At 44.6% G+C, this 72,089-nt stretch overlaps 1 protein-coding gene and 1 long non-coding RNA gene across 2 annotated transcripts; one reads left to right on the forward strand and one right to left on the reverse strand.

Annotated features, from left to right (window-relative positions):
- Positions 1-17,675: 17,675 nt before the first annotated feature.
- Positions 17,676-18,597, forward strand: TMEM174 (transmembrane protein 174). The gene is made up of 2 exons (XM_004326913.4): positions 17,676-18,301; positions 18,492-18,597. Exons 1-2 carry the CDS (start codon positions 17,676-17,678, stop codon positions 18,595-18,597), a joined length of 732 nt encoding a protein of 243 aa, XP_004326961.2.
- On the reverse strand, positions 18,399-22,187 carry LOC109549023 (uncharacterized). The gene is made up of 3 exons (XR_002175165.3): positions 22,125-22,187; positions 19,052-19,102; positions 18,399-18,505 (listed from the first exon to the last, which is right to left on the reverse strand). It is a non-coding gene; the product is annotated as an uncharacterized lncRNA (long non-coding RNA).
- Positions 22,188-72,089: the final 49,902 nt, after the last annotated feature.

Consider the following 72,089-nt stretch of genomic DNA (forward strand, 5'->3'; position numbering starts at 1 on the left):
GGATATTAGGAAGCTCAAGCAAGAGGATGGGATAAATGCCCGGAATCTGTACAGCAGTGATCCCTGCCCACCCACCCCTCCCCAAGATTCTTGTTATTCTTATAACAAAGTAAAATTCACGGAGACCGTTTTGATTTTCAACATGACTATAGTACAGCTATGAATGATTCAACCACTGTGTCTTTTTATTGTAAAAGGTGAATGTAACTCTCTGATGCCACGGTCAGGTGCAATTCAAGTAAATAAAACAGGTTAGCAGCAGAGAACTCCTGCTATTGAGATCCCGCCAGATACCTCCAACTGACTTATAGACACCTGACATTCGTCTAAGTACAGATTCACTTCTCAGGGCTGAGGTTCCACATCTGTTCCACCTGTACTGTGCATCGATCCTCCTGCCACAAGTGCTTGTCCCGGTACTGCTGAGTACCACGTGCGGCCTGGTTCATGTTCCCTGATGTCTGCACCCTCGGCCCTCTGAAGGCACGGAGTTGGTTGGAGCATGGCTTTTGGACCCTAGCCGCCCCCTCCATGACAGCTGCCTGTTTCCCCTCCTCTAGCACTAATGGCAGGCACGTCCTGGTGGAAGTACCTGCCTTGTGTGGGACACCAGGACCATTCTAGGCCCTGGACTTCCGAGCAGGGTCAGGAGCTGTGCATTCTGACCCTCTTTTCCTCTCACATCAGCTGAATGCAGAGTTGAGCCCATGGACCAGGTTCCTTGAGAACCCAATCACGCCCTCCAAACCTTTTCTGATTTTGTTGATCTTCTCACCGTTGGGGATGATGGTGGCCATTGACAGATGACAGGCCATTTTGACATTGGCCTACTGTGCAGAGCAGAGCATCCAGCCCCCTTCCTGCTGCTTCTTTGTTTTCCCCCACCCCCTTCAACTCCCCCTCCCCCTCCGACAGTGTGCTAGGTGTAGGGGAAGCCACATGGTGTCATTTCTACCTAAATGTTTGGGGATAAATTCTTTCTGAATTCTGGAAATCCTGAAGGGTTTTGAGACACATATTTGAAAGCAATACTAGTAGATTGCTATTTTCCCATGTTGTCCAAGCTCATGGTTTTGTTTTATTCTATTTTGCCTTTTATGTGCTTTGAGTGGTTGAAATATTTTGTACTTTTTGGCTATTAGAGAACTGGTGGTATTTCATCTGTAATCAAATCAAAGTGAATATGGCCTGCACTGTAGCAGAAACAGGTTATGCTGCAGGAGCATGGCCTGAGCAGCTAGAGTGTTGCAAAATGAATTGGTCACTTTACCAAACTTTTTTTGTGTGTGTGTGTGTGTGTGTGGTACGCGAGTCTCTCACTGTTGTGGCCTCTCCCGTTGCGGAGCACAGGCTCCCGACAAACAGGCCCAGCGGCCATGGCTCACGGGCCCAGCCGCTCCGCGGCACGTGGGATCTTCCCGGACCGGGGCACAAACCCATGTCCCCTGCATCGGCAGGCGGACTCTCAACCACTGCGCCACCAGGGAGGCCCCTATCAAACTTTAAAAAAAAGCCATTTGATCACACACATAACACACACACACACACACACACACACACACACACACACAAATTCCACAAAGCAATTTACTCTCACCACAATGTGTTCAGTCAAATGTTTTGTTAACAAATACGTGACTGTGTTTTGTTTCACTTCCCACAAGAGTTCTCTGATAAGCTCGGAAAACTCTTGTTTTTGTGGTTTTAGCGTCACTTTTCATTCATCTCTTTGTACTGTAATCATTTCAAAATTACAGTTGTTAACTAGGAGTGTGGATTGGTGGTTAAAAATTGGAAGTTTGATGTTTAAGTCTGAAAAACAGTGGGAATATGCAAGAAACTCAGGACAAATCAGAACTCGGCGTTACTGACGACTGCCACAGAGTTGCCCGAGTAGGTCCGATCCAGAATTTGCCAGTAAAGAAGGATGAGGTTACTAACCACCGATAAGAGAATGAGTAGACAAACATGCTTGATCTGAAATCTTGGGGCATACTTGGATGTCCACATAGACAAACGTTCAAGCAGTAGCACAGACGAAACAGTGAAAAGCCAGTATCCCTCTGTGGAAGATTGTACTTTCCAGAGAGCGGCAGTAATACCTCCTATGCCACATGTTCTTCTGCACTGTGACCTTGACATTCTTCCCCTAGAGAGGAAGAATCTAATTCTCTTTCTTTTGTATCTGGGTTGACTTAGTGACTTCCTTGAGCAATAGAATGAAATGCAAGTGATATTCTGGGACTTCCAAAGCTAGGTCACAAGACGCCTTGCAGCTGCCACCTGGGACTCTTGGAACACTCACTCTTAGGACATTCCCTCTCGAAACCCAGTGCCATGCTTGGAGAAATCACATGGAAAGGCCACAGGTAGGAGCTCTGGTAGACAACACCCATTCAACTCCCAGCAATGGCCAGAGTAACTCTCAGCCGTGTGAGTGAAGCATCTTGGACGTCCAATTCAGTTGGGCTTATGGATGACTGTAACCCTAGCCAACTGTCCAGCAAAACTCAGTCAAGTTACAGAATTATGTTTTAAGCCACAAAATTTGGGAGTATTTTGTTATATAACTGGAACTTCTCCCGATTCTCTTTCCCAACTGATTATGCATCCTTTCAGTGATATTTTATGCATGTTACTTTCAATAACAAGTATACCTCACTCCCCTTGCAAATGGTAGCATAGTAAATACACTATTCACTTTACTTTTTTTTCAGTCAACGACACATCTTCGAGATTATCCCATACTTGTTCACATAGACATGGCTTGCTCTTAAACAGTGGCAGAAAACACACACACACACACACACACACACACACACGCACACAACCAATGTTTGTTCCCAAATAGAAACATAAATAGGGCAGAATCGAACACTCTGTTCTTCTCTCTTCCAAAGTAAAAAAAAAAAAAAAAAAGAAAGAGAGAAAGAAAATAAAAAAAAGAAACGCAGGGCTTGAGGCTGTACCCCCTCTTAAACAGTGGCAGGATACCCCATTGTTTATCACTGTAACTTATTTATCCAGTCCACTATTGATGGGTATTTAGGGGTTTTTTTCCCCCAAAGACAGTGATTCATTGTTTATTCTGCTAAAATACTCTTTTATGCAGGTTTCTAAAGGATATACTTGGGTTACATTCCTATAATTCAATTCTATTCTATTGTATGTGCATTTTAAATTTTAATAGATATTGTTCCCTTCCAAAAAAGTTGTTTCAAGTTGTACTCTCACCAATTAGATTTTAAAATGACTATTTTCCTATACTCTTGCCCCAACAGTGTATTACCAAAGTTTAAAAATTGTTTACCCTGGATTCCTATTCAGATTATGGATTTTATTATAGTAGCCAAAAATGAACTTAATCATTGATTTCTATTTGATATCTTGATACATCTTGTTTGAGAAACTCCTAGCTATAATTGCATCAAACAATTATTTTTGTCAGAATATTAAAAAATAAATTGTATGGATTGGGAAAGATGGCATGAGCTATTAGGTAAAAAGAGAGTTAGTGAATGACATAGTTTCACGTGACTCCATTTCTATGAAATGTGTAAACTTGTTGTAAGAAAAAAATAAGTCTGGAAGTATAGATACAAAGTGTGTTAGTAAGAAGCAAAGTCTATCCAAATTATAGACCACAATCAAACTAGCAATAAAACACTGCCTGAAATTTCCTGCAAGGTCAATGTCATGATTGCTTCAGAAGGAAGAGGCTCTATTCTTTAGATATGGCTGAAAAAAAATTTAGGTTGAAAGAGGGAGCCAAACTGAAAAGGGTGCTCATAACAAAAGATATATATTCATGTGCTAAAAGCCCTATTTACACTGATAAAAATTTTGAAGAGAGAATAGAGAAAGAATTGGTTCTTATAAACTGATGTAGAAAAAGAAGCATTTGCCAGATCACTACATATCAGGCGCCAGGGGCTATGATGGTTTTCTCGAGTTAAGATCTATATTTGGAACATCAACTACAATTGGAATCACCACGTGATAAATTTATAATTTTCTTAAGAAGCCAAAGGGGTGAATTAAATAGGGATGTGATAGGTATCACCACCCCTATATCTTTCAAGTCTTTCATGATGACACTGATCTCTGCAATTTCCTCCAGGAAAGTGTCATTGCTTTTATTTTTCTATCCTGATAGGGAAGGACTTCTACTTGGCTCTTCCTACCATAGTAGCCATGTTCCACGGGTTAGAGAATTAATGTGGGGATTTGCCAGTTGCCACGTATGTCTATTCTAATTTTACATTCAGGAACTGGGGAAATAAACACAGGGTGGTTTCACAGAACTACTGGCCCCACTGTATTCAACAAGACAAAATTCCATTTAGCACCCAACCACCCTAAGCCCCCCACTTTGACTTATGGACCACAGTGGCATTTTGGGTCCCTAGAAATAGTGTCAGTTCAGAGTCAGGGTGTATCAATTCCCAGAGGTTTGGGCAAATGGCTGTATGTCCTTTGAAAAATACTTGGAGGAAGATTTAAAGTATATACACTTGTAGCAGTGTGGCAGGGTTCTTTTTGAAGGGGAACCAGCCTCTCTTCCAGTCACGGAGCTCCAGGTCTGTGAATGGCTTAGGTTCAAAAACTGAATAAGAAGCCTTGACTTTCTATTGTGATGATACGAGTCAGGTTTTTGGTCACCAGATCTGGAGTTTTACCTGTTATGCACACCAAGTAACATTTTAGTAGGATGCTCGCCTTTTTCATTCCTAGGGACATGATGATCGATTAGCCATAGCCAAAGGTTATGGTGGGTCAAAATATTCTGACTACCATCCTTCATCCCTGATACCCATTATGATAAATGCACTCCTCTTGTCTTTGGCTATTAAGTGCTTTCTCTTGGCCTCTACTAGTCTGAAATTCCCATATCAGCCCCGTTAAAATCAGCGGGCCCACCTTATTGGCAACATTTCTTGATATCATACCTGGCCTAGAGAAGACAGCCATCAGTAAACTTTTCAAGGATATTGATGCTTTCTGCACTAATGTATTTCTCAACACCTTGGTGAAGGGATCAAGGGGTAGAAAATAAGTGTAAAGGTCAGTCATAAAAAGTCTACTCCAACATCTCTATCTCTCAAAGTCTTTGAATTCCTCTACATTATACCAGAGAATTTCTGGTATCTCAACCTCATTGAATACAAGCCACTGTAGAGTCCAAGTGTCAATCAACCAACCAAGTGCACTAGTAAGGTCACTTCCAGCTATACACATTAATATTAACATTAAATCTAGAATACATTAACATTAAATTAAACAACAATAAATTAATAACACTAACATTAAATCTAGAATATCTGTTAAGTGCACCCATATAAAAATTTACCAATCCAAAACTATATTCTATTAATCCTTAGGATTAATTTCTACCCCTATTCTCCACATTTCTGCTGATATAAATTTTTAAAATTTTATAATTCTTTTGGAGAGTAAGCCATTTTCTCCTGAGTCAGAATAGAGTGTACTACACCCCTAGAGTATGCTGAAATTTGATAAATTATGTTTAGAGGCAACAAGAGGTACCTGGCGTGAATTTTGAGAATAGGCATCCTTTGCTGCTTAAGGTGAGGTTATTGTAGTATATTCAGGTGAAATAAGTGGAGAGAGTTGCTTCTTCTAACAAGGATGGCTCAGAATGACTCAGGGGCTCAAGATTCTCAACTTCATCTGAGCCTACATGTGTGTCCTCATTCCAAGTCTGAGGATCCCAATCGTTCACAATCAACCCCCTAACTTTCATATTAGATACTTGATAAGGCTGTGAATTAAACTTTTCTTGTAATTATGTACCCTGAATATTTAAATTTTGTGTTTGATTTTCAGTGAGGTCAGCCCTGAAGATACTAGAAAGAAGAGATGCTTTTAGGGCCACTGTAGAAGCCCTTTGGTTTTCTGACCATCACTTGAGCTGATATTATAAAGACGTGAGATTGCTATTTTTCTTTTTGTAAGTGTTCTAGGGCACTCAGAAGTGGCCATCTCCATCTCACAATCCTCATAGCCTATCATAACTATCATACTAGTTAACTGCAGCAGCCACTTGGTCCCTAGGGCTCTTCCTTCACTAGGCACTTTTTTTGCAGCCTACCACAGGTGATATTTTGATTGATTTTGATGTTACTACGTGACTTGGGTTACTAATGTCCCATTTTTCATTGAGCTTAGCACTGTATTTGAGGCCAAGAATGTGACCAAACCAACTCCAGAATCCCACCTTTGTAGGTATGTTTCCTAAACCCACTGTTGGTACTACATATCAGTCAGGATCCAGTTAGGGAAACACAAACCATACTAGTTATTTTAATAGAGAGGATTTAATTTAGGAAACTAGTTGAACAGGTATTGGAGGACGGAAAACGCAAAAAATGAACACCGAGGTAACTCAGAGATAGTAAAAATAGGTTGGGGGAACAGAGGGAAGGAGCTGGAGTTACATTAGAATATAGAAGCTTAGAGAAGGGACCCCATGGAGCTGGCGCCTTGCTTTCTGGATAAAGGATGCCATTCAACTTGTGCTGGCATCTCAGGAGTTGGGATAAAGAACCTCTGGGGAGCCGCCATAAAAGCCCAAAAGGACAGGGTCCAGAGACCTTCTAGGTTGGTGAACACGTGGACATTTGGGGAGAGTGGTGCACTCCGAGAGACGATGGGAGCTCTGTGCACCTTTCCCCATACCTTGCCCAGTGCATCTCTTCTGTCTGGCTGTTCCTGAGTCATATCCTTTTAAAATAAACCAGTAATCTATTAAAAAAAAGAACCTCTGAGGAGAGAGCACTGTTTGGCAGGTGGTGGTGTTTTTGAAGGGGCACAGTGAGGCTGGCTCTGGGTGTATGTGTGGAGGGAAACTGGAAATTGGAACTGTTCCTACCAGGATGAAGAACTGCTGATGGGGTAACACTGACAGTAGCAGCAAGCAAAAGACGAAGTAGTACAGCTGACCCTTGTACAACGTGGTGGGGTGGTTAGGGATGTCAACCTTCCATGCAGTTGAAAACCCATGAATCACTTACAGTCAGCCCGCGGTGTCTGTGGTTTCCCTGTATCTGTGGTTCTGCATCTGCAGATTCAACCAACCGCAGATTGTGTAGTACTGTAGTATTTACTATTGAAAAGAATCCCAGTATAAGTAGACCCATGCAGTTCAAACCCCTGTGGTTCAAAGATCAGTTGTAATTGCTGTCTCCTTCCTCTCACCTTGCCGTCTCCCTCTAGTGCCCCCTACTGGCAGAGTCTAATATAGAGCCATCTGGCAAAGGGAAATATTTGTTCTTGGCAGAGTCTCAACTAAAGCAAAGTATCAAGGGGTGGGTTTGGAGCAGAGTCACAACAGCTTAATAATCAGCCTAGTTCTCTCGATTGTAACCTGGTTGTTAAAAGGATGAAATGAAACCATGTACGTTAAATATCTAGAATTGTGCCTGATGCATTGTAAGTGTTCAATAAATCTTAACACTTTTTTTTTTTCCTGGTGTGCACTGAGATGAGCCTATGGGGTCTTTTCCCTTCAATATAGTGTATTACACTGATTGGTTTTCATATGCTGAACCATTCTTGCATTCCAGGAATAAATCCCAGTTGGTCATGGTGTATAATACTTTTAATGTGCTACTGAATTCAGCTTGTTAGCTTTTAAAAAACTTGGTATTTACTATATATATACAGAATTTGAGTTTTTAGGGAGAGAGGCAGAGTCAAGGTGACCTTGAAAGTGTAAGTGGAGGGATTTGAATTGAGAGCTTAGACAAGATGGTAGAATAGGAAGACACTCAGCTTACCTACTCTCATGGCACACCAAAGTTACAGCTATTTACAGAGCAAGTATTGGTGAGAAAGACTGGAATCTACCAGAAAAGATCTTCTACAACTAAAGGTATAAAGAAAGAACCACAACGAGACATGTAGGAGGGGCAGAGTCGCGGTATATTCAAGACATATGCCCCCAGGTTGGTGACCCACAAATGAGAGAATAATTACGATTGCAGAGGTTCTGCCCAAGGAGTGAGGGGTCTAAACTCCATGCTGGACTCAGCCTGGGAGTGCTGCCTGGGGAAGACAAGTCCTCAGAACATTTGGCTTTGAAGACCGGGGGGCTTACTATTGGGAGACCCAGAGGGCTGTGTAGAGACTCCACTCTTACAGGGCACACACAAAATTTCACACACTCTGAGACCCAGGGCAGAAGCAGTAATTTCAAAGGAATCTAGGTCAAACCCACCTGCTGACCTTTGAGAGTCTCCTAGAGAGGCAGGAAGCAACTGGAGCTCACCCTGGGGACATAGACACTGACAGGAGCTATTTTGGGGAGCCTGTGGACACTGGCACTGGCAAATTCCATTTTGTACTCCTCTCTGTAGCTTGTTAGCCTCAGGACCCAGCCCACCACTGCCTACCAACTTGTAGGCACCAGTACTGGGATGCCTCAGGCCAAGCACAGCCCCACCTGCCAGCAGGCAGGCAGCCTTAAAACTCTCTGAACATACAGCCACCCCTGGACACAGCCCTGTCTACTGGAGGGCCCACAGCTTGGCCTCACATATCACTGCACAGGCACTAGACCTGGGACCCCCAGGGTCCTACACCCAGAGACCCCAGGACCCAGTGGGAAGGCACCAATCCCAGGACCCCTTGGGCCCCAGTCCTGCCCATCCGTGAGCTGGATCTAACTTGGGATCAGCCTCACCCAACAGTGGGCAGGAACCAGCTCCAGGATAACCACAGCCCTGCAGCCTGCTATGGCAGGACCCAGCCTACCCACCAGCAAGCCAGAACCAGGCCCAGGACCTTCTGAGCCCCAACCCTGCCCATCAGCCGTCCTACACAAGACACCTTGGGGGCTTCCCTGGTGGCGCAGTGGTTGAGAGTCCACCTGCCGATGCAGGGGACGCGGGTTCGTGCCCCGGTCTGGGAAGATCCCACGTGCCGTGGAGCAGCTGGGCCCGTAAGCCATGGCCGCTGAGCCTGCGCGTCCGGAGCCTGTGCTCTGCAATGGGAGAGGCTGCAGCAGTGAGAGGCCTGCGTACCGCAAAAAAAAAAAAAAAAAAAAAGACACCTTGGACCCCTCCAGCTGCCCTGGGATATGGCCCCACTCACCAGTGGGTTGACACAAGCTTCAGGACACCCTGGACCCCACAGCCAGCTGTGTCAGGAATCAGCCTCACCCACCAGTGGTCTGACACCAGCTCTGAGACTCCTGGGCCCTACCACCAGAGATTCTAGGGCCTGAATCTGCCAGTGGGCTGCCAGTAGCCTCAGCACCAGTCTTCACCCACTGGTGGGTAGGCACAAGGCCCAGGAGCACCTGGACCCCAACCCCACCTACCAGCAAGTGGACACTGGCTTCAGGACAACTGCAGGACTCAGCCAACATACCAGCAGGCCAACACCAGCCCCAGCACCCCTTCAGCCCTGGCTCTGTCCACCGGCAGGCCAATTCCAGCTCTAGGACAACCCAGGTCCCCGTCCCACCCACCAGCAGGCCAACACCAGCTCTGAGATACATGGGACTCCTCATCCAGCCATCCTGAGATCTAGCCCCACTCACAAGCGGGCCATTATCAGCATTGGGACACCCTGGAACCCACAGCCAGCTGTGTCAGGAACTGGCCCCGCCCACCAACAGGCTGACACTAGATCTGGAAATCCTGGCACCACAATTACCCACCCCAGAACCTGGCTCTGCCCACCAGTGAACCAACACTAGCCCTGGGACCTCCTGGAGTTCACAGCCAGTCGCCTTGTGATCTGGCTCCACTAACCAGCAGCTGGCAGCCTCTGCACAAAGCAGGGCCTGGCAACTGAACAGACCGGAGGCCAGACACACCTACCAGACTGTAGTCAGACCCCACAACAGAAGGACCCAGGCAGCCCACATACGGAGCACCCCTAGAGCATATAGCTTTGGCGACAAGAGGGAAGTGCACTGCTGGGATGCCTAGGATGTCTCTTACAAAAGGCCACTTCTCCAATGTCAGGAAATGTAACTGACCTACCAGATACATATAAATAAAAACAGAAAGTTAGGAAAAATGAGGCAACAAAGGAATACGTTCCAACTGAAGGAACAAGATAAAACCCCAGAAGAAGAACTAGGTGAAGTGGAGACAGGCAATCTATCCAATAAAGAGTTCAAGGTAATGATCATAAAGATGCTCAGAGAACTTGGGAGAAGAATGGATGAACACAGTGAGAAGTTTTACAAAGCATTAGAAAGTATAAAGAAGAAGCAAATAGAGCCTAAGAATACAATGCCTGAAATGAAATATACATTAGAAGGAATCAACAATAAATTAAATGATACAGAGGAATGGATCAGTGAGCTGGAAGACAGAGTAGTGGAAATCACAGAAAAAAGAATAAAAAGAAATGAAGAAAGCATAAGAGTCTTCTGAGACAACATCAAGCATACTCCCATTCACATTATAGGGGTCCCAGAAGGAGAAGAGAGAGTGAAAGGGGCAGAGAACATATTTGAAAACATCATATCTTAATAGCTGAAAACTTCCCTAACTTGGGAAAGGAAACAGACATTCAGGTCCAGGAATCACAAAGAATTCCCAATAGGATCAACCCCAAAGGGACCACACCAAGACACACTGTAATTAAAGTAGCAAAAAGTAAAGATAAAGAGAGAATATTAAAAGCAGCAAGGAAAAAAGCAACAAGTTATGTACAAGGGAATGCCCATAAGTCTATCACCTGACTTTTCAGTAGAAACTGTGCAGGCCAGAGGGAACTGACACGATAGATTTAAAGTGATGAAAGGGGAAAACCTACAACCAAGAATACTCTATCTGGCAAGGCTTTCATTCAGATTACAGAGAAGCAAAAGCTTAAAGAGTTCATTACCACCAAATCAGCTTTGCAAGGAGTATTAAAGGGAGTTCTCTAAGTGAAAAAGAAAAGGCCACAACTAGTAACATGAAAATTACAAAAGGAAAAAGCTCACTGGTAAAGGCAAATATACAGTGAAGGTGGTAAATCAACCATGTACAGAGCTAGTAGGAAGGTTAAAAGACAAAAGTAGTAAACTTGTCTATGTCTGTAATAAGTAGTTAAGGGATACAGAAAACAAAAAGATATGTCAAAACCAGTAATCATGAGGGCGAGTAAAAATGCAGAATTGTTAAAATGTGTTTGAAACTAAGGGATCAGCAACTTAAAATAATCATATCTGTATCTATCTATCTATCTATCTATCTATCTATCTATCCACCCATCAATCTAGAAAGAGATTGCTATATATAAACCTCATGGTAACCAAAAACCAAAAATCTATAATACACACACAAAAAAGAGAGAGGAATCCAAACATAACACTAAATATAGTCATCAAATCACAAGGGAAGAACAAAAGAAGAAGAGAACAAAAAAGAACTACAAAAGCAATCCCCCAAAATGGCAATAAGTACATACCTATCAATAATTACTTTAACTGTAAATAGACTAAATGCTCCAATCAAAAGACAGAGAGTGGCTGAATGGATACAAAAACAAGACCCACATATACATATACTACCTATATACCCATATATATATAGTGACTCTACAAGAGACTCACTTCAGATCTAAAGACACACACAGATTGAAAGTGAGGGAATAGAAAAAGGTATTCCATGCAAATAGAAATCAAAAGAAAGCTGGGGTAGCAATACTTATATCAGGCAAAATAAACTTTAAAACAAGACTATCACAAGATACAAAGAAGAACATTATGTAATGATCAAGAAATCAATCTAAGAAGAAGATAAAACAATTGTAAATATATAGGCATCCAACACAGGAGTACATAAATACATAAAGCAAACATTAACAGATATAAAGGGAGAAATTGACAGTAACACAATAATAATAGAAGATTTTAACACACCATTTACATTACATTACAATAATAGAAGATTTTAACACACCATTACATTTACATTAATGGACACATCATCCAGACAGAAAATCAATAAGGAAACACTGGCCTTAAATGACACATTAGGCCAGAGGGACTTAATTGATAGAACATTCCATTCAAAAGCAGCAGAATACATGTTCTGTTCAAGTGCACATGGAACATTCTTCCAGGATAGATCACATGCTAGACCACAAAAATGTATCAGTAAATTTAAGAAAACTGAAATCATATGAAGCATCTTTTCCAACAACAATGCTATGAGACTAGAAATCAGCTACAAGAAAAAACTGCAAAAACACAAACACATGGAGGATAAATAATATGCTACTAAACAACAAATGGATCACTGAAGAAATCAGAGAAGAAATTTAAAAATACCTGGAGACAAATGAAAATGAAAACACAATGATCAAAAATCTATGGGATGCAGCAAAAGCAGTTCTAAGAGGAAAGTTTATAGGGATACATGCCCACTCAGGAAATAAATATCAAATAAACAACCTAATCTTACACTTAAAGGAACTAGAAAAAGAAGAACAAACAAAACCAGAAGTTAGTAGAAGGAAAAAAAATCATAAAGATCAGAGCAGAAACAAATGAAATAGAGACAAAGAAAGAAAGAAAGAAAGAAAGAAAGAAAGAAAGAAACTAAGAGCTGATTCTTTGAAAACATAAGCAAAATCGATAAACCTTTAGCCAGACTCATCAAGAAACAGAGAGGACCCAAATCAGTGAAATCAAAAATGAAAAAGGAGAAGTTACAACTGACACCGCAGAAATACAAAGGATCATAAGAGCTTACTTTGAACAGCTATATACCAAGAAAATGGACAACCTAGAAGAAATGGGAAAATCCCTAGAAATGTACAATCTCCCAACACTAAACCAGGAAGAAACAGAAAATATGAACAAACAAATCACCAGCAATGCAACTGAATATGTAATAATAATAATAATAAAAGAGCTCCCAACAAACAAAAGTCCAGTACCAGATGGCTTCATAGATGAACTCTACCAAACACTTAGAGAAAAGTTAACACCTATCCCTCTCAAACTATTCCAAAAATTTGCAGAGGAAAGAATGCTCCTAAACTCATTCTACAAGGCCAGCATTACCCTGATACCAAAGATATCACAAAAAAAGAAAATTACAAAAAAAAAAAAAAAGAAAGAAAATTACAGGCCAATATCACTATGAACATACATGCAAATATCCTCAACAAAATATTAGCAAACTCAATCCAACAATATATTAAAAGGACCATACACCATGATCAAATGAGATTTATCCCAGGGATGCAAGGATGGTTCAAGATTTGCAAATCAATCAAGGTGATACACCATCTTAACAAACTGAAGATTAAAAATAATGCAATCATCTCAATAGATGCAGAAAAAGCTTTTGACAAAATTCAGCCCCCATTTATTATGAAAACTCTCCACAAAATGGGTATAGAGGGAACATACCTCAATGTAATAAAGGCCACATATGACAGGCCCACAGCTCACATCATTCTCTACAGTGAAAAGCTGAAAGCATTTCCTCTAAGATAAGAAACAAGACAAGGATGCCCACTCTTGCCACTTTTATTCAACATAGTACTGGAAGTTCTAGCCATAACAATCAGATAAGAAAAAGAAATAAAAGGAATCCAAATTGGAAAGGAAGAAGTAAAACTGTTGCTCTTTGCAGATGACATGATACTATACATATAAAATCCAAAAGACACCACCAAAAACCTACTAGAGCTCATTGATGAATTTGGTAAAGTTGCAGGATACAAAATAAATATACAGAAATCTGTTGCATTTCTATACTCTAAGTACAAACTATGAGAAAGAGAAATTAAGGATTTACAATTGCATTAAATACAATAAAATACCTAAGAATAAATCGAACTAAGGAGGTAAAAGACCTATATTCAGAAAACTATGAGACACTGATGAAAGAAATGGAAGACAACACAAATAGAAAGATATTCCGTGTTCATGGATTGGAAGAATAAATATTGTTAAAATGACTATACTACCAAGACAATCTACAGATTCAATTCAATCCCTATCAAAATACCAATGGCCCCTATCCAAGAACTAGAACAAATAATTTTAAAACTTGTATGGTAGCACAAAAAACCATGAATAGACAAAACAATTTTGAGAAAGAAGTACAGAGCTGAAGGTATCATGCTCCCTAACTTCAGACTATACTACAAAGATACAGTCATCAAAACAGTATGGTACTGGCACAAAAACACATAGAGCAATGGAACAGAATAAAGAACCCAGAAATAAATCCACACACTTATGGTCAATTAATCTGTGACAAAGGAGGCAAGAATATACAATGGGGAAAAGATATTTTCTTCAATAAGTGGTGCTGAGAAACTGGACAGTTACATGTAAAACAATGAAATCAGAACATTTTCTCACACCTTATACAAAAATAAACTCAAAATATATTAAAGAGCAAAATGTAAGACCAGAAACCACAAAATTCCTAGAAGAAAACATAGGCAGAACACTCTTCGACATAAATCACAGTAATAGTTTTTTTTTTGAGTCTGTCTCCTAAGTCAAAGGAAACAAAAATATACAAATGGTACTTAAAAGCTTTTGCACAGCAAAGGAAACCATTGACAAAACAAAAAGACAACCTACTGAATGGGAGGAAATATTTGCAAATGATATGACCAATAAAGGGTTAATATCCAAAATATACAAATGGCTCATACAACTTAATATTTAAAAAACAAACAACCCGATAGAAAAATGAACAGAAGACCTAAGTAGACATTTTTTCCAAATGACCACCTGCCCAATCAGCACATGAAAATATGCTCAACATCACTAATCATCAGAGAAACGCAAATCAAAACCACAATGAGATATCACCTCACAGTTGTCAGGATGGCTACCATCAAAAAGAACACAAATAACAAATGTTAATGAGGATGTGAAGAAAAGGGAACCCTTGTACACTGTTGGTGGGAATGTAAACTGGTGCAGCCACTGTGGAAACAAGACAGAGGTTCCTCAAAGAACTAAAAATAGAACTACCATATGACCCAGCAATTCTTTGGGTATATATCCAAAGAAAATGAAAACACTAATTCAAAAAGACACAAAACAGAAACTGACCCACAGACATAGAAAACAAACTTATGGTTACCAAAGAGGAAGGTGCGGGGTACGGGGAGAGGGATAAATTAGGAGTATGAGGTTAACAGATACAAACTTCTATACATAAAATAAGCAACAAGGATTTACTGTATAGCCCAGGGAACAATATTCAATATCTTGTAATAACCTACAATGGAAAATAATCTGAAAATATATACACATATATGTATATAACTAAATCACTTTGCTGTACACTTGAAACTAACACAACATTGCAAATAAACTATACTTCAATAAAAAAGATACATGCACCCTAATGTTCAGAGCAGCATTATTTGCAATAGCCAAGATATGGAAGCAACCTAAGTGTTCATGAATAGATCAATAGATAAAGAAGATGTGGTATACATATATACAATGGAATATTACCCAGCCATAAAAATGAATGAAATTTTGCCATCTGCAACAGCATGGATGGAGATGGAGGGTATTATGCTTAGTGAAATAAGTCAGACAAAGAAAGACAAATACTGTATGTTATCATTTATATGTGGAATCTAAAAAATGAAACAAATGAATGAGTAACAGAAACAGATTCACAGATATAGAGAACAAACCAGTGGTTACCAGTAGGGAGAGGGAAAGGGGGAAGGGACAAGACACAGGAAGGGGATTAAGAGGTACAAACTACTATGTATTAAATAAATAAGCTACATGGATATATTGTACAGCAGAGGGAATATAGCCAATATTCTATAATGACTTTAAATGGAGTATAATCTGTAAAATTTTGAATCACTTTGTTGTACACCTGAAACTAATATAATAAATCAACTATGCCTCAATAAAATATAAATAAAATAAAAAGGAAGTATAACTAGAATTTCCTCACCAGTCTGCTCTGAAAGCCATTCCAGTTTTGGATTCACGAGCTGTTTAGAGGAAGGTGCTCTCTCTCCCCTGCTCTTTCAGTGTTCCCAGTTGTCGTAATTGCAAGTGGATGTAGCTAAAGACAAATGCGAAACATAAACTGAGTGGTTTAGAAGAACAATTTGGAGAGCCTAGCTCTTTCTAAATGCCGGGGACTTTCAGGGGTTAAGAGCCTGTAAAGAATGTCAGCCTAGCTGACCAGAATTTTTATGATTAAAGAGAAAAGTTGGCTCCCCTGGATCTCTGATCTATCCCAGTGGGACAAGGGGCAGACCCCTCCTACCGCAACACCACTCCATCCTTGCTGCTGGAGGACACGCACGGGGAGATACCTGAGGGGGTCACCTGCTTGCTTTCCCTTCTGTTTGGCAGTGAAGTTGAAGATCACCAGCCTTGTCCTGTAGCAGGGAGAGGCATTTTGGAGGGGAAAAAAGTCCCCTGGTTTCCCAGGAGCACTTGGGATAAACGTAGGGTTTCCAAAGATTTCTGATGATAAGAACCACCTGAGGCACTTACTCTCCCTTGGAAATGTTGGTTCTGTTGAGCTGAGTTGGGAACTCACATGCTGCCATTTAAAAAAAGTGGCCCAGGTGATTTTTATCATCAGGCAAGTTTGGGAAGCCCTGCCCTAGGGCAAGAGGGCAACTCCTCCTGGACCTTGAGCTCATGCCTGCAAAAGGGAGCTGATATAATATTTAACCCCTGAAGAGACACATCTGTTTGGAGAAGATCTGTCTAGGAAAGTTACAGGGCTACAGTTACTATTCTGTGGAGGATGAAATTGGTTGGGGCTCTTCTGAAGTTGTAGTTATGAATGACAGATCATGTCATTGAAGGGCAAGTTTTCTTCTTGAAATCAGCTTGGGTTTGGTTGCAAAACACAGCAGACTTGAAAATCCAGCTGTTTACTTCACGATGGAAACTGGGGACTGTGCTGCCACTACCGAGCCAGGGTCTGAAGTGCGTGTCCCTGAGACCCCAGGTCATACCTGATGCTCTGACAATGACGTGGTGCATGGAAAGGCCTCTAGGGTGTCTTTCCTCTCCCACAGCTGGAATTGTTCCCCAAATGCTGAAAGCCAAGGCACTTGGAGCTGGCCAGGAAAGAGCAGGACCTCAGAGCTTTGTGAGAGCTGCCATGAAAGTTTAAGTGTCATCACAACTAGGGATTCCTGGGGTGGGAAGGAAAACAGACAGTCATGAAACAGGTCTCTATTTCTAGTGAGCTGACCCAGCAGGAAAGTTAGGTTAGATTCCTGAACATGTGGTGGACACATCAAGGGCCCCTGCACAACCAGAGGCCCTGCGGGGGGGGGAGGGTCCTCTGCTATTTCTACAGTCTTGGTTTGGGTAGGATGCAAACAGAGCCTTGGAGCAGTGCCTAACACATCTAAAAAAGTACTGCCTGGCACATAAGATGGGCTCAGTAAAAACTTTCTGAATGAGTGAATGAATGGGAAGAGAGAGAGCTTGTCATTGAATTGCAAATCAGAGGCCTCCAATTGTTGACAAGATATGAGAAAGATTCAGGCTTCATTTCTCAGACCTTTATTCTTCTAAACAAAGTTCAGGGCTCTGCATGTTCTACTCTGTTAACCACAGAAGCCCAAAGTTCTTCCATAACTAATCTGAACCTGGGATTCCTTTGCTCTGCTCTCAGGAGCTCTCACAACCTCTTTCCTCTTGAAGCAGTGTAAGGATGATGGAGCAGGGCCGCGGCCGCATGGAAGATTTCCCTCTCAACGTGTTTTCTGTCACTCCTTACACACCCAGTACTGCTGACATCCAGGTGTCGGATGACGACAAGGCGGGGGCCACCTTGCTCTTCTCAGGCATCTTCCTGGGACTGGTGGGGATCACGTTCACCATCATGGGCTGGATCAAACACCAAGGAGCCTCCCACTTTGAATGGACCCAGCTCCTTGGGCCCATCCTGCTGTCAGTGGGGGTGACATTCATCCTGATTGCCATCTGCAAGTTCAAAATGCTCTCTTGCCAATTGTGCAGAGAAAGTGAGGAGAGGCTCCCGGACTCAGAGCAGATGGCAGGAGGACAATCGTTTGTTTTCACTGGTATCAACCAACCCATCACCTTCCATGGGGCCACCGTGGTGCAGTACATTCCTCCCCCTTATGGCTCTCAAGAGCCCATGGGGATGAACACCACCTACCTGCAGCCAGTGGTGAACCCGTGTGGCCTCATACCATCTGGAGGGATGGTGGCCACCATGCCAAGCCCTCCTCAGTACTACACCATCTACCCTCCAGAGAATGCTGCCTTTGTTGATGACCAGGACTACCTTTCCTTCGTGGACGGTGGAAATGACAGGTAGGCTGTGTGCCTTGGCGATGCTCCCCTTCCAGCTGTGGCAGTCACGGTCTATGGCTGTGTTTGGTCTGTAAGGAAGGTGGTGGGAGACTGCAGATCTCCGTGTGGCCCGTTGCCAGGATGGTGGCATTGGTTCTGAGAGCGGTGCTGTGGGCTGTAACGCATTTTGTGCTTTCTGCTCCCGTTTCAGGACCGGCCCTGATGCTGAGCAGATAGAAGAGACACAGCTGGGAGATGAGGACTCTGCCTGCTTCTCTCCTCCCCGCTATGAGGAAATATGCTCCCTCCCTCGCTAGAGACTATGCGGCTGGGGGCACAGAGTTTTAGTTTTTTGCTGACAACTGAAGTGTTCTATGCTGTGACCTTCAGAAGTTAGACAACAGAGAAGCCCAGTAAGCCTGACAGATACCATTCAAGGTGGGGAAGGGGGGAATGGGAGGTAGAATCTCTCTGACTGTTAAAAATTAGGCTAGGGTGGGGATATGCACTTCCGATTGAGCTAGAAATCCCCTGGATATGGCTCAGGATCAGGAATTTCACCTGTTTATTCACCACCCACCCCTTTCCCACTGGAACGCACTGGTGTCTTAATTTGAGCTCCAGTAGCCAAGGGAAAACTCACTACTGCTGTGACTTTGGGAGTTTCCACAGTAGTGAGAATGGGGGTAGGGGAAGGAAGCAGGGAGTAGAAAACGGGCTCAAATGGGGATTTCCCAGTTCCTGTTCTCAGCTGGGGATCTTCATACGTACAAGAACTTGGTTGCCATCTGGCGTCCCTTGAGGACTCTGGCATCTTAAAGGCTGCAAAAATAAATGAATTAAATGGAATAAAATAATGTCTTCTGTTAGAACAGTATTAGATAGCTGGCTCATAAAATAGACAACTGATGGGAACATACTGTGTAGCATGGGGAACTCTACCTAATGCACTGTGGTGACCTAAATGGGAGGGAAGTCCAAAAGCGAGGGGATATCTGTGTGTGTATGGCTGGTTCATTTTGTTGTGCAGTGGAGGCTAATGCAACATTGTAAAGCAACCGTACTCCAATAAAAATTAATTTAAAAAAATAATAGGACGATGATGTCAATAAATCCTTAAGTTACCACGGAGAGACACATCACAGCGACTCTCAGCTGTCGATGTTCTCTCTTAGCAAGGCTGAAGCTTGAGGTGCCCACCCCAGCATGGGATTTGTGCTGGACCCAGTGGCCAACAGAACACGAGCACCTCCCTACACATAGATGAGATCTGTTAAATTAGACAGAATAGAGCTGCTGTGTCAACACCTGGAAAATCATGTCATGGAAACAATCTTTATGGTCAAGATAAGCTCACCTTCTTTATAAAAATACTTAGGTGCTCTTAATCTCCCAGAATCTGGGCTGTGTAACAACAACTAGAACAGATTCACAGACTTTAGAAGAGACAGACTAAACCATCAGAGTTTAAAAGAAAGTATTTTCCATAGGCTACAAAGGTAGGCCACTCAAGGTAAGGGTGCGTGGCTCATCCCAAAGGAAGACCAGGATTTAGCAATCCTTTAGAGTTTGGGTACTGTGTTCGTATATGGAGTGATTTTTACTAATCTTTATCAGAAGTATCTAGTTTTCCAAGGATATGATTCAAATAAGCTTGGTATATTATTATTGTGATTTGTATTATATCTTAGGGATGAAATCTCTTTTTTTAATTTAATTTTTATTTTATATTGGGGTGTAGTTGATTTACAATACTGTAACACACTCTCCTTTAATGGTCATTGCTACTTTTTTCGTATCTATATTGTACTTTATTTTTTTTAACATCTTTATTGGAGTATAATTGCTTTACAATGGTGTGTTAGTTTCTGCTGTAAAACAAAGTGAATCAGTTATACATATACATATATCCCCATATCTCCTCCCTCTTGTGCCTCCCTCCCACCCTCCCTACCCCACCCCTCTAGGCGGTCACAAAACACCGAGCTGATCTCCCTGTGCTATGCGGCTGCTTCTCACTAGCTATCTATTTTAGGTTTGGTAGTGTGTATATGAATATATATGTCCATGCCACTCTCTCACTAGGGACGAAATCTCTTTGTATGAGAATTCATTTTCATGTTCAGTGATAGCAGGTGATTGAAAAATATGATTCAGTTAGCAGAAAACAGCTTTTGCTCAGCATATTCATGAAATACTGGACTCCTGGCTGAAGGCCATCAGTTCAGGGAGGACGTTAGGTGACAGGGACGTAGTTGAGCACCACCGTGGCATGCCCACTGGCAACGCCCACACACCTGCCTCCCTCATCCCTCTCCCTCGTCATCCTCACCCACCGCATAACTTTATGTTCCTGGATTTGGGTACCAATGAGCATCAAGGGTAGTTCAAAAGGGAAAGAGATGTTAAGAAAGGACAACCACGTGTGAAAGGTGGGACGGTGGGACAGCTACTTTGTCTCAGTGATGCCTGGAGTCCGATGTGCAGGGAAGTGGCCTTGGGGGCTTTTTAGCTCTAGGCTGCAGTCATTCAGCACCAACTGTCCCTGTTCCAAGGCAGACAAAGTGCTAACGCAGAGGTAATTTATGCTTCTGGAGACAGTGCACCAGAGCTGACAGCTCAAGGTGGGAGGTGGGGCTCAGAAAATAGGAATTCAGCACTTATTTATTGAGCACGTCCTCTGTGTCAGGACTCGGGCCATCAAGTAGGGTTATAACATTGAAAAACTGAACCCGCAGAAAAGCAGCTACGGCTAGTCTAGAGAGAGAGACAGCTAGTGATCACTTATGCCCTGGCACCCAAGAGGGGTCCTGGAGCCATAAGAGGGATTTGGACTAGTTGGGAGGGTCAACAGAGCTGACTTGGGAAAGTGAAGTCGGGACCACGGCCCTGTATAACCCCGGGAGCACCGTTACATGCACAGCCATGACATCAGACTCCCTGGACCTCTGAGGCCGGTGCCAGGAGCTAAAGGAACAGCAGCTGATGCTAGACAAAGAGGAGGAGGAGGGGCCAGCTGTGTAAACCTTTTCATTTTGCTGCTGCTACGGCCCTCAAACAGAGCTGCCGGGCTTCCCTGGTGGCGCAGTGGTTGAGAGTCCGCCTGCCGATGCAGGGGACACGGGTTCGTGCCCCGGTCTGGGAAGATCCCACATGCCGCGGAGCGGCTGGGCCTGTGAGCCATGGCTGCTGAGCCTGCGCGTCCGGAGCCTGTGCTCCGCAAGGGGAGAGGCCACAACAGTAACAGTGAGAGGCCCGCATACCGCAAAAAAAACCCAAAAAACAAAAACAGAGCTGCCTTCCAGCACCTGGGAAATTATACCCACCAGCTCTCTGGCTTCGAAGCAACCCCACCATGCTCTCTTTCTGTTTTCCTTTGGGTTTGCAGGGGCCAACATAATGGGAAGCCCACCAACTGGCCCCTGGACTCTGACGCCAGGTCTTCGCTGGTCTCTTTGACCAGCGAGGACACACTTCTGGCAGAGTTTCAGGTTTGTTTTCTGGATATTTGCCTTTTCTCATTCTCTCTCTCAGTATCTTATCAGGGCTGAACGGAGGACTGTGATCTGGGGAGAGTGAATTGGGGTCTGTCTGGTCCCAGCTATGCCATCCACCCTGAGATTCGGGGTGTGGAACGTGGCCCTGGCTTTAGGCACATGCTCAAAGGTCTAGTGTCCAGGCCAGAACCCATGGGCCATTGTCGGCCTTGTTAAACATCTTAGTATGTGTCTGCAGAGCAATTGGGAAGTCATTGAAGAGTTTGAATGACGAGGGAGCTGTGATCTGATTCTGAACACTTCCTGGTTAGGGCAAGACCCAGAGGCACACAGGGTGTGATACTGACCTTGCCGGGAAAGTCCAGATGTCAGTGACCGGAGCACCAGGAGACATCCCTCTCCTCTACCCTCAGTCTTCACCGGGGTGCCGTGGCTGGGCATGCGCTGGCAATCTACACATCATTCAGAACAAAGCCAAAAAGGTCTTGTTAATCAAAGGGGACGGGTGTCGTAAAAACTAAATGTTCACATCTCTCGGGAGCCGGTTTGGGTTGGGCCTCTGGTCTGGAGGCACTGATGACCGCTGCCAACCTTGATAGGACAGGAACGGACCCTCCAAGCCTGGGTAATGAGGCCCAGGCACCAAAGGGAAGAAACTTTCACAAAGCTCTTAGCCGTCTTGCTCCTCTCGGGCTGATCTCTCCTGCAGTGTGGGTCTGGCCACGCCCTCTGCAGGGCCCTGGGAGGTAGGTATCCCGCAGGGATGGCAACCAGTTTCCCTTTCGCTCCACTGAACCAGGCACGGGTCTAAGTTTCAAGTGCAGCAAGTGGCTCTGCTCCAAAACAGCCCTTTAAGGGCTCCCCCCACTTTTTGGGGGGGTGGGGTGTACAGCGTGAAAACAAAACACTTGTTTGTGATGAGCTGACCTTGGGTGGCTGTTTTCAGCTTCGGCCCTCTGGGGTTCGTCGTTGGCCTTGTTTACTATCGGGTCAGTGCTGTGGGGCTGAGCTGAAGGTCCACACCCCCAGGGGGCTGGTGTTCCTCCCCCAAAACGGAAGTGCCTCACAGTGGTCGTGGGATAGACACCTTCTTACCAACCGAGAGAAGGGGGCGGGCAGCCTAGCTCTCAGTAGTGTCCCCGCCTGTCACAAGCAGGCAATGTCTGCAGACTGCCGCTTACACCCCTTGACAGTCACCAACGGCCTCACGCAAAGCCCTCTACGGATGCTTGGTTCCTGGTGCATAACAAATGTGAAATGAATAAACGAAGAACTTTTCAAATAGCTAACAACCACTCTAGTTCAACTTAGCTCTTTTTTTTTTCTCATTATGTAAAATTTCAAACAAGTACAAGATTAGAGAGAATAGTATATGAAACCCTAGGTAGCCATTACCCACCCTCAACTCATGGCCAATCTTACTTCTTTTATCCTCCCACCCACAATCCCCCACCTGGATTTTTAAAAAGCAAATCCAAACCCTCAAGTCATTTCATCCTAAAACGTTTCATTGTGTATCTTTAAAAGATAAAAACTCCAAAAAATACAACACCGTTATTACACTCCCCAAATTTATAATAACTCCTTAATGTCTTCAAATATTTCGTCATTATTCAATGTCTTCAGTTTTCTCTATTCTGTTTAATTTTTTACCTCTTTGTTTTGTTTGAATCAGGATCCAAATGAGATTGGCTTTTGGATAAATGGATCCTTAATTTCTGTCTATATTATACTATATTTTGGAGGCAGAGAGTTCGCAAACTATTCACGGTAGCAGAATCATATTTATTAAATTTCACTTTCCCCAAAAAAATGTTTTTCAAGGTTTTTTGCTTTATATTTCCCTGGCAGTTCCCTGAAACCCTAGGACTCTCCTGGAATTAGAAACTTATTTTTTTCTACTTTTAGCATATTATTAGAGATTTTTCTAAGCACAGTCCTAGAAAAAAAATTACATAAAAAAATCTTTGAGTGTCTGAGAAATATTTGTTGCATAATAGTTTCAAGAGTTTCAATAATATCAGAAAACTGATAACCATCAGTATTCCGGGCTTGGTTGGTGAAAGTTTTTAGGAAAAAAAAAAAAAAAGTTTTTTACTCCAGAGACCATAAAAACGCCTTTGAACATTTCAAAAGTGGGGACCAGCGTCTTCTCTCTAAGAAATAAAACCTCTTGCTCTGCATTAAAATACCACCTGGTACTATTAAACTCTCTGAGGTTATTGACTGTGGGCCTCTTACCAATGAGTTCTCAATTTTCAAATTAAAAACGAATATATTTTCTGGTCATGCCTACAACTCTTCCTTTGAAGGTGTGTGTGTAGGGGCGTGTGTGTGTGTGTGTGTGTGTGTGTGTTCACCTACACCTTCTTATTATTGAATGTGATTTATGGATTTCTTTCCCACTCACTACTTGTAAATCATCAAGAGTTTTATGTCCCAAGCAGTCAGCAGTTGGTTATAAAATCAACAGAGAGCCGTACTAAATAAACCCTTACTGGATTGCTCCTAAGAACTGATGACAAATCAGAAAGTGAAGACAATTCCATGGGAATGATTCTCACCTGCCTCTGGGATACCACAAAGGTCTCAGATATGGGGATTTTATTTGTCTTGCGCTTTTAGGAAGATTAATAACCAGATGAACTGGGAAGGAAGTCAGTTTTCTAGGTTCCAGAAGTTTTCTTATAACAAAGAATTTTTCCTCCAGCACAAAACCTACACATGTGTAAATCATAGACACAAATATGTGTGCTGGAGTCTGTGCTTACACACAAGGGGCTGGAAATGAAGCTATGTGATTTTCCTGTTTTAACCTTCCATGAGTTTAAAAGAACACTTTTTTTTTTTTTTAAAAAAAGGGGTATGTGTGTGCATACTCTTTTTTAAATATATAGAATATCTCTTGAAGAAGACTTAAAAACTGGTAATAATCATGTCTGGGGCAGAGGATGGGAGACTTATTTTTCACTTTAATTCATGCTAATTAATAAATTTTTTTATCATGTTCATAATATTGCCTGTTCATAAAATTATTTTTAGAATACAGGAAGAAAAGGAAATGATCTCTCTCCATGTGCTTTTAATGTTAACCTCACCTTCTTGAGTCCAAGGATAAATGATTTTCATTGTCACTGCTGCTTATACATGTAACAGGTAAACACACACAAGACACAGAAACAAATGTGGTACGTATGCATACATCTATGTGGACACAAGGCAATGTAATATGAGTAACACTTCTATATACACACACAAAGTCTCTGGGGGAGAGAACAGAGCTTTCACTGTGTACGTGAAAGAATTTTCACACATATATGTTGTTGCTTAAGTCCTCTGCCCATGGGGTAAAACACCGACCAACGTCAGTGTAACAGCAGCGCACAGAGTCATGAATCTGATTCCACATGGTTCTTCCTTGGATGATTTGTCTCAATCCAGATTCCTCCTTCACACTTGAAAAACTGTTCACAGCAGACAGCCATTCACTTACCAAAGAGCACCACCACTGTACCTTCAGAGGTGAAAGAGAGCAATCTAAGTGAACGGATTCCTCATCAGAAGGGGCTCCAGGGATTAACTTTGCATGCTTCCCCTCCCTCCCCACCCCAAGTGGGTGTGAGAGGGAATCGTGGCTACAGCAGCCCCCCCTGCTCCTTTCTGTCCTGGAATTGGTCCGGGGCTCCTCCTCCGGGGCCTGTGGGGCTGGTCTGATCCCACCTCATCCAGGAAGGACGCCCTGATCCCTCAACAGCCTGAACAGGAGCCACACAAGCATGCTTGGAATTTTTCAGAAGGCAAATAGATGGCTTTGTGTGCTGTCTACAAAGCTCAAAGAGGACAGGTTTAGGCTAGAGTGTGTCTGTGCCTCATTAGAGCCCCTTGGAGGCCATGGCGGGGGGGCTCATCCTTGGGGGTCACCTTTCTGGTCCCTGTGCTCAAGTGACATCCCAACCGACTTCCCAGCCTACCCTGTGGTCCTCGAAGGCCTGTGGCAGGAGGCACCATAGTTATTCACTCGTGCATTTGGCAGACGTTCTCAAAACTGAACAAAGTGAGCCTGTCACTTCAAGGGAAATAACTGACAGTATTTGTTGCCAATGATAACATTCAACCTTTCAAGTGAAAATTAGAATTTTTGAAAACTTCTGTTTGTCATCGTGAGCTTGACAACTTCTCCAAAATTGGACTTTTCTTTTGAGATCGGTATTGATATTTTAAAATGTAATTTCTAAAAATTTATATAATGAAATGTGTCAGCATTTGAAAGGTCAGTATAACTCAGTGAACGAATATTTTCCACATGACCACTACATGATATTACAAAATCATGTGTGGGAAAAATGAACTCAGTGTACAAGATAGACCAATGGATTTTAATGTAACAGAGTACAAAATGTTCATTGATACAATTTCAGATTCCACATTGCAACTAGCCTTTCAGAACTTACCACCTGGGTTTTGGTCTGGTATCCAAGAGGAATATCCACAATTACCTGAAAAGCTTTTAAAATACTTCTGTATTTTCCAACTACACATCTGTGTGAGACCAGATTCTCTTCATACAGTTCAACCAAAACAACACATGGCAACAGATTCAAAGCAGAAGCAGATATGAGATATGAGAGTCTGGCTGTCTTCTGTTAAGTAAGATAATAAACAAATTTGCAGAAATGGAAAACAATATCACTTCTCATTTTCTTTTTTCCTTTGGAAAAATATGCTATTTAATACAGAAAGAGTTTATAATTGTAATTTTCATGTTTTAATATTTTCGAAGGTCCTGGAGCTGTTTTAATTTTTTTCCAGCTTTATTGAGGTATAACTGACAAAAAATTGTAAGACATTTAAAGTGTACGATGTGATGATTTGATATGTGCATTATAATTTTTAAATGAATAAACAAATATTTTATGCTTTTTTGGCTTTAATTTCTAATATAGTAAATGGTAAATACTAATAGATAGTCCATAAACAAAAGTTCTTTGGGTTCCTCAGTAAATTTTACAGGTATAAAGGGTTTTCAAGACCAAAAATGTTGAGAACTGCTGGCGTATATTACTGGGGGGAGAGGGAGAGGTGGCAACGTGCCCAGCAAAAGACTACACTTCCCAGCCTCCTTTGCAGCTAAGTTTGGCCATATGACTAAGTTCTGGCTAACTGGATGTAAGGAGACGTTTTTGGAAGGGGCTTCCTCAAAGACTGCTTAGAAAACAGCTGGGGGAATTCCTTTTTTGACTTTCTCTTTTTCCTCATTCTGTTTTTCTTCCTTGAAGACTACGACTTATATGTGATCACAGAAGCTTCAGCAGCTACCTTGAACCATGAGGTGACCTTGAGGATGGAGACCACTTGTTACAAAGATAGAACAGAAAGATAGAAGAAAGCTGGGTCCCCAATGACTATGATGCTGCCTGACTATCTACGTCAGAGTTCTTTTAAGAGAACTTTTTGAGAGAGAGAAATAAACTTTGAAATCTTGTTTAAATCAGTATTATTTTGGTTTGTCTGTTCCACATAGTAGAACCTAATTCTGCTCCTTTTAAGTGTGGCAATGTGCTAAGACCAGCTACAAAGGACCTATTTTATGTGGATTATATAATTATTTCATAGGTATTTCTAAGATTGGGTTTTATTCCCATGTCAACCACTGTCTTAAGGTGTGATGTTGAAAAAGGATTATTCAGTGTTACTATTATAGGCACTCAGAAATTCATTCACATTGTAAAGCAATGATACTCCAATAAAGGTGTTAAAAAAAAAAAAGAAGTTCATTCAACTCTTTGAGCGACAAACATTTAGGAAGCCCATCTCATTGGCAGGCAGTGAAGCAGGCACTGGGTACACGTGCCCTCAGAGCCCTTGTGGTCCGTGGAGGAAATCGCCTCAATCCAGGACCTAGCACTGCCCTCACAGCTCTGCTGCAGGCCCTACACTAGGATAACAGACTATTCTGGGTATGGAGAGAAAAGCAGACGGCTTGTCACTTAATTGGTATTTCCAGGGCGTGACTTAAAGTTCTCTTGAATAAATTTCATTGTCACTACACTCACTGAACCAGAATGGCCCAAATAAACCAAAAGACTTCCCTCTCCTTAATTTTGATGGGTTAACACATCTCACATCCCCGATTAGCCACGTCAGTCGTTGAGGGCCCTCTCACGCTACATTGTCAATATTGTAAGTAACTGCCTGGATTTGAAAGTCTAGTTGTAGGAGGCCATCAAACCTTGTCCATGGAACCACCTGTAACTTAAATCCTCTAAGCAAAGGCAACTTTCTATGGACCCTCAACAGTCTCTTCTCTCCTGTTATACAGAATCTATTACCATTTATGTGGGGCCTCACAGGCGGGGGCTGGATAAAGGAGAGACACACAGAAGCCTTACTTGCAAAGTCCAGTAGATTCCAGAAGGGGAGCATCTTTGGGGTAAGCAAATCTCTCCCAAGCTCCTTGGGTGCAGAATGGATTCAGGCTGGATCTGACCACTGCACAGCCTGCTAAGGACTAAACATAATAATACTGTTGATTAAAAACTGCACATTCTACAGAGCTGTAGTTATTGACTCATGCTGCACTGACAGGGACAGCAGTGTTAAGTAAACGCATAGGCTGAGTTAGAATACTGCCTCTGTCGCTTATTAGCTGGGTGACTTGAGGCATGTGGCTTAACCTTGCTGAGCACAAGACATAGTTATGTCCATGTCCTCAAGTCATGCTGCTCACTCTAGCAGATGGACTAACATGGGCCAAAGTGTGCTGACATACTATAAGAAATGACTTTTCTATTAACTTTACCCTATCCTCATCTATCACGTAGGATTAGATTTGTTTTTGTATAAATTAAAACCCCAGATAACTTTAACTTAAACAAGATAAGTTTATTTCTCACTCACATATAAAAAATCCAGAGGTAGACAGTATCAATACAAGGCTGATCTGTCTGTCATCAGTGGCCTCTTTTTCCGCCACCCTCATTTAGCACCTGGCTTTCCTCCTCCAAGTCATCTCATGGTCCATGATGGCTACTGAAGCTCCAGCATTATGTCTACATTCTAGAAGGTAGGAGAAAAAGAAAAGAAAAAAAAGGACACACCTCTCACCTGATTTGATTCCTTTCAAGAAATCCTTTCTGGAAGTTCCATATCATACTTCCACTTCTACCTCTTTGACCAGAATTTGATCCTGTGGCCATACCAAGCTGCAAAGACATCTGGGAAACGTAAATTTTTAAAAATTACTGTTGTTAAATTACAAAGGGAAAAGAGTAGAAAAAAAAAGGACACCATTGGAAGAAAGGATGAAATTGGAGGATGTACTGCAGACTATATAAAAAAGAGTAGAACAGATATTGGGTAAGCCACTAGCAGCCTCTTCCATACTTGGTTCTCTCTCTCTCTCTCTCTCTCTCTCTCTCTCTCTCTCTCTCATTCACTTTAGTCAGATTCAAATAACTGCTCAAGAATTTGGAACTTTTCAGAAAATGTTTGTTTTAAATCCCTCTGCTGAACCAAAAATATTAACTCTGAAATGCCAAGTATAAATACACATGCCAGATGCAAGGTTTCAGCCAACGAAGTTCAACTTGTAATTTTAGAATGACAGATGCACTCGTGGTGGGGGGAGCATCAGTGTGTTACAGAGCATCTACGTTGTAAAACAGGCGAGCTTTTGACCGAACCGTGAGTCAACAGATTTGCTTGTATCACATATCTGTCTCACTTCTCTGGGTTTTTGTGGGATTTTTGGTCAGCCTCTTTGCCCCATTTGAAGGATGTTAGTTGTTATAGGAAACGGTGACATTAAATGCAGATGGCAGGATCTGATGATACTGACGTATGCAAAACAAAGTGAGTTCATTCCAGAAGCTGTGATTTAGTAAGTTCAAATTGCTCAGAGTTTAACTCGCTCCCTGAGTTTGGAGAGGAGGTTGGGGTAGGGGGAGTGTGGGAAGCCAGACACCTTTGGGAGCTGCCATAACTTCTTTGGGGCATTAGAGCTATATTTATTGCAATTAAGTTGCTAATTCAGTAAAAACTGCACAGTTCCCTTGCGGCCTGGGAGAGGGAAATGCAGCTGCTAACAGTGGCTGATTTATAATCACGGAATGACCTAGGTACCAGGGGAAATAAGCCAGATTCTTCCGAGGGCCTAAATCACTCTCTCAGCCAGGCGATCAAAACAGCATGCTCACCCTGGGCAGAGCACCGGAGTTGGGTAGCCTCCAAAACCAGGCTTGAAAAATTCCCAGTTTTCAGTGGGAATAGACCCCTGCCTCTCCCTCATCCCTCAGAAGGATGCAGGAAGTGTTAAGAGAGCCTTCAAAGACTCAGAGATCAGTACCTACGCTCTCCTTAACCTCAATCCCAGCCCTAGGGAAAACAAGACTCAAAAAAGTGTGTATTTAGTCTGTGATCTCTCCCACTAGCGAGTTCAGGTCATTGAAGATCACATATGGGGGCGAGCAGGGCCAAGCTGAAGGGCTAGCAGGTTGTATACCCCACATCCCCAGGGGATGCCATTCTCAGCATAGTCTAATTCAGTGGTTCTCAAACATGGTTGCATATTAGAATTACCTGAGAAGCTTAAAAAATCTCAGTGCCCAGACTGTACTTCAAACCAATTAAATCAGACTCTCTGGAGGAGTGACCAAGACATCAATAATGTTTAAAGTCCCCCAAGCGATTCCAGTGTGCAGCCGGGTTTAAGAATCAATGGTCTACCCTCAGAATGGGAGAAAATATTTGCAAATGAAGCAACTGACAAAGGATTAATCTCTAAAATTTACAAGCAACTCATGCAGCTCAATATCAAAAAAACAAACAACCCAATCCAAAAATGGGCAGAAGACCTAAATAGACATTTCTCCAAAGAAGATATACAGATGGCCAACAAACACATGAAAGGATGCTCAACATCACTAATCATTAGAGAAATGTAAATCAAAACTACAATGAGGTATCACCTCACACCAGTCAGAATGGACATCATCAAAAAATCTGCAAACAATAAATGCTGGAGAGGGTGTGGAGAAAAGGGAACCCTCTTGCACTGTTGGTGGGAATGTAAATTGATACAGCCACTATGGAGAACAGTATGGAGGTTCCTTAAAAAACTAAAAATAGAACTACCATACAACCCAGCAATCCCACTACTGGGCATATACCCTGAGAAAACCATAATTCATAAAGAACCATGTACCACAATGTTCACTGCAGCTCTATTTACAATAACCAGGACATGGAAGCAACCTAAGTGTCCATCAACAGATGAATGGATAAAGATGTGACACATATATACAATGGAATATTAGTCAGCCATAAAAAGAAATGAAATTGAGTTATTTGTAATGAGATGGATGGACCTAGAGTCTGTCATACAGAGTGAAGTAAGTCAGAAAGAGAAAAACAAATACCGTATGCTAACACATATATATGGAATCCAAAAAAAAAGATCATGAAGAACCTAGGGCAAGACGGGAATAAAGACACAGACATACTAGAGAATGGACTTGAGGATATGGGGAGGGGGAAGGGTAAGCTGGGACAAAGTGAGAGAGTGGCATGGACATATACACACTACCAAACGTAAAATAGATAGCTAGAAGCCGCATAGCACAGGGAGATCAGCTCGGTGCTTTGTGACCAGCTAGAAGGGTGGGAGGGTGGAAGACACAAGAGGGAAGAGATATGGGTATATATGTATATGAATAACTGATTCACTTTGTTATAAAGCAGAAACTAACACACCATTGTAAAACAATTATACTCCAATAAAAATGTTATTAAAAAAAAGAATCAATGGTCTGACTCATAGACTTCGCTGTGAATGGCCCCTGCTGCAGCTGCGCTGGGGACAAACTGCACAGACATATGTCACAGCCCTGGGTGGTGGTGGAGAAGAAGAGAAGTGGCAGAGGACAGTAGGGAGACGAGTATGCCTTCTGGAAAGGAAGAACTCAAAAGGGAATCTAGAAATTGGGCCTCAAACCAGCAACTTGTGACTAGGGTGAAAAATTAAGGCACTGTATGATTTGCAGTCCCTGAATGGCTTATTTGATTGCAAATTTCACTTTTAATTTGCCCCAGTTCCTGAGCTGCATTTCTTGGATATTTTATTTTCTAAGACATGTATTTTATTTCATTAAAACAGCAACCCACACTCAAGTGTCACTTCAGAGTTTGCAAAGCACTGTTTCCATACCCACCATCCTTACTGGGCTGCACACCTTGTAAAGACCCTTCCTTAGTTTGTGGAGTCCGAGCCCCTTTCTCTGTCAGATCCACATGCCATTAGAACTGGATGGTCGGTTTTCCATTTACGGTTTCTGCTGGGAATTTTTTTTTTTTTTTTTTTGTCTTCTTCTCTGAGTTTTCAATTCCTATGGGCAGACTTAGAGGATAGAGCTTAGGGGAGAAATCAGCATTTATGATGTAGCCTCATCCTCACCAAACTTCACCCTCAAGCTGGACTCCAGGTCAAAGGGCACTGCCAAGCCCCCCACCAAAGGCTCAGTGTTTGGAACAAGGGAATCACTCAGTGATACTTGTGTAACACGTGCACAGGTGAATGGTGCAGCGGCAAACCCCGCTGGGAGGCCACAGGTCAGAATGAAGGCTCTGGGTGCTGAGAGGGAAATGATGGCACTGGAGAAGAATGGAACATGTGTGGTTATTCATTTATTTTACTGAAGTATAGTTGATTTATGGTGTTGTGTTAGGGTTAGTTTCTGGTGTACAGCAAAGTGGTTCAGGTTTTTTTTCAGTTTTATGTATATATATTCTTTTTCAGATTCTTTTCCATTATAGGCTATTATAAGATATTGAATATAGTCCCCTGTGCTACACAGTAGGACCTTGTCTTTTATCTTTTTTTTTTTTTTTTTTTCGCGGTACACGGGTCTCTCACTGTTGTGGCCTCTCCCGTCACGGAGCACGGGCTCCGGACGCGCAGGCTCAGCGGCCATGGCTCACGGGCCCAGCCGCTCCGCGGCATGTGGGATCTTCCTGGACCGGGGCACGAACCCGTGTCCCCTGCATCGGCAGGCGGACTCTCAACCACTGCGCCACCAGGGAAGCCCCCATATCTATTTTATATAAAGTAGTACGTATCTGTTAATCTCAAGCTCCTAATTTATCCCTCCCCCACCACCAACTTTCCCCCTTGGTAACCATACATTTGTTTTCTATGTCTGTGAGTCTGTTTCTGTTTTGTCAATAAGTTCATTTGTATCATATTTTTAGAATCCACATATAAGTGATATCATATTTGTCTTTCTCTGTCTGACTTGCTTCACTTAATATGATAATCTCTAGGTCCATCCATGTTGCTGCAAAAGGCAGTATTTCATTCTTTTTTATGGCTAATATTCCATTATATATATGTACCACATCTTATTTATCATTCTCCTGTCGATGGACACAGGTTGCCTCCGTGTCTTGGCTACTGTAAATAGTGCTGCAATGAACATTGGGGTGCATGTATCTTTTCAAATTAGAGTTTTGTCTTTTCTGTATATATGCCCAGAAGTGGGGTTGCTGAATCATATGGTAACTATTTTTAGTTTTTTGAGGAACCTCGAAACTATCCTCCATAATGGCTGCACCAATTTACATTCCCACCAACAGTGTAGGACGGTTCCCCTTTCTCCACACTCTCTCCAGCATTTATTATTTGTAGACCTTTGGATGATGGCCATTCTGACTGGTATGAGGTGATACCTCACTGTAGTTTTGATTTGCATGTCTAATAATTAGCAGTGTTGAGCATCTTTTCATGTGCCTGTTGGCCATCTGTGTGTCTTCTTTGGAGAAATGTTTTAGGTCTTCTGCCCATTTTTTGATGAGGTTGTTTGGAACATGTGTGGTGAAACAGTTGCAAATCTGCTGAGGGTTCTTCTGGCCTCAGTCTGCCCTCAGCCTTTTCAAAGGCAATAGTCAAAGGGGCCTCCAACACTGTCCGGATCGCGGTCCTGGTCCTCGGGTGGCTCTCATGCTCACCTGCAGTCGCCAGGCCTCTGGCCTGCACACAGCAGGGCACAGCGGTCAAGGGTCGACTTCCGTAGCCAAAGGCTTGGCCCCTTACAGGCTGAGTGACTCTGGGTACGCCCCCGAAACTATCCCACCTCTGTCCCCTTTATCTGTCCAGGGGGTAGTCTGGGCCCCTTAATGTTGCCCTGAGGCTCAGCATGGGCCTGGAGCCCTGGTAGGAACCCTGTGAATGGTGCAGTGGTGTCCGGGCACTGTAGCTCCGGGGCTACAATTTCACTGCCTTCACCAGGTGAAAACTGGCAGATGGAGGCTGGTGACCCTCCAGGTCTCCCTGGGCCCTGATTTGATGGGTGCTCTGTCCCGACCATGGTGTAAGTTTCATGGGTCTAGTGAAAGCAAACACTTCTGGCAGATTACATTCAACCTCTAAGGTTGTGGCTCAGTCTTTTTCTTTAAGGACATAGAATGGTGTTTAGTAAAGCCAGTTCTGGAGTCAGAACAGGCTCATCTCTCTCCATTATTCTCTTATGACCTTTGGCAAATTCTTGGCCCTGCTAAGTCTCAATTTCCACATCTTTGGGAATGGAAGCAACATTACTATCCAGGTCATAAGGTTTATTGGGAGAATCAAAGGATATAATGCCTGGAACATAATTAGCACCTGATAAAAAAGAGCTGATATTGCTGGGCAATCTTGTTTACATCCCCCCTCCTCCCCGTGGGCCAGGTCTGGAGGGTCTCTCTGGGCCCCATGGCTTCCCATGGCAGTTCCTGCCAGCTTCAGTTCTGCTCAACTCCAAGCTTCCCCAGGGAGCCCTGTTTTCCAGGAGTTTCCATTCCAAAGTGTTGCCACCTGATAGAAATTCCTGATCTCCAAAAAGAGCTCTTGCTTCCTAGGGAAATAACCACCCAAGAAAATATTCTAACATTTGATCACATTGTCAATGTGCCCCATTAGGTCCCCTCTCTCTTCTTCCCCACTGCTTCTGCGGGCAGACCACGTCCTGTTTCAGCAGGGCTGCTGTATTCTAAGACATTGTGCTATTCAAAATGGACACTTTCTCAGACCTAGAGATGATCATACTAAGTGAAGTAAGTCAGACAGAGAAAGACAAATACCATATGATATCACTTACATGTGGAATCCAAAAAATAATACTAATGAACTTATTTACAAAACAGAAACAGACACACAGACACAGAAAACAAACTTAGGGCTACCAAAGGGGAAAGGGTGGAGGTATGAATTAGGAGTTTGGGACTAGCAGATACAAACTAATATAAAAAATAGATAAACAACAAGGTCCTACCATATAGCACAGGGAATTATATTCAATATCTTGTAACAACCTATAATGGAAAAGAACATGAAAAAGAATATGTATATACGTATAACTGAACCACTTTGCTGTACACCAGAAACTAACATAACACCGTAAATTAACTATACTACAATTAAAACATAATAAAAAATAGGGGCTTCCCTGGTGGCACAGTGGTTGAGAGTCCGCCTGCCGGTGCAGGGGACACGGGTTTGTGCCCCAGTCCGGGAAGATCCCACATGCCACGGAGCGGCTGGGCCCGTGAGCCATGGCCGCTGAGCCTGCGCGTCCGGAGCCTGTGCTCCACAACGGGAGAGGCCACAGCAGTGAGAGGCCCACGTACCGCAAAAAATAATAATAATAAAAATAAAATAAAATAAAATGACACTTTCTCCAAGGTAAGCCAGTGCCCCCCCAAGCCTGGCAGACTGCTCTGCCCAAAACACAGGGCTTGGGAGGGGTGACCTGCACAAACGGACAACTCCTAGACTTAATAATAACTCGTTTCCCCTGTATTGAACTATTTTGTGTTTATTCATGGCCCTAAGCCCCACCTACACCAATTTGACATCACTGTTTCGATAGCAAATAATTTTCAAATGGAATAAAGCAGAAGCTGAAAGCCCCACAAGATGCAGCTGAATGAGACAAACGTGTTCCTTAAACAATGGCTACAATGGAGCGGTGTGGCTGCCAGCCTGTGTATTTATGTTCCAGATGACTTCCGTATCTCCACCCCTGTTTACCCCACTAATGAGGAATGAGGAAGGCTGGCTGCTACAAAAACAATACACCACAACTTCACAAAACCCATAGGAGCATATATTTATTTTTTGTTGTTGTTTTTTTAAATAAATTTATTTATTTATATTTTATTTTTGGCTGCATTGGGTCTTCATTGCTGCATGTGGGCTCTCTCTAGTTGTGGCGAGCGGGGGCTACTCTTCATTGTGGTGCTCGGGCTACTTATCGCGGTGGCTTCTCTTGTTGCAGAGAATGGGCTTCAGGTGCATGGACTTCAGTAGTTGTGGCACGTGGGCTCAGTAGTTGTGGCTCATGGGCTCTAGAGCGCAGGCTCAGTAGTTGTGGCACACGGGCTTAGTTGCTCCGTGACATGTGGGACCTTCCTGGACGAGGGTTCGAACCCGTGTCCCCTGCATGGGCATGAGGACTCTTAACCACTGTGCCACCAGGGAAGTCCCAGGAGCATATATTTATACACAGAGACGTGACTCTCACATTAAAAGTTAAGACTTAAGGCTTCCCTGGTGGCGCAGTGGTTGCAAATCTGCCTGCTAATGCAGGGGACACGGGTTCGAGCCCTGGTCTGGGAGGATCCCACATGCCGCGGGGCAACTAGGCCCGTGAGCCACAACTACTGAGCCCGCGCGTCTGGAGCCTGTGCTCCACAACAAGAGAGGCCGCGATAGTGAGAGGCCCGTGCACTGCGATGAAGAGTGGCCCCTGCTTGCCACAACTAGAGAAAGCCTTCGCACAGAAACAAAGACCCAACACAGCAAAAATAAATAAATTAATTAATAAACTCCTACCCCCAACATCTCCTTTAAAAAAAGTTAAGACTTATTAATGAAGCCCTGCATCTGGAGCATTTGCTACTCTTCAACATTTCAAAGGAAGTATTTGGACTTAAGTTCTCTACAGAATTTAGAATAGACCCTGGAGTCTCACTCTCATTCACTGTCTGTAGCCCTCCTTTGGCACCCAGAATAGGTTCTTTTATTGGCTGCCTAGATTTTTATGTTTAGGTGTTGACTATAAGCTCCTTAAGGCAGGGGCCCTGCCTTACAACAGAGACCTTGATGTCCCAGAATCCAGCACAGAGTCTTACACATAGAAGTAGGTGTTTCTGTTTCCTGAGGAACAGGGTGACGTAATACTTGCCCAAGAGAGATGGGAATCCATGTGACAGGTAATACCTGAATACGCTGAAGTACATTTTGTTCCAGGACGTCCTCAAAGGACATGAACTCATTCTCGCCTTCACTTCGCAAAGTGTGGTCCACGGATCAGCAGCGGGACATCACCTGGAGCTTGTTAGAGTCTCAGGCTCCAGCTCAGCCCTCCTGAGGTAGAACCTGCATTTTAACAAGGTTCCCAGGTTGTTTATGTGCACATTAAAGTCTGAGAAGCCCTGGTCAGTCTACACTATCTTCATGTGGATGGTTGAGAGCAGTGTTCAAGTCAGAGTGTGTGTGTGTAAAAGAGGGAGCGTGACAGAGGCAGAGAAGCCAATAGTAACATTCTCCGAGCGCTCAAAAAGAGGCTCAGAAGTAGGTACTATCATTATTCCATTTTACTAACTAGCAAGTTGTGGAGATCGAATTAAACCTACGGAGTGTGCATTCGTAAACCATTCTGTTAGGTATCCTAGGAGCTGTGGGAATCCTGTGGCGTTCACTACCTCAGTAACACCTGGAAAGAAGTCTAACTCACATTCAGGTAGCAGCTTCCTCTCACGGGGCATCTACACACTGACAGGACTTCAGGCAGCCTATATTCTTTACCCTTTAAAACATGTTTTACAAGAAATACCTGCTTACTGAAGAACAATTAGAAAATACAGATAAGCACAAAGAAGAAAGTAACACCCAGTAATAACAACATAGTTAACATTTTAATAAATATACTTCCATATATCATTCTATGAATAGATATGTGTCTGCATGCAGATGTATATACTCATACGTATGAGTATATTTTTTTTGTTTTTAACAAAAAAAATCATTGTATCCATACCGTTTTGTGACTTTCTCTGTTTTAAAATACCTGTAGCATTGTATAATAGATTTCTCCAGCTCTCACCTTCTTCTTTTCTCTGCAACTGTTTTAATTCCCACCCGTCCTTGAAAAAAATTAGCTCAAGGTGCACCTCCTCCAAGAAGCCTCCCCTGGTCACCCAGCCCATGGGTACTGGTGACACTCAGCTGACATGGCCAGCTTGGCCACCTCTACCTGTGTGTCGTGTAATGCTCATTCCCAGGTCAGGTCAGCTCAGAACAGGATTCGGACGATATTCATAGGACGCTGGTCTTGTCCTCCAGCTCCTGCGCAGGGAAATGCTTCGGCCACAGCAAGCTCCTTTCTCTGGGCTCAAGGGCTCTCTTGAATATCTCAGGCCTTATCTGACCTCTGACCTCCCCCACGCTGGCTTCTCCCCACTCCCTGTACTTACCCATCCACTGTGTTAATATACCCTCTTCTCAGCCACAGCTGATGCTCTGCTGGCGGCTGAGCTGAATTAGAATTAACAAGTGAAATTGTCAATACCCTTCTGTTTTTGACCTACCTCAATGGCAATTTCATGAGGTTCACCCTGACACTCCCCCTCTTACACTGGATGAGACCACGCCTCTGTTTAGCTCTGACAGCTGTTCCTATTACCTGGAACAAAGACCTCCCACCTACCTTCCACTCCATCATTGGGGCACAAAGCAGGACGAAGCTCTCCTCTCAGTTTCCCTCAAGCTTCTGGTGGACCAGGTCTTTCACTGAACCTGCGCTTTCTTTCAGGTGATATCACGTTCTCCTGAAGAGGCTGCCCCAGAGCCCTTGGGTGGACTGGACTAGAAGACAATCAGAGTAACCTGCAATGGGCAGTGCCGAGAATGGTTCGTCTTCACTGACTGCTCACCTGTGTTCTGGTCTGGCTTGGCCTCCACAGGGGGCCACATCCTTATCAGGTCACTGCCTGGGAGTCCAAGGGGGCCAGCGCTTCTCTCGTGCTTGGTGTTACCATCACTCCAAAGAGGCTGCTGCCTTCTGACCTCACTCATGCCCAAACACCCCAAATTTCTCAGTGGGTGTCAGCTCGCACCCTTGCTCTGGGGGTTTTGTTATAATTAGCTTCCTCTTTCTACCTGCTTGGCCGGTAGCACGTGTGGGATCGTACTGGTGGGCTCAGCTGGGTTTCGAATTCTGGCTCCAACACTTGCTAGCTTGCATCAATTTTTTTGGTGTTTCAGGGTCTCATCTGTTAAAAGGAGATAATAAGAGTGTCTGCTTCATTAGGTAGTTTTGAGGGTTAAACAGAACCACGCAGGAGAGATGCTTAAAGCAGTGCCCAGAACACAGAAAGCACTTAATAAAATCTAGCCTGGAGGCACTGATGACATTTCCCACCTCTGAGCACTTCGGTGTGTGCCTGAATACATACTTGGTGAGCGATTAACGCTACCTGTAAGAAAACAGGCAGCAGTGTCTGTGTTAATTACAGGGCAAGCAGACTGTGGGGGGGGAGGGTGAGTGAGGGGAGACGTAGGTAGAGGAGTCTGTGTCAGAGGGACACTGCGCCCGGTCCCCTAGCTCCTGGTCACACCCATCGCCCCAAACCCCTCACCCCTGGGGGCATTTCTGTCCAGCACCTACATACACTCAGGTAACTGCAGGGGCTTCTGGAAGCCTCAGGCGGGAGCAGCATGAATTCCAGAACCTTGGGGAAAAAGTGTCCTCACCCCATAAAAAAGTCATGTACGCCCCCAAGAGCCTGGGAACCAACTGCAGAGACATCGTAAACATCAGGATCTGACGACTTCAACAGCGGATTGTTCAGTTCCAAATATATACAAAGACTCCACACTGATGTGTAACTTCTGAAGATCTGTGGAAATCAAACGCCAAGGAACAAGAGGGGGCTCTGCAGGGAGAAATGCTCCGAACTGTCAGCACTAGGTGAGCGCTTACACTGGGAGCAAGCCGGACGCTTGGGACACACGTGTTACCATTCAGGCCTCCCTGGACTTTCAACCCCGCTCCACTGAAATCCACCCAAAAGTGCCCCCCGCCCCCCGCCAGCTTCACTTCCATCTCAGCTTCCTTTCTATGCACCACCATGGTCTTCACATTTAGTTTTATAATAATACATATTAAGTTTATTTTTAGCTCTGTTTTAGACGTGTGTAGTGATGATTTGGTGAACGAGCATTACTTGTAGACATATAACGGCGCAACCAAACACGAGGTGGGTATGGTGCCTGCGGTGTGCAGTGGGGCTGACCTGTGGTTAGTGTCCTTTTTTTTTTTTTTTTTTTTTGCGGTACGCGGGCCTCTCACTGCTGCGGCCTCTCCCGTTGCGGAGCACAGGCTCCAGACGCGCAGGCTCAGCGGCCATGGCTCACGGGCCCAGCCGCTCCGTGGCATGTGGGATCTTCCCAAACCGGGGCACGAACCCGTGTCCGCTGAATCGGCAGGCGGACTCCCAACCACTGCGCCACCAGGGAAGCCCTAGTGTCCTCTTTAATTGCTCCAGCCTTCAGTGAGGATTTCTGCTCAAGTTGTAAGATTTGGAAACTTCTGCTAAGTGGGGATGCAGCGGGCATGTATTTTTGCAAGACTGGCTACTAATTCATACATGACTACAAAATGACAACGTGGGGCTCCTTGTTCAGAAATTAAGAGTTTCAAGATGGCGACGGCAAAGCATTAAACCAAGTGCAAGGCTCTTCTGAGTGTGAGGCTCTGGGTGACTGCACAGGGTACGTTCCCATATCGTCAGCCCTGAAGTCTAGGCCACAACGTCAAATTCAAGGAACGTCACATTCCTCTATTTCCCCAAAATAAAATTTAGCCTCCTACGCTGTTGGTGGGAATGTAAATTGGTGCAGCCACTAAGGAGAACAGTATGGAGGTTCCTTGAAACACTAAAAATATCAATCCCACTCCTGGGCATATATCTGGAAAAGATGAAAACTCTAATTCAAAAAGATACATGCACCCCAATGTCATGCAGCACTGTTTACAATAGCCAAGACATGGAAGCAACCCAAATGCCTATCAACAGAAGCGGCATATGTATACGAAGATGGGGGATACACACACACACACACACACACACACACACACACTCACTCACACACACACTCAGCCATAAAAAAGAATGAAATACTGCCATTTGCAGCAACATGGATGGACCTAGAAATTGTCATACTAAGTGAAGTAAGTCAGACAGAGAAAGACAAATATTATAATGTATCACTTATATGTGGAATCTGAAAATAATACAAATGAAATGAATCTATATACAAAACAGAAACAGACTCACAGATATAAAAAACAACCTTAGGGTTACCAAAGGGGAGAGGAGGAGGGGGGATGGACAAATTAGGAGTATGCAAGTAACAGATACAATCTACCATCCCTAAAATAGATAAGCAACAAGGACTTACTGTATAGCACAGGGAACAATATTCGATATCCTGTAATAACCTATAATGGAAAACAATCTGAAAAAATATATATATATAACTGAATCACTTTTCTGTACACCTGAATCTACACAACATTGTAAGTCAACTATACTTCAATAAAATAATTTAGCCTCGAAAATATTAGGGTGTTCCCTCTCTTAATCCTGCGATCCTACAAGAAACCGGGCTTCTGTGGTGCTAAACAATGGCGGGGGTGGGAAGGAGGCCAGGAGACCCTTGGGCCCTGGTGGCTTCCTCCTTTACCATTGCTCCCGGGGGCTACAGGAAGCCACAGCTGACCGCAGTCCTCACAGGCTTTTGGGCACTCCTGAAGCTCAGAGAGGCCCTCACAGCTCTCCTCCCCACTGGCCACAGACTTGGCATCTACTAGCTACCATACCTCTGCCTCTCCATGTTCCCTGACCCTCCCTTCCCCTCTCCAAGTCTGGGAGAAATCAGAACCCTCTCTCAGGACCTGGCTGCTTCCACTCCCCACCCACCGAGGCATGTCCCTTCACCCTCCTTTCTAAGATGTTTCCAGATCCACCCCTCTCCGAGTGCCTTCAGGAAGACACCGCTGCTCCCTCTTTCCTAAGGAGGGAGAAGGGAAAGCAGATACCTACCTCAGTGGGGCAGATTTTTTATATCCTCACCATGATTCACCAAGATTGTGGTGGGGCCTGGACCTCACGTCTACGTCTTCAGATCTCTGCCATTCTTTGCATACGCAGAGGACTGGGGAAGCCCAGCGGGAGACGGGTAGCAGGGGAGTAGGTGGAGCAAATGAAGTGGAGTAAACAGAGACCTTACTGAATGCTGACTCCATTGCCCTCTGTTGTTGTGACCTTAATTTCGCCATCTGTGCAATGGGCAGCAGCACCTGCCTCCCGGGATGGTTGAGGAAATCAGAGCGCACGCTAAGCCCTTTACCACTATTAGTTCTCTCTCTTCCCTTCCCTTCCTCTCATCTTCTAACCTTGAAGCAACCCCAGGCCAAAGGAAAGGAAATCAGAGGAGTTTTGGAAAACTATCTCAACGTATTCATAACAGACCACTGAGTAAAAATGCAGGTGATAAACTAGCAGAGCCTGATTCCTTTTATGTAACATCACACACACACACATTTCCATCAGAAATGCTCAGGATATTCGCCAAAACATTAATGGTGGTTTTCTTCAAATGGTAGGATTTCAGGTGGTTATTACCTTGTTCTTTGTACCTTTATGAGTGATTTACATTTCTTTTTACAATGAATATGTCTCTTTTTAAAAAAATTTAAAGCTTAAAAATGTTGTAAAACGCAACTGTCTAGAATAAGAGTGGTTGGTTTAGAAGATCTCTAAAGGTGAAATGCATAACATTGTCTGTATTAGGACACTGGGCAAAGCTATGATGTAAGCTCAAAACATAGCTGCCTCCAGTATGAATTGGTCCAGCCTCTTCAAGAATCATTTCGCAGCATCAAGCAGGACCGAAAATCCATATTCCCAACAATTCTATTTTTTGTTACACTCCCTAGAAAAACTCTCACGGCTGAGCACAAAGAGATACAGGAAAGATGTCAACAGCAGCATTGTAAATAATAGTGAAAAACTGGAGAGCAGGACAATGGCCATCGTCTTAGTCTGTTTGGGCTGCTCTGGTGTGGTTTATAAACAACAAACATTTATTTCTCACAGTCTGGAGGCTGGCAAGTTCAAGATCATGGCAACTGCAGATCTGGTGTCGGCTGAGAGCAGATGATTCACATTTTATTGGCCAGAACTAGTCACTTGTCCCTTCCCACTGCAAGGAGTTCTTTTAAATGAAAATAGGGCTAAATGTATCTGGATGTTGCTATTATTCTTTAAAAGTGGTCATATGTAGCTTTGTCTAAACATGGGAATGGGTTAAAGGATGTCGTAATAATTTCTGAGTCTGTTTAGTAAGCTTATTGTTATGCAAAGAAACTGGAAACAGAAGCAGGAAACTACTTTAGTTGCTGAAGAAATCATTGCACTAACCCAGGCAGTGGCAATGTGCATTTCTGAAACTCCTAGGGCCCTGGATCACTGTGGGAAACAGGTATCTGACCCTACACTTTCTTCTATTTCCACATAAGCTTATTTCTGTGTTTATTCCTGCTGCTCTCAAAGAGCAACGTCCATCCCAGCCCATTTCCCTATTTCTGCCTCCATCTAACCTTACAGATTCACTCCTAGCTTTGTTTTTCATTATTAATTTTCATACGTTTAATTGTTATTAAAACGTTCTGCATATATTTACAAGGCATCTTGCCCTGGAGTTGCTGAAATCCCTCGTCTATTTAAAGAACCCGTCTCCCATGATGGGGCCAAGTTCTGGGCAGAGCAAACAGTTGAGGAAAGAAGTGCTCCCCAGAATCTGAACACCCTTCAGGCAACACAGTGCCAGGCAGACAGAGGACCCCGCCTGCAGCATTTGTCATTTAAGGAACTATTATGACACTCTGACTGGGAAGAAGCCCAGTTGAGGCACCCTATGTGGAGAGCCTCCCAGCCACCTGCCAGAGGGCGGACCAATGCTGAGCTTGTCTTCACCCTTCGTACCCTATGGATTCTGGTTCTGTCTGTACAGCCACCGGTGCCCAGTCACCCTCTGGCAAAACCACGGCTCCTCTCTCCCTCTTCTCTCTCCCCCAGGTCCCTAGGGCTGGATAATCCTCGCTTCTTGGAATCTGCCCTTCCCTGGCCGTTGCCCAGCCTCTCCTCCTTGCATCTGCCCCTCTGCAATTGTTTCTTGGCCAATCTCCCAGCCTCCAGTTTCTCCCACACCCAGCGCCCTCTGCCCTTCGCCTTACTGGGACTCCAAGAACTTCCCTCAAAACTGCAGCGGCTCCCCCTACAGGACAAAGGAGGAAACTCAGTGGGGCCCGAGACCCTTCTATCACATCCAACCTCACACCTCTATTTCCGCCACTTTCTTCTGCACAGACTTTCAGCCACACTGTGACAGGGTCTATCCTGGGTGGAAGGTAGGCAGGAGGGTCATTTGGCTCTAACCCCATTTTCACAAAGAACCTCAAAGTTAAACTTCTGAAGTAATCTGCAAATGAGGTTATGCGTAGAGTCTCAGAGATAAACTGACAGATGTCCCCATACAACTTTATCTTAGGTCCTGTTACTGGACCACATTATCTGTGGAGAACTATAAATTAATATATTTTTAATAAATTCTGTAATTTTTTGGTAATCGTAATCATAATTGTTTCTGTAGATGTAAAGCACAATTATCTAGCATTATATTAAAATAATTAATTGGTCAATGAAGACATACTATAAAATGACCACAAACGTTATCACTCTGTTAAGCATTTCTTTCTCATATCCTTTACTTTCTTCCTTTTTTCTGGAGAGGGTGGGGTTAGGATTCATTTCTTAGCATACAGAATCTTTTTTTTTTTTTTCCCCTTTAATGGCCTGTCTTTCCTTGTCTCTGCTGTGCATATGGCTTTCTCCCCTCCTTCCCCAAATAATCACCAAGCTCCCCCTGCCCAGAACTGTCTCCTTCCTGCTGATCTCAGGCCAGGCTCCTGCCAGGCTCAGTTGTCACCTCCCAACCTCTTGGCCCTCCCATGATGGCTTAGCTCACTGAGCTGCAGTGCATAGCGCCAGCCCTTGTTTGGGCTTGGTGTAAGCCACCTTGAACTTCATATTGTCTTTCTTCTGGTGCGGCATGTCTTTCCAACTAAACTGGAAGCAGGGGCTGCATCCCACCCTCCCTTTTTGCATCCACAGCTCCCCTCAGTGTGCCCTGAACCCCATTAACCCCACAGCGAACGCCCCATAAGCCCTTCCTCAGGCTGCTGAGGGTCCAGCTTGCTGTCCCTGTTTGTGGCCTCCTCTTAGGGAATGTCCTTTACGATGGGCATTCTTAACCAGAGATCCTAGGGCAGGCTTGGGGGGGCTCCATGAACCTTGCAAAACTGTGCAAAATCTTCTGTGCGAGTGCAGTTTTATGATGAGAGGGTTTATAACTTTCATCGGAGTCTCAAAAGGCCCTGTGACCTAAAAAAACATGGTGAACTGCTGCCCTGAGGTGCTCTGGTTGTTATCAGCACAGAAATGAAAGAACTCAGTTGTCTTATCTGCAAACTGGGAGTAATAACGGGGGCCTATATGGAGGGGGTCCTCAGGAAATAGCAATTATTAGTATCCCTGACCTAGTTCCAGAAATGCCTTAGCTCAGGGGTTCTCAAACTTGGATAGTCATCAGAATCACCTGGGGGGCTTGAAAAATACAAGTTCCTGTCCTGCATTCCAAGACCAAAGGAGAGACAGTCTCCACAGGAGGAGCCGGAGTTCTGCATCTTTATCAAGCCTCCACCTGGTGCTTCTGAGGATCGACTAGACAGGTCTGGGAATCGCTGCTGTTCCGTTCTCCCCTGCCTCCGCAAGGCATTCTCAGCCCCATCTTGCCTCTTTGTGGGAAGTACACGTGTTTAAGGAAACTGCCCAAGCCTCTGAGGGAACAGCGGGCTGCACAAGTCTTTCAGAACAAGGAATTAAGTATCTTTATAATTATATCCAGGCCTATATTTAGGCCCTGGCTCCTATGGCCTCTTGAACTTCAAATAAATACCTATTTTGTTCCTTGTTTAAACAGGTGTAACAATATCAGGGATACTAGATTTATCCAGGCAGGAAGGCAGCTCCCACAGCTGTCAGAAAGCACGCTACCCTCATTCCTCACAAGAGGAAAAGCTAATTATACTGTCATAGAGCAAAATAAATGTACGATGTCTACCCCTGAGTTCACTGAACCACTCGGGACTGCGCTCTGGCGGGATTCAGGGCCAGCTCGGCGGGCACATGCTGAGATATGATAGAAGCCACTGCAGTGGGGCGATTCTGGGTTGGTGAGGTCCGCTGTCCCCAGAATGCTTACACTCTCACACACAAACTCATGCCCACACACTCTCATACGGGAATGCACAACTCTCACACATACACATGGAACACTCACACACACACACACTCACACAAACACACACACACTCACACACACCCCTCTTCTGATGCCAGAGCGTTCCCACCCAAGCGTGAGCGTTTACTCCCTGTGGACTCTGACTTCCCATTCCCTGTCCAAATGCCAGGGACTTTCCTGATTTTAGCACTTAAAATCTTATGTCTGGGAACACCCCTCTCCCCCAAAGTCCTGGGCAAAATGGGGTGGCCGGTCACCCTAAGGTGCACCTTCTGCTTTCTCGGCTGCGCGGTGTCCTGTGAAGGGGGTCACCTGCTCTTCCGAGAGGGATCTGAAGTCCTCGCGGTTACTGACTCCGCAGAGCTGACACACCCAGGCAAGTACGCCCCGTGGCAGCCAGCACCTACGCAGCTCCGGTGAAGGATATAACCTGCTGATTAGGAGTCCCGTGGCGGTCCTGACAGCACATTAGAGTCACCTGGGAGACTCTGACCTGCACCTTGATGCCCTGGCCCTACCGTACAGAGTGTGGTTTACCTGGCTGGGGTGGGGCCCGACGCTGCCAGGTTCTTCTAGTTTCTGAGGTGGTCTGAACGTGCAGTCAGGATGGAGAATCGCTGAATCCGGGCAAAGCGTACAGCAGTCAGGTCACTCACTCCCTAGTGCCTTCCTCACACCTCTGCGGGGTGTGGGGCTTATGAGCACGGGCCAGAGGTCCTGTCAGGAGAGAGGAGCCCTGAATCTCCTGCTCCTGCACTTTGACGTGGACATGTTATCCTATAAACCAACACACAGACCCGTGCAGTAACTGAACCTAAGGCCAGTGCCACATTAAGACTTTCTGATTATGCCTCTAGCCAAAGGCTCAACTCCAACCATTTTTTTGCAACTGAAAGAAGTTTCCAAGCAGCAGTTTTGACTATGGCTTGCCACCTATCATGGCAGAAAAAGACACTTGTAGGACTGAGTATTCCTGTGGATGAACAGGTTGGCGTTGAAGAACAGTGGCTCATAATCTGCTCTCCGAGAAGGGGCATAAAGATGGGTTGCAGGAAACAGCAAAGGCTTTGGAATTAGCTGAAGTAGAAGTGGCATCCCTTCTCTCCACCTATCAGCCACTGATGTGTGACCTTGGGGCAGTTGCTGTACTATGCCGAGCCTCGGTTTCCTCCTCAGTAAAAAGTGCATAACAATACCTACCACCAACAGTTCTTGCGGGTCTATCAGTGACTAGTCCAGACCTTGGCTTGGTGTAGGTGGCAGTGGAGTAAACGACAAATGATAACCATTGAAAAAAAGTGAACGGCGACGCTGTTTCCTTCTTCATGTTGTACCAGCTTGCTCCCATCACGTCCTAAAGAAGGTATTCTGTTCTCAAGTCACATAAACAATTAAGTTAATGGAAAGTACTGGTTTCCTGTTGCTGTTGTAACAAATTACCACAAACTTCGTGGCTTAAAATCATGCACATTTTTTATCTTACGGTTCTGGAAGTCAGAAGTCTGAAATGGGGTTTGCTGGATTAAAATCAAGATGTCGGCAGGGCTGTGTTCCTTCTGGAGGCTCTGGGGGAGGATCCAGTCCCTTGACTTCTCCATCTTCTAGAGGCTTCCAGCATTCTCTGGTTCTGGACCTCTTCCTCCATCTTCAAAGCCAGCACTCTAGGATCTTCAAATCTCTCTCTGACTCTGACTCTTTCACTTAGTATCACCATTGCGACTCCATTGGGCCCATCCAGACAATCTAGGACAATCTCCGCATCTCAGGATCCTTGACTTAATCACATCTGCACGGTCCCGTCTGCTCTGTAAGGCAACATATTCACAGATTCTGGGGATTAGAAGGTGAACGTTTGGGGAAGGCTATTATTCTGCCTACTATGTGGAGACAGCTTTATCAATGTTAAATTTTTTATCTTCTCTAGGTTTTTCTCCAACCTTTGATACCTACTCCCAGTCACTGGGTAGCAAATGCTGGCAGAAGGTTAAAAAAATTGCCGAACAAATTAAATTAGCATCACCAAAATATTCAGAAACTGCCCATCAGAGACTTCAATAGTTTCCCGTGTGTGTGTGTGTGTGTGTGTGTGTGTGTGTGTGTGTGTGTGTGTGAACCTGTTTACTGGTGGTTGTGATTTCACGGTACAGTACGTGCCATAGCAGGATCATAGTTTTTGCCTGTAAAATTGTTCCTAGAACATTTGAGGGGACTAATTGGTGACACGGTGTCCTGCAGAGACGACTGTGACTTTGCAGGCATTCTAACCTCTGACAAGTCTGAGGGCTGCCCCAGGGGGCTGCCAGGCTTAGAACTTTAAAAGACCACTCCTCCCCTGAGTGGGGGACCACTGGCAAGCCCGGCCAGGAAGGAAAGACTTGAACTGAATATGCAGCGAGCTCTCATGTCCTTCAGATGAGTTGAGACCTCAAATCTGAAGTTTGGATAGGAAACTGGGACTCAGTGGGAGGTCTGCGAGGGTGGAGGACGGGGGTGCTTCCAGGCTTTCAAAACACAAAACAGGTGGTTTTCAGTGGTGCTGGCTGGCTGGGGAGAGTGGGGGAGGTGAGGGGTGAATACGAGGCAGGCAGGCTTCTGGAAGGGTGGGACCCAGGGCTGAAGCCTGGGCTGGCTGCCTGAGAGTAGAGTGACAGGGGAGGGCTCTGAACCTCCCTGCACGGGAGGGACTGCCAGGAGGTTCGGGGAGGAACCCCAACCCCGGCCTGAGAAATGCTTTTCTCGGGCTCAGAGGCCAGGGTGCACGAAAGTGGGAGTCCAGCCAAGCCAGAGGTCCCCCAGCAAAGAAGAGGACCAAGGAGCAGAGTGGTGTGAACCCGTTCTTCTAATGAAGCAGCAGTGATGTGGGTGACAAGGAATCTGAAGGCATGAGCCCAGCCAGAGGTGGGATCAGCCAGGTCTGACAGGCTTTAACTATTTTAGGGTAAGAAATCTGTGCTCGGTAAACACACCAGATGTTTATGCTTTTGTATGTTTTGATTTCTTGTTTGTTTTCCTTGTTGTTGATGATGATGATGTTGTTTTAGTAAAACTCTAACTAAGAAAAGGGTGACGGGGTCCTTGTTTTTGCCTGGGAGGGCCCAGCTGGAGAATCAAGGAATCCTTGTGCGGCTGAGGCCTCCGGTGAGGTGAAGCCTAGAAACGTGACAAACCTTAACCCCAGAAGTGGCTGCCCTCAAATCTCCCGGGGAGTCTTTAATTACCTCTAACACACGTGGCGTGAGTGAGGGAAATGGTGATTTTAGTGACATACTGGGCATGGGGACAGCAAGGGCAGGCATCGAAATGGACAACTTAGCCACGTCCCATTTCACTCACACAGAAGGCGGGACGACAGTGCTTTCTTAAGTAGCTTGGCTGACCATGCAAAATGCCTCCTGGCTCACCCAAGGGCCGCCATGGCTGCCCATTTTCCCTTTATCCTCTCTAGCCCTTATACACACAACCAAATAAACAGAAGTCTACATTCTTCCCAACAGACCTGCCTGACATCAATTAACACTAACCTCTGGCGAGTGGCAATCCTCAAGGAAGCTCCAAGATGTTTTCAGTGCGAGGATTTTGATGTGTTCTCTAAATGAGTGTTCTCATGGTCATTTTCCTGACAAGGCAACTGGCCTCAAGATGGTAAATGGAGACACTGGTTAAGTGATCCTGCACGCAAGGGATAAATCTGTGCACAGAATATGGTCCGAGGGCCCCAATTCCCTGCCTATTCCATTAGACAATCAAAATCTCTCAGTCAAGCATGTAGCAAATGGGTGTCCCAGGACTGGCAACGGACTGATACGTCCCAGAGCTCACATTCTAAGCTATTGTCCAGAGAACACCCCGACTGTTCACATGTGTGGGAAGCAGGGGGAGTGGCAGCGGAGAGAAGGGGTGGGTAATTTATTCGGGAGCTGGAAGCTGAGAAACAGATTTGGTAAGCAAATACTTCAAAGCCCACTAGAGAACTCCCATAAAACACAGGCCCTCTGAAGCAACCAGGGAGTGATTTAAATCCACTTGGAATTTTGAGGGGGAAGGGGTAAGACTTATCAACTCTGTTCAGAGCCTCATGAATAATTTCACCTGACACGGGACACTGAACCAGCAGAAAGCTGGGATGTACAAAGGAAAATAGGTTTCCAGCTAATCTTTGGTACTCAAGTCTTATTCCAAAGTGGGGAACCAGGGTGCGTGAAGCCCAGACAGGAAGTTCACCATTTTTAGACACATTATATTTTGTCCTTGTGAGAGAAGTGTTAGATGGGAAACACATTTTCTGGCAACCGAAATTGGGCTGGCTGGTTGGCTAAGGGAAAGGCCATGCACCCACGTACTACCGGGATGTGGAAGTCGTTTGGAACTCTCTCTAGGCTAGTAGAGGCAGTGAGAGAGGGGCCTTAAAATGAAATGAACATGTAAGCCCTGATCTGCAAAGGTGGTGGCTGCCACAGGTCCTCCTGTTGCCCTAAAACGCAGGACACCGTTCCCCTACCTTCTACCTCCACACTTCATTTCTGCGATAGATACTTCAGTTACTGCCAACGAGACGACGAGCCTGGCGCTGGGAGAGGGTTCCCCCCGTTGTTCTCATTTTTGTGGACAGAGTGGGTTTGGGGGACGGTTGCCTGAACCTTCTCGATGATCCCAGGGGGTCTCGGTCCCGCGGGAATCGCCTCCGTCCCCTTAGGAGTGCAGCCTGTCCACCCAGGTGCCCGCCGTCGAGGTGGCAGCGGCGGCGGCGGCGGCGGCGACCCTGGCCGGCCAGGACCGAGGAGCGGCCGCGTGGCTCTCCCCGCGATGGCCGCAGGGGGGCAGGACAGAGGGACCGAGGACACCGGCCCTCCGAGGCGCCGGGCGCTCGCGGAGTGCGGGGCTCGCGGGGGGCCGCGCGCGCTCGGGTCCGGAGCCCTGGGAGTGGCCGCGCGCTCCGCCGCTGCCCGACCTGCGCTGGGGGACGCTCGGGATCGAGGGGGCTGTGCTGGCCGAGGGGTCCCGCCGCCCCGAAAGCCGGGGGGCAGTCATGGCAGCCTCTGAGAGGAAGGCTGCCCTGGGAAGGAAGGTGGCCAGCTGCTCCCCGCGTCCCGTCTGTCTTCAGGGCCGAAACCGCCCTCCCAGCATCTGGCGACCCCGTATTCCTCCCACCCTCCTACCCCCGTTTCGCAGGTGTAGAGGCCTGGAGGTGTCATGAGCCTAAAGGACATAATTTAGACCGTAAATCAATTCTGCTAATTCTGAGCCCTGGGGTTCAGAAGGTTTAAATTCAGGAGCCAGGTTTTTACATCTAATTACATGGACACCTTTTCTTGTTGTTTTCTCCGACCGCGGCCCCTCCACGTTAACTCTTTTATCTTTTAGTACAAACTTCCGCACATTTTCAGCATTCACCCCAAGAAGTTACGGTCATCCCGGTTCTCTTCCCTTCTTCACATAAGTCTCCATTTCTCTTTTTCTTCCTTTTCCCAAATTTATTCCTGACGCGTTTGAGCCGAAAAAGTACTAGTTCAGAGAGCTCAGATACAAATGGAAATGGCCCCGGAAAGGAAAGAGGCAGAGCAAAAATCAAATTGCATCTTTGAGGGTACTGAGTAGGCATTAACTTGTTCAATAAAATATTCTCGTCTTTAAAAAAAAAAAAGAAAAAAAAAGCTTTATCCTAAAATGACTTGCATTGATTTGTTTCACTGATATTTATTTTGAGATGTCAAATATCCTTACAGACCCTGTAAACATTTTATCTTCATTAAACGTAGACCTGGATTCGAAAGGATTGTGAAACACTGCTGTTCTGACGTTATAAACCACCGAGTTAGAAAAAATAAAAAGCACCGAGAGGGGGAGAACACTAAAGTGAAGGCCAGTGGGATTTACAAAGGAGTCCTAAAAATAGAATCTTCATCTTTTTCCTTCCTCATCCTGGGAGTAAACTGGCAGTTCAGTTGAGGAGAGGGCTTGGATCAGTCCACCGCCTTGGTGCTATGAACCCAGGGAGGAACCTCCTGATTGTAGCTTGCTCTTGTTCATCTTGGGTGAGCACACAGATGGTCACACTGGGCAGAGGGTAATGATCTGAGTGTGACAGCTTTGCAAAGTAGAACTACTCTGCTGCTTCTGGCAACTGTAGCCCAGGACTCCAAGGCAAGGCTCCTCCTGGGTTGCACCTTTCTGCTAAGACTCCAGGGCCTTCTAGTTCCTCAGCGTCTGCTTTTCTAGCTTGGCAGTGGCCCAGGCCCCTGATCTCCCACTCTTCTTTCTGCTGGCCTATTTGTCTGGCAGTTTGGCTGATGCGTTAGCATCTCCACCAGAGGGTAGGCAGGGAAACGGGGAGCTTGGAACTCCAGGCAGCCTTACTTTTCTTAATGGTCCTTATAGCGCTGGGCTTGGTGGGAAAAGAGCCGTGCTGTTGGCTAAAATGGGATTTTGGGATTATCTGTGGATTTAATTTGGTCTTCTCACATCTACCATTTCCACAAATAATTAGAGATTACTAGATACATTCAGAAGTTGCATTAGCCTTAAAGAATTTGGAGAAAATCTAAATAGGTTTAAGAACCATCTTGGAGTCCAGAATGTTAAGCTCTATGCTCCAGACAATTAACATTTTTAAGCCCCACCCTCACCCCCGGAGCTAAAATCTCTCCTAGGTAACAATTTACTGAACACATTTTAAAGATCATATGGATATATCTTGCAGGAAGGGTGAGCTGAGTAGGGAAGCAGTAAATGCAGCGCAGCTGTGTTAAGAGAGAAGGCCAGGCAGCACCGGTGATTTGCAGCTTCTCTGTTCTACAAAGGTATCGGCTGATCCTGGAGGTTTGAGAGTAGCTCTCATTATTAACATGTGGGAGACAGGCAGGTAGAGGGCAAATCCTAGAGCCATGTCCTCTCTGTGAGCGTGAGTGCGCGAACCATCCTCCCGGTGAGCACTCTGGCCAGAGCGTCCATGGGGAACGGTGGGTGATGCTTAGAGCGGGAGCATGGCCCTTTCTCAGTGCTCAAAGGGCTCCTTACGGAGAGCTCGAGTGGAGGCAGCGGCATTCTTTTGATTATTTTCTTCCCAGTGGGAATCCTACATTAGCACTGACATGAAAATGGCATCCTATTACTGCAGGATGGTTGAGAATATGATGATAATCGTATCTTGTGCCTCTGGAGTGCTTGACAGTTTTCAAGGCAATTGTATATATGTTCTCTTATTTTAGCTTTGTAATAACTGTGAGGTAAGAAGGACAAATATTATCATCTCTCTTTCTTTCTGATGAGGAGACTTAGCCACAGTCAGAAAGCAAGTTTAAAAAAAATGCAAAGCATAATTAGAATCCAGGCCTTCTGAAACCCCCCTCCACATACTTAAAGTTTTGTAATAAAACATCATAGCTGCTCATTTGACTCCATTATCATGCCTGCTGTATGTTCTTTAAATGTCCACTACATGCCAGCATGCTAATTTCACACTGGTTTATGCAAATTATACTCATGAAAAAATTTTAAGTGTCATTTTTAACACTATGTCTCTTTTGGAATACCATTATTGTAATTCTTCCCACTGGTTGTATTTCTCCTCCCTCATAATCAGCAAAGTGTTAATCTAGCCGTGTTGGACAATTTCCCAAAGTCACTTGTAAAATATCACCTGGTATTCACTTTACCCCATGGATCTTCTTTTCCATCACTGGAATTGAGTGCATACTGAGATATTACACAAAGAAATGGGGCAAGATCACAATTTACCAAAAAACCTCTGGCACAAATAGAATGTTCAGTGTATATAATAACTACAAATTTTTATATCTATAGGTATTTTTAGAAAGACTGATAAAAAATTCTCTGACGTACCCCACATGGAGATAGTCCAATTCATGCTCAAAAAAGCATTTCAGCTTTTTTCCATCAGCACCATTCATAGTTTAGAAAACCAACTTTGCAGGGGTCTCCCCAAAGTATTTCCTTAAACCTCTGCCAACCTATGGGGACAGGGAGTGAAGATATTACATAAATATCTGCATCAAGGTCTTGGATAGAGTTGCACAATGGCCATATATGGTGAAAGGTAGATTTTCCCCTGTGACTATATTCTTGGAATATGTTAAAATGCGTATGTCTCCATTTCTGCTCCCAGGATGCTGGTGCACAGATGTTTAGTATTGGGGTGGTGGAAGCACTGCTGTCTACAGTTTACATGATGTCTAATAGGCCTCTAGAATGTGCTTAAAAGGCAGTGTTCAGAATTAGGCCCCTAACCTTCTTTGACATAATTGTCTTTCTTTGGAGTCACATCTTGAAGGGAAGGATGAAGATTTGGAAAGGGAATTAATTTTCTCAACCAGACTTACTATTTTCCCCCTGCACTTTATAGTAATCCTCTAAACGCAAAAAATTCAGCTAATTATGGATTTCTACCTGAATAATGCTGCCATCTGAGTGGTTGCATGTCACTGTTTCTGGTTTCTGACCCCTTGTCAGGCCAATTCTGCCTGATTTCACTCATGTGCTGCTGCTTTTTATAATCTGAACATTATTTCCACTCAAATGTTTCCAGCTTTACAGAGAACCTAAGAATTTGAAAGGGGGCAAAAGACCCTTCGTAACTGTTATTTGGATAATTATCACTTTGAGTTATTCTGATTTTTGCTGCAAAAAGGACACTCTGAGAAAGGCATTTGAAAAATGTTAAAAGTTTTAGTTTAAAACTAAATTTTCGAACTTACATTTTAAAAATAGAGCTTAGGCTGTCTTTCTGGTAATTATAATATGATTTCCCCCTTTTTTTCTATGCTCAGTAAACTCTAACTATTACAATGTATTTTGAAACATAGGACATTAAGTCTAGGGCATTAAAGAAGTTAAAAGGCTTTGAGGGGATTTTTAAAGATCCAGTTTCCTAATATGTAAAGTGGAACCAGGAAAGACTTCATGGTGTTTAATATGTTTTTCCCTATCTTCTAAATGCAATAATATCTGACCGCCACTTGATCGTTAGAGATTTATAGTCATGATAATTTATGTCAACTTATATCTGGGACTCTTTTTTTTTTTTTTTTTTACAACGTTTGGCAGCCAACTGCTGGTGGAAACTAGAATGTTTCACATTAGTCAGCAGACCTCTTAAATTATTTCTATGAAATAATTTACTGTGGATTACAAATTCTTATATGGCATTTATAGTTAATGATTAGGTAGAGAGATATATCAAAAATATGATTAGTCACATATGTACCTACCTTGCATGGTTTTAACTCTACGCGTGTTTTATAAGAATTGCTTTTTAGAAAGATATTTTAGGGCTTGTATTTTTATATGTTTTTCCAGCAAAAGGCAACACGTTTTTAAAGGAAAAGAAAAAATAGATACACACGCTCTTATAAACATTCTCCTCTAATTAAATGTCCATAAAATTATTTTCTATTTCCTGATGGCCTTTTACGGCATAGGTACTGGTGTGTGGTCTGAAACTACAAGAACTGCTAAAAATCTCTTGTAGCACCACTTGAAGTCGAGATGTACAAATACTAACGAAATTTGAGATCGTCCATGAAAATTGTAATGTCTCTTTTTCACTGCAAAGAATCAGTAATGAAGTCATGTGCCTCAACAGAACACGAAATGAAAGGAAACCCAGAGTTCCTCCTGCTAATCTGAGAATGAGCTAGTTCCTAACTCATTTTCATTCTTCCACATAGGTATGGTTAAGGCTTTTAGAAATTTCTTTGTTCGATTTTACTTATCATCCGGGAAAGTTAAGACGTGGAAGGATGGCTGTGAAAGTTGGGTTGAAATTTTACTTGCATGGAAGCGGCTCCCAGAGCATCTCTTTTGTATCTCAGATATCTTCTTTTCTCGCCCCTTCCTCTCTCTTTCTATTGAACGGTGGTTTTCTTTAACTCAACTATTTATGATTCATTTCATGAAAGCCTAGGTTTTCTCTGAGGGTACTAAAACGTCTTAAAGTGGTTTTAGAGACTAGCAGCAACAAGGAACCATTTTCCTTCGTGCTTAAAATAAAGTCATTGTCAATAGCCTACAACCTGCAATAAACTATTAAAAAAGGAATTTATGGTGGCTGGGTATTATCCTCCTGAAATAATGTTGTTACAAGTCCGCCCTTGTCAGTCATCTGCAGGAATCAGATCTCAAACAAAGGGAGGATCTGGATCCACACAGAGGCTCATGGCAAATTACCCGGGGGTGGCCTGGCCTGATAGGCCCTATGCCCTTCATCACCTTTTCAAAGCAACAAAGTAATAGCCACACATGTATTTTATCCTGATTGCACTAAAAGGCACCTGTTTGTGAGGTGGGGTTAGAATTGGGAATTAGGAAAATATCTGCATGGCTGGTAACAGCAAATTTTGTGGGAGTGCCTTGGGGGCATTGGGGGACTAGCAGGCAGGACTTCAGAAAGATAAATAGAGCATCCTGCACACGCTTAAGGCTGCATATCAACTCTTTTCCTTGTTTTCGACGTTAACGTTAAGTCCTCTTCCTCTCCTTGCCCTGTGAGCACTTCCCTTTGCTGAAGCTGGGTCTGTGTGGTAAGCCCCTTGCAGGGAGGGGAGGGGAGGGGAGAGCACCCTCTGCGTGGGCAGGGGAGGTGGAGGGAGCGAGTGGTGGAAGGAACAGAATTAGTCGTCAGTGGCTGGATTAGCCTGAAGTTGCAGGACCACCAAAGGCAGAGGGTCCACCCTGGAGAGAGAGCTGCAGAGAGTGAAGAATGAGACTGTGTGTGGCTGCGGAAGGACGTGAAATTGTCAAGGAGGTGGACGAGGAGGAGGGAGGAAGAGGAGTAAAGAAGCAAAGGCACGAAAATGGTTTCATTAGATTCCAAGAGCTGAAGATAAAAAGTTCCACGGTCTGGGGCTTCCCTGGTGGCTCAGTGGTTGAGAGTCCGCCTGCCGATGCAGGGGACGCGGGTTCGTGCCCCGGTCCGGGAAGATCCCACATGCCACGGAGCGGCTGGGCCCGTGAGCCATGGCCACTGATCCTGCGCGTCCGGAGCCTGTGCTCCGTAACGGGAGAGGCCGCAACAGCGAGAGGCCCGCGTACCGCAAAAAAAAAAAAAAAAAAAGTTCCACGTTCTAAACCTTAGTAGTATAAATCATCATTCCCTGAAGACAGTAATAGAATTTCACTGGTAAAACCATGGCTTTCTTCAGTTGAAAAAAATTATGTTGTGCCTGCAAATGTGAAAAAAAAAGAAAAAAAAGCTTCCCAAGGTTTGGGTGTATATTGCTTAATGTTTACTGCTAAACCAAAGAAAATTGGTTTGAAAATGAGAATAAAAATTAGAAACTAAGAATCATCACTTCTTGGACATTAATTTACATAAGTCTACTCTAACATGCTGTGCTGTTCATTACTTGTTTTAGAAAGCTATCAGAAGCATATGTTGAGTACGTTTTGAAAGCCAGCTTCCTTGGTGTTGTGAAGCGATGGCTGAAGTTAGTGCCTATGGAAAACAGAATAGCACACGTATGACTTTAATCCCATTATTCTGGAAACTTGGGAAAGCTTTGGTATCACCTGAAATGGTTGATTTTCTTGTTTTGTGTACTTAGACAAGCACTAGTGATTTTATTTAGGAAAAAATTATGTACATTTAGAAAACTGAAAATCAAAATCTAGAATTTAAATTGTCACTTAAATACAAAGCCCTAATTTGTAATAGTCGCCATATAAGTGACGTCACTTTACCATTCCCTCATAGCATTACCTCTACAGTTTAGCAAGGCTTTCTAAAACTCATCTCCTGAGGAAAATCTAAATTCTGCTAAAATGTTGTTACACAAATTTGCAAATGAAAGACCTAATAAAATAAATATCATGAAACAATAAATGCCATCTGCCAAAATAATGCTAATTTATATTAATAACCTGTTTGGTTTTTTGTACAAAACGTCAGAACAGCCACTATCCACTAACATGTATAAAATAATGGCTTGTGTAACAGTCCCTGCCCTTCACTTAATCACCCACCCAGTAAGTCCAAAGCGGGAATATTTTCAGCAACATTTATCAAACGTCACTTTTAAGTGATTGAAACTATCGACGACCGCCTTTTAGTAGACTCTCTGCTTTTGGTCAAAATATGGCTAGAGAAGTCATCCCCCTCTGAAGGGCCATGTATTACGTCTGCAATCATGTTGTCAAAGTAAAACGTATTTAAGGCAGAAGGAAGAGAATTTCTTAATTAACTGTGGCAAAAAAAAGCACAGAGGACTATGTTCATTCTTGTAACATAGCCCCATTCTATAATTCTCGGTAAGTTGCCAGAGGAGAGGAGGCTCAAATCGGTGGCCTTCTGGTCAGAAGATGGAAAAACCATTGAAAAGTTATGAGAATTTGTCATCGTCCTAGCAAAATAAAATGCAATCGAAATACAGTTTTCTAAAATATTTTTCTAATTAGCACTTTGGATCTCTGTGGTTCTGTAAAGAAATAGAAAGCTAAGCCCTTCATTTCTTCCTCACGTCAAACTTAGCTACGATACTCCTAAAGGAAAACACAGTTTTCTGGTGTTGTAGATGTCAGTAGCAGTGAAGAACAGATATGCAAGAATTCTAGGAAAGGCTGTGGAGGATGGCGAGAGCAGTCACGGGTGTGCTGGAGAGTGTGGCCTTGTCTCAGGCTGCCCACCCCTCATTCTGACCCACTCACCACTCTTTGCTAATAGACCATGTGGGACAAGCAGAGCCGCTAATGTCGGTTCATTATCACCTGAAACACCAATGCTATCACCAACACTGCTGTTATGCCCCGGTGGCAAGAAAATGCTGAAATGAGCAGTTGTTGAACCATAGAATGCTAGAGCTGGAAGGAACATTAAAGGGGTCTCTCTGGGTACAGTGTCCAACTAACTGGGGGCTAAACTGAGAATAGAGTAACTCTTGACTCTGAATCCACAGCTCTTTAACATGTAACTATCAGGAATGGGCTTAGCCAAGAAATTAGAGATTATAACATAATTTGTAAGGTTTATACCTAAATATTTCATGACTGTCTACATCATAAATTTGAGTCTAGGTCCTTAGAGTCCCGAATTAAACTGGGAGCACTGTTGCCCCATCTGAGCCACAGAGACCAGTGCTGTCCAACAGAAATGGAATGTGAACCACACAAGTAATTTAAAATTTTCTAGTAGCCACATTTTCAAAAGTAAAAAGAAACCAATGAAATTAATTTAAATAATAGCGTATTAGTTATTTAGTGCTGTGTACCAAATTACCACCAAACTTAGCTTAGAACACACATGTATTATTTCTCACTTGCTATGGGGCAGCACGCACAGTGGCTTAGCTGGATAGTTCTGGCTCCGTGCTTCTCCTGAGTCTGCAGTCAAGCTAGTGGTCTGGCTACATCATCTGAAGCGTGGACTGGGACAGGAGTGTCCACTTCCAAAGAGCATCACTCTCGCGGCCGGCGGTTGGATTCTCCGGGGCCTCTCTTCTCCATCTGGCATCTTCAGCGGGAGAATCTGTTCTTCACTGATGACTAGGCTCTGAGATGGAAAGAGAGAGAGGGAGCAAGCTATTGAGGGAAAGAAGGAGCACCCAGAAGAGGCGCTGCAGTCTTTCTTTTTGTGATCTAATCTTGGAAGTTACTTCCCGTCACTCCTGCCAAATTCTATGCATTAGAATTGAGCCATGAAGTCCAGCCTACTTTCTAGGAGAGGGAATTACATATGGGCATGAATACCAGGACGCTGGGGTCATTAGGGGTCACCTTAGAAGCGGCTACTACAAATATATTTTATCCCAATATGTCTAAAGTATTATTTCATATATAATCAATATAAAATGATTGAGGTATTGTACATTCTTTTTTTCATACTAAGCTGTGAAAATCCAGTACATATCTTATGCTTACAGCATCTATCAATTTGGACAAGCTACATTTCAAGCAGCAGTAGCCACATGTGGCCAGTGGCGACTGTGTCACAGCCCACATCTAGAGGCTCTGAAGCCACCTGAAGACCCAAAGACCATAATTACGGGGATCTTCCTTACCAGGAACTTAAATGATTTCAGTTATCCATCAGACCTGTATCAAGTGCTTACCATGGTGCAAAACGTGGGGAACCCCAAACCAATAAATCATAGTGCCTGCCCTAAAGGAACTCAGCCAGTCTAGCGAGAATTCAAATTCCGAATCTACATTAACCATGCTGGACCTACCTCAGAGAGCTCTAGCCTGTGATGGGTTCTGGAACAAAGCAGAGCTCAGACTCCCCACAGCCCTGGGAAAGGTGGCTGAGACGGTGTCTGTTTGGTCCAGCCAGAGCCTCCAACAATGACCACACACATCATTCACTCCCAGCCAACCTGAGGCCATGTCTCCGGCCCTAAGCTGGAGCCCATATGTTGGCCTGAAATCTGATTTGCCTTGGACATGGAGCAAGTTAAATATTTGTTTAACTCAGTACATTGTACTTTCCACTATTCTCCACAATCGGGGCCTGTAGGGGAAGAAAGATGCAAGGGGTACCTTAACTATTTCAGACTCCTTGGGTGCTTTGGAGGGGGCTCTGTAGAAATGCTGGTACATCTCATGGTTGCACCAAGCTTCATCTATATGTGACTACATTTATGTGGAGGAAAAAAATGTCCATAATTATTTTACCAGCCATGAATGGATTTACCATCAGGGAGAATTATTTTTAGTCTATTCTCTGTCCTAACTCTGATAATACAAATGTCTTTGCTTTTGCAGAACATACATATGTATTTGACTTGCATCTTTTCACACAATGTATCTCCTGAGGTGTATTTGCAGTAAGTTATAAGCATCTTGAGAGGCTAACTCTGTGCAGCCAGGGCCTACTAGAAGAAATTCTCATCCCCCCCAAATAGCACTTACATGCTATTTATTAATGGTGATACGCCTGGCAGTCCAGTTTAAAAATTCCAGGTTTCATTTGCGGGAAATGCAATATACTCTTCATTAGCAGTAGAAGAAAACAGATTCTGGTCTTTCTACTAACGCAAATAGTAGTAATTAATTTTATTTTATTTTTATTCCAGTTTTATTGTAATATAATTGACATAAAGCACTGTATAAGCTTAAGGTGCAGAACATAATGATTTGACTTAACATATATCATGAAATGATATACCACAACAAGTTTAGTGAACATCCATTATCTCAAATAGATACAAAATTAAAGAAATAGAAAAAATTTTTTTCCTTGTGATGAGATTTCTTAGGATTTACTCTTTTAATGATTTTCATATATAACATAGAGCAGTGATAATTATACTTGTCATGTTGTGCATTACAGCCCTAGTACTTATTTATCCTATAACTGGGAGTTTGTACCTTTTGACCACCTTCATCCAATTCCCTCTCTCCACAACCCCGACCTCTGGTAACCTCAAATCTGATCTCTTTTTCTATGAGTTTGTTTGTTTTTGAAGTATAACTGATCTCAAAACTATGTTAGTTCTTGACACACAATATAGTGAATTCCATATTTCTACGTATTTCAAAATGATCACCATGTCTAGTTACCATCTGTCACCACACACACATGTTACATAATTATTGACTGTGTTCTCCACACTGTACATTTCATACCGGTGACTCATTTATTTTGCAGCTGGAACTTTGTACCTCTTAATCTCCCTCACCTATTTCTCTCCCTCCCCCACACCCTTCCCCTCTGGCAACCACCTGTTTGTTCTCTGAATCCATGACTCTGTTTCTGTTTTGTTACGTGTGTTCATTTGTTTTCTAGATTTCACACATAAGTGAAATCGTACAGTATTTGTCTTTCTCTTTGTGACTTGTTTCACTTAGCATAATACCCTCTAGGTCTACTCATGTTTTTACAAATGGCAAGATTCCATTTTTTTGTGGCTAATATTCCATTGCTTGTATATGTGTGTGTGTGTGTGTGTGTGTGTGTGTGTATGTGTGTGTATACATATACACGCACATATATATATGGAGGGATAGATATAGAGATAGATAGATACATAAATCAATCTCACATCTTCTTTATCCATTCTTCTATTGATGGGCATTTAGGTTGTTTCTATATCTTGGCTTTTGTAAATAGTGCTGCCATGAACATAGGGGTACATATATCTTTTCTAATTAGTGTTTTCGTTTTCTTCAGCTAAATATCCAGGAGCGGAATTGCTGGATTGTATGGTAGCTCTACTTTTAGTTTTTTGAGGAATCTCCATACTGTTCTCCAAAGTGGCTGCACCAATTTACATTTCCACCAACAGTGCACGAGGGTTAGTAGTCATTTATTTAAAGTTAGAGGAAAACCCATGCCTGTCTCAATGGGAAAAAATCAGTTTCATTCAGGTGGTATCTGGAAGAATGATCTTGAATATCTTCTTCATTTTTTGTCTTCGTAAAGTTACTGTTTAGAAAAAAAGAAAACAACTGTGTGAAGACAGTTTCAAGTAAAGGACTACAAATAAAACAATACACCTCTTACACGTAAAGGCCTTCATCAAATTTTTATCATATATGCATAAGTGGTTTCATCAATGTTATAGTAGTTGCATCTTTAAAATAAAATGTCTTTGTTCTACAAGGTGGACACAATTAAAAAAAAAACATGATGACACATCTCCTTTCTGTGTTTAATAATGTCATGATTTTGGATGAGCTGCCATAGGCTAGGGCTCAACCATACAACCTGGAAAAACATTCAAGGGGTCTGGAACATAGAAAAAATCCCCAAAGCTGTTTGGCTGGAATTTGAATGGTGAAATTAAAGCTTCTGTTCTGTGTAAATCTGTCCAGATTTAGTGTTTTACAGCATCAGGCACTGCTCTGGGAGCCAAGAACTGACTGTGTCTAAGGGTCCCTCCAAGAATAGAAGCCCCTATGCCCTGAAGTCAGGTTATATTAGAGAAAGAAATGAATTTTAAACATTCCACTGAAAATATAATTTATACATGTCATCTTTTCGTGTGTAGAGTGGCTACATTCTAAAAGTACCGTTTGCTCCTGTTTTGGAGGTTCTAAATAAAAACTAAAAGAAAATAGCATTTTAATTGGCCTTTGAGAAGATCAGCATGCTCCAGCATAGCATATGTGATGGGATACATGACTGTATTTTTGCAGCTTTAGGATGCAAATTTAAGTCCACAGTATATACCCAAATATGCGTGCTATCTATACGTGAGTGGATACACACACGCGCACATAATGTGTATAAGGACAATGGTTTAAAAAGTCTGTATTTGTTTTGAAAATTTATAGATCTTATTGTCATTAATTCTAACATATCCCACAAAACAAATGTTTCATTGCTGTAGTAGTGCAGGCAGCTGTGAAGGATGGGGGATATGCACCTCTTTGAGGAAAGAGGAAGACTCGAAAGTGGATAACATCTTTTTGCCTTTTCCATGCGAACTTGGGTTTGCTTCTTAAAAGGAGAAGCTGAGTCCATCAGCTAAGCCGCGAAGCTTGAGATTTGCTTTAAAACTGGAACTCCCGCCATTTAGCGGGGTCGGCGACTGCCCGCAATCCCCCTGGGTCTCCGGTTCCAGTTTGCGTGCCCTGGTTCGGCGGAAAGGGGGCCTTCCCAGCCCGGGAAAGATCTTGTTTGCTGCCCTCTCCCCCCACCGCCGGGCCCACCTTGCCGCACGAATCCGGAGACGCGCGCCCTCGGCGGGGGCCTTGAACCCGCTGCACCCAGGCGGGAGCAGACCCGGCTCGGGGGCTCGCTAGACCTGCGATCTTGACGTTGCGCCCTACTCCCGGGGCTCGCGGGGCACAGGTTCAACGGCAGCGGGTCCCGACCCGCGCTGGAAGACCGGGACGGCGGGCACGGCTTCCGGGCAGTCCGCACAGCCTTGGTCGCCCAGCGCTCCCCGGCCGCGGGGCCAGAACGGGAAGCGGGGGGGCCCGTCGAAGCCCCGGGGCTCCTGGCTGGAGGCGATCCGCGCTCGGGTCTCCCCGCTCAGACCTTCCAGGGGGAGCTCCTTAAAAAGTCCCAGACTCCTGGGGGACATTCGTAAATTACGCCGAGGTTCCTCACCGCCCAGGGGCCGCGTCCACGCGGAGCCCACGCCTCGTAGAACCTGCAGGCTTCCACGCAGGCCGGAGCGGGCTGGTGGCCTCCCTAGCGGGGACCTGTGGGACCAACAGATCTATTTTTAAAACTCCAAAGCGACTTTATCATCAAACTCACGAAGCTTAAACTTCTGGGTCCTTCACTTGCACTACCCCTTCCAAATCCCTGGGAGGGGCGCTAGCAACTCCGGATTCCGAACTGTGGTCTTTATTTAACTCCCCCCCGCCCCGTCTAAGCTCAGACCCGCAACTCCTCGGGGCGGCCCGCCTGCCTCGACGCTGCAGCCGCCGGTCGGGACCCGCCCTCTCCTGCATCGCGCTCTTCGGTTTTCCAGGCTGTTTGGGGTGCGGCCCGCAGGCGTAACTGTGGAGTAACTCCGCAACGCCAAGGTGACGTTTGCGGGGCACCGATTCAGATGTATTACGTCATTTTCACACCTCCTTTTTCGGTTTGTCTCGCCTATTTTGAGCCCACCGAGGGAACAGGCCCACAAGGCACCGTAAGCAGAAGTGGTGTAATTCCGAGGAAGTAGAGATTCGATGGAGATTCTCGTTTGCCCAAGAATCTTTGTTTTTCTTCTTCTTGGTATAATAATTTAATCTCTTGGCCAAGGTTCTGAAATTGAATATTAAATTTCATGGGTTTTATGTGTTGTTGAAACCAGTGTGGTGTGATGAAATATATGCAATATTAAATCTCAAAAACAAAGCAAAATAAAGTGCCAAACCAAAGCTTTCTCTTTAGGGCAGCCTGATTAAGCAGCTGGAGAGAGAAGACGGAGGATTTCGGAATCACGAGAAAGGAGCAGGAAGGTCTCCTTTGCTGTCATCGGAATAGTCTCCCCTTCCCCCAAAACAAATAAATAAAGCGTTGATTGCCTCAAAACCTGAGGCCTAACCTGAAAAGTATGCCGCAGTCTGAAAATTCAGATAGCATCACCCATTTCTACGAAAGGAGACTTTGCAAATCAAGGCTTTAAAAATTTTCCCTGACTTTTATACTCACAGGAGGGAGGTGTGATAGCTCATTCTTTTATGGTAGAGAAACACAACACTTTCCCTCATTTAGAATCTTCCCAACTATTCTCTGGTCAAGAGAATTCTCCGAAGCCTACAATTACAAAAATTAAAAAATCTACCGACAGTTATAAACTTTATTTTGTATTTAATCCTCAACAAGCTAAACGTATCTTAATAAACTGGCAATTAGAAGTAAAATGAAAACAGGTATTCAAAAAATAGCATTTTCTCTTATTTCTCGGAAATGTTGCTGTCGTTCGGTTTTCCCGAAAAGAAAGGGGTGAGACGAAGGGCAGAAAAATGTAAGCAAGTGTGCGTTTTGTCCGGATCTGAACCTTTAGATCTTAAAGCTCTGTTTGCAGAATAGTCCTGTCTGGTGAACCCAAGCTGGCTTTGGGTTAATGTAGGCGATCCCTGCGGGGCCTATATCTAACCCGCGGGTGCTCTATCTAAGGCCACTGTGGGAGACCCAGGTGGTCGCAGCCAGCCAGGGGAAGTCCAGAGATCACCCCCGCCGCCTCCCCCAGTCCCAGGCCAACCCGGAAACTTTTAACCTTGAGCTTTATCTGAAGTACACAGTCTTTGCAAGCCAGGTGGGCCAGCTTCTGCTGGGCCAGCAGGCCCCAGCGCGCGTCCTCTGCTGCGTGGGGAGGGCCCAGTCGCGGGAGGATCCGTCTGGGCCACAGCTGCAGGGTCGGAAGCTCGTCTCGGACTCGGCTCCTTTCAGAAAACCTTTTTCTTGTCGGATGTGGTTTCCCTTTAATCAATTACTCATGCCCGCGTGTTCGCCGCGGCGCTTCCCCACTCTTCCTTCAGCCCCGCATATGATCCGTATTTGGAAGCGGAGCGCAGGCCCGAGCATCTGGGGACCGCGCGGTTGTGGATTCCGCCGGCCACCAGGCTGCCAGCCACCTTGGAGAGACCCCAGCTGGTGATACTCTGGAAGATCCACTCCCCTCTGCGGACTTTCTAGCCTGTTGGCCACGCAGGCTTCAGGGTTTCGCAGTTCCAGGCCTCGGTCTGGGTGGTCCAGGTGTTGCCGGTGGTCTCGAAGACCGTATTTCCGTCAGCTTCTCCCCCTTCTCCACCTTCCTCCCTCCCCTTCCCTCCCCTCGCCTTAGGAGCTGGCACCCAGCTGGCAGGAGCCACTTTTTGCCCCCCACCTCCACCCCACTCCTTCAAGGAAACTTCCAGGCCTGGCTTGGCCTTTTCGGGCCCTGTGGCTTCCTGGACTACAAAGGGCAAACTGGCCAAGCTCCCAGAAAGTTCGGCCCCCGGAGATTGTTAGCCGAGGCCTCTTTGGTCTCCTCCGGAGGGCCCTGGCCCCAAACCCCATCATCAAGCTCGCCTCGGGATTGTGGGCCTTGTTGCCGGGCCCTGAGGCAGCGGGTGTGCATTAAGCTCGTTTCCCTAGTTGCGTTTACTTCTCTTGTCACTTCCAAGCTACGAAGGGAGGCCTCCTACGCGGGCCTTGGCTTCAAGGGCGCAGCCGGATGTGGCTGGGACCACCTTGGGATTCGGGTGTCTCCAAATGGGGCGCAGGCCGCCTCACGCCCAGAGAGATGGGACCGGATATTCATTCCCATTTTGTGAGCTTTAGTGGGTCTGACAAAGGCCACCTGGGGCTCGGGGTGCAAACCTGCGTAGCGGAGCCTCTGGAGCTCTGCCGCACCCGACGCCTTGGGCGGCTCGGGCGCCACGCCCCTGGGTCCCTGGCCACCTTCCCCCAACCCGCCGCCGTGCGCTGGGAGCGGGCCTCTGCTGCCCAGCCCCGCTGCAGGCCCCTGGGCTGCAGCGGGCTTCCGAGGCCGCAAGCGCCAGGCGGAGAGACAACCCGCTTTTTCCGAGCTTCGCGAGGGCCGAGCGCGAAAGCGGACCCCGCGCGTGGACTCGGGCGGCTCCGGGCCCGGAGGCCCCCCCCGCCCACCCGCGGCCAGACTCGGCCGCGTTCCCAGCAGCCGGGAGCGCTTCCTCCCTTGGTCACGGATCCAGGCCGCTGTTCCAGCTGTCAAAACAGGGGGTGTCTCTTTCATTCTGGCTCACAAAGTCCCAAAGGGGAACAGGGGGCCTTAATGCTTGTGTTTGGACACAAGCAATTATCCCTAATTATTCTTTTTCTTTTGAGCCTGCCCGTCCCGCCGGCGAGCTCGCCGCGAAACAGGCCCCGTAATCCTCCCCGGTCGGCGGATCGCAGTGGGTTCTGTGCGGCCCGGGGCTCGGGAGCTTTCATGTCACTGCGGGTTTAGAGCTGATTCAAACTCATTGCGATGGGGGAATTAACCCCGGGGCCCGGGCTTTCAGGGGCCTCTGATAAGAGATTATACGTGTTGATGGCAAGCTTTTCTTGGCAAAATGTTTTCAAAGGGCTTGGAGTTGTTAAATCAAAGCGCCATTGAATTGCTCGGGACCGCCCCCTCCCCCTCCTCTTGCCCTTCCCCCTCTCCGTCTCTTTTCCCTTCATCCCCGCCCCCCGCCCCCCATCGTCGCCCAGGCCTGCCCACCGTGAACTGCCCAGCCTTCCCGGAGTTGCAAGTCACTTTGCTTAGTACGATTTTCCTTCGGTGCCTCACCAAGGGAGAATTGTTTTTGTAGGTGCTCCTGCCGCTGGGCACTTTGGTACCCCCTTCCCCGCCCTCTCTCCCTCCGCCGTCCCCTCCCACACACACTTGCTCTGGTAAAGAAAACATATCCCAGATGAAAGACTTTTCTTTTTTTTTTCCAAACGTACATGTGTTTTTTAGAAAACGGAGGTGACAGGGTGGGATAACGAGGAGTAAAAAAGGGTGGTTTCCTTGCCTCCCCCACCCCCCATCAAAGGTCAGCGCAGTCAGAGGGGTAGCTGTAGGGTTACACAGTATTGTGGGCAGAGTTCAGATGTCCCGTGAATCTCACGGTCCTGCCCTGGGGGCGATCTGGGGCTGCCCAGAGGAAGAAAGCAAGTGTTGGGAAGACTGTGTGGGTGCCGGTTCTGTTCTGTGGAAAGTCTCTTTATTCAGGGAATGGGGGCCAAGTGATAAATTACAGAGGCTTATTGGGTACTCTGCTGGGCCCCGCTAGGGTGGAGTGGGGAATGCAACTTTTAGATGGGGGCTGGAAAGGCCCTACAGGGACTAGATAGACATCTCCCCTTGAAAAAACAAGATATTAAAAAACAAGTGCCAAACATGTAAAACTGTGTCCCCTGTCATCTTCTCTAACCCCCACCACCCAAATATATCACATATTCCACACTGTACTGGTCAATTTCCACAGCTAGACTTCTTGGCCATCCAGAGTTTCGTCCCTCCTCTCCTTCCACCCACCCCCATTCCTACCCCTGGATTGGAACCCTGCCCTCCACCCGTTTGGCTGGTCTGACACGCTGGCTGGTCCCTGCCAGGAACCCCTGGGGTAGGTGGAACCGGATCCTGTTCTTTATACCTTGGCCAGTGGCTGGGGTCTTGCTGGGAATGGACTGGTCATTGGGAGCGCTGACTGCCTGACTCAGTATCCACACCGTACACTGGATTGGACCCCATGGCACACCAGCTGCTGCCGGTGCTTACTAGAATTCTGCATTGCATCAGGTCTCTAGGCTATTAGTCCGCCCACCCTCTTCCTGTTTACTTTTTCCTTCCCAGGCTGGCTTTGCTAAGACCCAGTGTGCCTGCGCAGAAGCCTGGTCAGGAGCCCGACCAAGTTATAACAAACTTGGTACCAAGTTGGCACCCATTTGGTCTGCTGGCTTCCTGAAGGATAACTGGTTCCTTGATTTGTTTTTCTGCTTCTTTCATGGTTAATGAGCTATGGACCCTGTAGGAAACAGAATTCAGTTATGACTTTTTGTGTTACATTGCCATGGAATCTTTGGCCCTGTGTCTCCCAGTAGCTGGCTAATGTATAGCTAGCTTTTTCTTTTTTTAGCTTATATTGTCTGAGGTACATATGTTTTTTATAATCTTAATCTATTTCATTGGTAACATTTTATTTAAATTTTTGACTGCATGAATAACTGAGACTCACTCAGTCTTTCTTTTCTCACACTGTTGTCTGGTTTTGGTATCAGTTACACGAAACCCATTGCATTCCAATCCACCAATATTCATTGAGTGCTTCCTCTGTTCTAGGCACTCTCAACAGTGAACAAAACAGATGAGAAAAGGCAAAAGTCCCTGCCTTTATGGAGTTTACATTATAGCGGAGAGACAGACAATAAAAAACTCAAGAAATGAATGACATAGCGTATTGGAAAATGATAAGTGCTGTTGTAACAATAAAGCAAGTATTAAGAAGATATAATAAAATATGTTGGAGGGGATATGGAAGAATTGCAACCTTCATACACTTTGGTTAGAAATATAAAATGGTGTAGCCACTTTGGAAAACAGTCTGGCAATTGCTCAAAAGCTTAAACATGGAGTTACCACATGGCCCAGCAATTCTACTCCTAGGTATCTACCCAAGAAAAATGAAAACGTATATCCACACAAAATGTTGTACACAAATGTTTATAGCAGCATTATTCATAATAGCCCCAAAGTGGAAAAACCCTAGTGTCTATCAATAGATGAATGAATAAATGAAATGTGGTATATTTTATTTGGCCCTAGAAAGAAATGAAGTGCTGACACATGCTACAACATGCATGAAACAAAAACTTAATGCTGAGTGACAGAAGCCAGTCACAAAGGAACGCATAGTGTATGAGTCCATTTATATAAAATGTCCAGAAGGCAAATCCATAGACACAAAAAGTAGATCAGTGGTTGCCAGGGGCTGGAGGGTGGGGTGGAATTTGGGAGAAATGGGGAATGACCGTAATGGGTGTAGGGTTTTGGGGGGGGGTGATGAAAATGTTCTAAGATCGATTGTGGTGATTCTGTGACTGTAATAACTAGTATTGCATTGTATACTTTAAATGAGTATGTGTCATGGTATGTGAATTATAGCTCAAGAAAGTGCGTACAAAATAAATCAGGGGATGGTGATTAGGAGTGTGGTGGTGGTGGAGAGGTTGCCTGTGATTTCTGAAGAAGACTTGCAGACATTTGGGCAGAAATGTGAAGTGAGGGCATTACCCATGCAGACACCTGCAGGCAAGCATTACTGGCGGAGGAGACAGTGATGGCAAAAGCTCTAAGTTGGGAGCCTGGCTATTTGAGGAACAGTGTGTAGGCTGGGGTGGCTGGAGTGGAGTGATGGAGCAGGGGGCGGGGGGAAGATGAGGAAGGAGATGAAACGGAGATAAGGTATGGGGGTGGGGAGGCTCTGTGGGTGCTGTAAGCCTTCTGCTGTGTGGACCTGGGGAGGTTTGAGTAGAGGAAACACACAACCTTGCTTACTTTTTAGGGGATTTCTGGACTACAGAACAGTAAGGATGACGCAGGAGGCCAGTCAGGAGGCTCTACAGGAGTCCAGGTGAGAGACAGAAGCTCAGAGCAGGGCAAGTAGCAGTGGAACTAGTGATAAGTGGTCAGTTTTAGGTATATTTTGAGGTATAGCCAACAGAATTTCCTGATGGATTGGATGTGGAATATTAGGGGGGAAAGGGTTTTAGACTATAAGGTTTTAGGGCTGAGCTACTGGAAAGATGGCATCACCAACAACTGAGATGGGGAAGATGGGTGGAATAGGGTGGTGGGAGAAGGCCAGAATTTCAGCGCTGGCCATGTTAAGCTTGAGGTTTCTGTTGGATACCCAAGCGGGGTTGGCTGTTAGGCAGTTAGATATATGAATCTGAGGCACAGGGGAGACGTGTGGTCTGGAAATTGTTGCATATTGATGACATGTAAAGCCATGTGACTAAGTGAGAACAATGAAGGAATGAGTATAGATAGAGGAGAGGATGAGGAGACGAGCGCTGTGACAATCCAATGTCGAGAAGTCAGGGACAAGAGGAAGAGCCAGCTAAGGAAGAGACAGAGAGAGTGAAGTGAAGTAACATAGAAGCCAAGTGGAAGGCTACCAAGGAGAAGGGAGTGATCCACTGTCTTTATCTTTTTTTTTTGACATCACTATAGGTTTTATAGATATTTAAAAAACAAAAAGGGAATATTTTGACAACTTTGTGCCCAAAATTTTGGCAATTTAGATGAAATAGACAAATTCCTTGAAAAGACATGATTTACCAAAGATCATTCAAGAACCAAGAAATACCCTGAATACCTCTTTATCTATTAAAGACTTTGAATTTATAGTTAAAAACCTTCCTCGCTGAGACTGGAAAAGGGTGCTTTCAATGGAGTGGTGCAGGGGAAATCTGCATTTCAAAGAGAATAGGAGGAAAGGAACTGAAGTGAGTATAGACAACACTTTCAAGGAATTTTGCCACAATGATGAGCAAAGTCATTAAATGGAGATGGTGGGGTCCAAAGGAAGTTTCTTTCAAGATGGAAGAAATAACCATATGTTTCTATGCTAATGGAAATGATCCAGTAGAGAGAGAGAGAGAGAGAGCAATTGCTGGAGAGATGTCCTTTACTAGCCCTTAGATCAGAGGAAATAATACCTAGCTCTGAAGTGGAGGGATTGACTTCAGATGGAAGCATGGATAGTTCCCTTATAGTAGTAGATTAGATGACAGAATATGTGGCCCTTAGACCAGAAGGAGAGTAAAATCTGTAGAATTTCTGATGGCTTCATTTTCCTCAGCCAAATGGAAAGCAAGGTTTTCAGTGGATGAGGAGGTGGGATTAGGTGTTGGAAATTTGAGAACAAAGGAAAAGGTATGACATAGTCGAGTTTGAGGAGATAAATGGACGAGGAAATATAGTATGTCTGCCAGGCAGCATTAAGAGCTCACTTGAGGTTTGTG

The sequence above is a fragment of the Tursiops truncatus genome, chromosome 3 (assembly GCF_011762595.2).
Source record: "Tursiops truncatus isolate mTurTru1 chromosome 3, mTurTru1.mat.Y, whole genome shotgun sequence".
NCBI lineage: Eukaryota > Metazoa > Chordata > Mammalia > Artiodactyla > Delphinidae > Tursiops > Tursiops truncatus.

What these genes read in the sequence shown, in the direction of transcription:
- TMEM174 (XM_004326913.4), top strand. Translation starts at nt 17,676, where the DNA reads ATGGAGCAGGGCCGCGGCCGCATGGAAGATTTCCCTCTCAACGTGTTT. An exon ending in GTGGACGGTGGAAATGACAG is followed by an intron (nt 18,302 to 18,491) that starts GTAGGCTGTGTG and finishes CTCCCGTTTCAG; the next exon opens with GACCGGCCCTGATGCTGAGC.